The 58,684-nt window shown below is 38.4% G+C and overlaps 6 protein-coding genes and 1 long non-coding RNA gene across 8 annotated transcripts; 4 read left to right on the top strand and 3 right to left on the bottom strand.

Annotated features, from left to right (window-relative positions):
- The first annotated feature begins 10,655 nt into the window (after positions 1 to 10,655).
- Positions 10,656 to 11,927, top strand: LOC142510077 (uncharacterized). Its single transcript, XM_075619597.1, has one exon. It carries the CDS (start codon positions 10,656 to 10,658, stop codon positions 11,925 to 11,927), a length of 1,272 nt encoding a protein of 423 aa, XP_075475712.1.
- Positions 11,928 to 22,443: 10,516 nt separating this feature from the next.
- LOC142544425 (late embryogenesis abundant protein D-34-like) lies at positions 22,444 to 23,570 on the top strand. Its single transcript, XM_075651476.1, has 3 exons — positions 22,444 to 22,820; positions 22,908 to 23,192; positions 23,293 to 23,570. The coding sequence occupies exons 1-3, from the start codon at positions 22,509 to 22,511 to the stop codon at positions 23,449 to 23,451; spliced, it is 756 nt and encodes a 251-aa protein (XP_075507591.1). The 5' UTR covers positions 22,444 to 22,508; the 3' UTR covers positions 23,452 to 23,570.
- A 500-nt stretch (positions 23,571 to 24,070) lies between these two features.
- LOC142544434 (small ribosomal subunit protein eS24z-like) lies at positions 24,071 to 26,263 on the bottom strand. The gene is made up of 6 exons (XM_075651485.1): positions 26,152 to 26,263; positions 25,956 to 26,030; positions 25,805 to 25,846; positions 25,108 to 25,278; positions 24,506 to 24,592; positions 24,071 to 24,316 (listed from the first exon to the last, which is right to left on the bottom strand). The coding sequence occupies exons 2-6, from the start codon at positions 26,025 to 26,027 to the stop codon at positions 24,275 to 24,277; spliced, it is 414 nt and encodes a 137-aa protein (XP_075507600.1). The 5' UTR covers positions 26,028 to 26,030; positions 26,152 to 26,263; the 3' UTR covers positions 24,071 to 24,274.
- Positions 26,264 to 28,468: 2,205 nt separating this feature from the next.
- LOC142519005 (uncharacterized) lies at positions 28,469 to 28,927 on the bottom strand. Its single transcript, XR_012813690.1, has 2 exons — positions 28,794 to 28,927; positions 28,469 to 28,717 (listed from the first exon to the last, which is right to left on the bottom strand). It is a non-coding gene; the product is annotated as an uncharacterized LOC142519005 (long non-coding RNA).
- A 13,022-nt stretch (positions 28,928 to 41,949) lies between these two features.
- Positions 41,950 to 44,544, top strand: LOC142544442 (uncharacterized). Of its 2 annotated transcripts, none has more exons than XM_075651496.1 (2): positions 41,950 to 43,698; positions 44,281 to 44,544. In XM_075651496.1, the coding sequence occupies exon 1, from the start codon at positions 42,033 to 42,035 to the stop codon at positions 43,692 to 43,694; it is 1,662 nt and encodes a 553-aa protein (XP_075507611.1). In that variant the 5' UTR covers positions 41,950 to 42,032; the 3' UTR covers positions 43,695 to 43,698; positions 44,281 to 44,544. The 2 variants fall into 2 exon arrangements, with proteins under 2 accessions (XP_075507611.1, XP_075507605.1); XM_075651490.1 differs by lacking the exon at positions 44,281 to 44,544 and adding an exon at positions 43,945 to 44,265.
- Positions 44,545 to 45,172: 628 nt separating this feature from the next.
- On the top strand, positions 45,173 to 46,603 carry LOC142544455 (uncharacterized). The gene is made up of 3 exons (XM_075651503.1): positions 45,173 to 45,519; positions 45,958 to 46,099; positions 46,304 to 46,603. The coding sequence occupies exons 1-3, from the start codon at positions 45,212 to 45,214 to the stop codon at positions 46,385 to 46,387; spliced, it is 534 nt and encodes a 177-aa protein (XP_075507618.1). The 5' UTR covers positions 45,173 to 45,211; the 3' UTR covers positions 46,388 to 46,603.
- Positions 46,604 to 46,882: 279 nt separating this feature from the next.
- LOC142544463 (F-box protein At4g02733-like) lies at positions 46,883 to 52,411 on the bottom strand. The gene is made up of 13 exons (XM_075651510.1): positions 51,906 to 52,411; positions 51,302 to 51,477; positions 50,516 to 50,710; positions 50,302 to 50,412; positions 49,327 to 49,412; positions 49,131 to 49,252; positions 48,946 to 49,010; positions 48,789 to 48,861; positions 48,634 to 48,696; positions 47,926 to 47,990; positions 47,763 to 47,837; positions 47,450 to 47,675; positions 46,883 to 47,301 (listed from the first exon to the last, which is right to left on the bottom strand). Exons 1-12 carry the CDS (start codon positions 52,263 to 52,265, stop codon positions 47,501 to 47,503), a joined length of 1,566 nt encoding a protein of 521 aa, XP_075507625.1. The 5' UTR covers positions 52,266 to 52,411; the 3' UTR covers positions 46,883 to 47,301; positions 47,450 to 47,500.
- Positions 52,412 to 58,684: the final 6,273 nt, after the last annotated feature.

The following is a 58,684-nucleotide window of genomic DNA, read 5'->3' on the forward strand; positions in this document are numbered from 1 at the left end:
GGTTCGGGTTGGCACGGAGTCATGATTAAATACGAAGTCGTTGGGCGTAATTGTCTCGTTTTTGGATTCAATTACAAAGTTTGGTCAAGAAAATTCATTTGCATATTTTTCATGATAAATTTAGGTCGCAGCGAGCCTGGGAACGATCCAATCCACGTGGGAAAATAATACAGGATATTTCATTATGTCAGTTAATTATATTACGTGCATAAAAATATAAAATATTCATTTTTGAGATTTATGCGATATTGCTTGTGGCCATTTCACTATCATGGGAGCATTGTATTATCCAGTCGCCAGTTACCGGTCAGTTCAGTTATGTACCACCCAGTATACTGTGATATTAGTCTGATCAGACGTTCATTATTTCACCCGGTCGCCAGTTACCGGTCAGTTCAGTACAGTTCAGTTCAGTGCAGGGGCCACTTGCGTAGACCATAATCTCACCAGAAAATTATTACATGCTATTTCATTACAGGGCTCCAAGAAGCAAACATTTCACTTATGATTTTCAGTCAGTTATGCACGTATTATAATTGCTCATGACAAGTTATTTTCACGTTATGCCTCATGACATGATATTTTTACTCCCATGCAATTTTACTATATTATTTACTCGTTATTTACGATATATGCATGCTGAGTCTTTAGGCTCACTAGACTTGATTGTTGAAGGTACTGATGATGTCGGGGCCGAGGGCGGGGACCAGTGAGCTAGCTTGGGTCGTCAGTAGTGGAACCCGAGGACCTCATTTACAGCACTTGCCATTTTTATGCTCAAACAGTTTATCAGTTGTTGGTTTATTTTAAACTTGTTATTTTGCGAACAATAATTTCTTCCGCTGCGATTTTTAAACATTAATTTTGATTTTTAAGTTTATTTTGTGAATGAGACACCTTAATTATTTAAAAAAAAAAAGAAAATTTTAAATTTTTCCGCAAATTTTCAAACATGAATTTTCGGGCCATTATATTAGCTTTTTTCACCTGGTTCTGGTGCCACATTGAAAAATTATAATTCCAGAATATATTCCTTGGATAAATAATCATTATTTGTATTTATTTGTCCACGTTTTGTGAACAACTTCCTGGATTCATCTGGGTAGTGCTGAAATCTCTGGAAAGCTGGGTGATGTGGTATAAATCGAGGCAAGAGCCCCAAATTCATTCCATGCTTTGAATTCCTTATGATATGAATTTGGTTTCATCCATATCCTAAGATACTTTCAGGCAATATCAACTCGGATTGTGGTTGGGTTGATACCTTTTTTTTTTCAAATTAACTCAGTTTTGTTGATATACCTGAATAGATAAACTATAAGCTCGTTATTATCAACATTATATTTTCCCGTATCGATTTGATGTCTAAGGTCAACCTTAGATTTTCCCTTTTCGGTTTAAGGTCTAAGGTTGATCTCTCCTTCTTCTATCACCGGGTGAATAGTTGACTTAAATGCTCCAGATAAGGATTCGGAGCTTCAATTTTTGCTTGAGCCGACTCATTAATAAACTCAAATCTTATAAGGATTTTAGAGATTTAATTTTATAATATTTGTGATTATCTAGAATTTTTATCTTTAATTATGTGCTTATCTGAATTGATTTTATAATGATTGTAGATTTGAAGAAAGAGGAAAAATGCCTAATTTTTTAGATAAAATGATTTTACAATACTTTAAAGGCAACAAATAACAAAAGAAATAAAATAAAATATTTTATATTTTATTCCTTGAGAATATTGAAATTTTGGAAAAAAAAAATCTGCGCAGATCTTGATAAAAAAGAAGCTCTACAATCTTATCTACAATTTTTAAACTTGACATGAGCTTCAAAGATTTGGAGAATTAAGCCCATTAAATGGAGATAAAAAGAGATGTGAATGAAGCTTACAGGAGAATACTAGAAAAGAAGCAGAGAAGTGAGAGAAAAAGAAGAGAGAGGCATAGAAGTGAAGGGAGAAGAACCAATAAATAATATTAGGGAGGACTAGAGAGAGACAGAAAGAAGGAAGCAGAGAAAGGAGAAAAGACTAGGGAGAATGTAGAGCTCAAAATCAGTACACGTAAATCACATGCATTTATTTAATTGTTAAATCTTTTATTTAAGTTTGAAATGATTTTTAGTGATCATGATTTATTTAAAATGAGTTTTAGCGATGCATTTATTTAAATTGAATTATTTTAATGTTTATGTGATGCATGTTAAAATATTTTTTAGAGTTTCATGTTTCAGGCGATTATTCGATGCGGGATCGAGGAAAAGAAACCGGCGACGATTTTGGCAAATTTTAAAATGTGGTATTTTATTTTAAGTTAGGTTTGGGGCATTTTAAATGACTTATAAGTTTTTAGTATTTTAAAAAGCCTAATTTAATCATTAGGTGATTTTAAGATTTTAAAACTTTTAAAGATTTTTAATTGTGTATTTTAAATTTTATTGTGAGATAGTTAGTAAAGTTAATATTGAGTTAGCATTGTATTAGCAATTTAATTAGCATGTTAAGTATGTAATTAAGCAAAACTTTTCCCTAATTACCTAGCAAACTCACGCACGCACATCTACACACACTTACACGGCTGAAATACACACACACATATTTCCTCCCATTTTCATTACATCTTTTTGAAGAGAAGACCTAGGTTCTAAGATTCAGAGCAGCCGCTCCTTCCCCTTCAATCTTCCAGCTCATTTTCGTGAATTTTCTTCAAACAAAATAGTGCCACATTCGTCCCGGATCAAGCCTCGCTCCGTTTCGCTTCGGTATCGCCGTATCGTAAGTTTTTCATATCAAAAGACACATATATTCTGTTTTTCATGCGTCGATCTTGTCATAGTATTAATATTGATGTTTATTATGCTTAAAAATTTATGTATTATGTTCATAGTTTGAGCAGAAAATTTGGTTGGATCGGTTTTGAAGAAATTTTTAGATCTAAAACTCGAATTTGCTGTCCTTTTTGAAAACTACGATTTTTTGGTCAAGAATTTGGGAAATCTTTCAACATATAAAACGTATAACTTTTTGATACCTTCGATTTGACAGTAAATTCGAAATTTGGATGAGAAATGAATGAGTTATGACCGTTTTTGTGGGACTGCTCAAACTGCGATTTTATGAAAATGCGTTCTTGATATGTTCTTGAAGTTTCTTTGTTGCAGGCTTCGTTGAAAACCGTCGGGTGATCGCTGCTGTGTTTATGTATATCGAGTAGGATGTTGAGATGATTTTTGGTGCTTCATTTTGTCTCGATAGTCCTTGGTGGCATTACACGTCGTAGGAAAACATTTTGTGTCAAAAATTCGAGTTCACGGGTTTTGCTGCGTTGCATGAATTGCGTCGTTGTTTTGGGGACGTTTGGGACGTTTTTTTTATGGAGTCGAGTCAGTGTCATAGCGTCCTAGGACGAGTCTCGATGGATTGGGTCACTAATTCGTATGATGTAGTTAGGAGTATTAAGCTTCAAGTCGCGGAGTCCAGTGCACTCGGCACCCGAGCGGTAACATTTTACCGCCCGAGCGTCACCTTCACTGTCGAGAGTATATTTTTTAAAGGCTCGGCGCCCAAGCGGTAACTTCTTACCGCCCGAGCGCCACTCTTTCTGTCCGAGGCCAGTAGACCTGGCGCTCGAGCGGTAAGATATCACCGCCCGAGCGCGGGGCCAGCTGGAGGGAGTTTTGGTTTCCTTTTTTTTTCTTTAGGTTTCAATAATGAGTCCTTATCTTTTATTGTTTGGGAAATTTTCACATATCATTTTAGAGTTTGTTTCGGGGTTTGATATCATGGTTTGATATGATTAAACGAGGCCAAGTCTCGAGTGCTCTAGAACGTCATAAGCCATTTATTCACTTCGTGGTTGAGTACGAGGAATACGTCTAAGTTATAAAAGCTAAGTACTTGGTTATGTGTTAGTATGTGCAGCAGTGGCCCCAAGCGAGATCTAACGAATCCCTCAACGCCAAATAAGTATGTTCGACGTGCAAAGAAAATACTTTTAAGTTTTTGAGTATGCTAAATGTCTTGTGACCAATTTATGTATGGGATTGGAAAGCGGTAAAGCATGACCAGGGACCAATCCACCCGTTAAAGCATGAACGGGGATCTCATGTATGTGGCAGTGGATCTTCGCTGTCAGCCCAGTACTGTGGTTTAGTCTGATCAGACGTATTTATGTATGGGTCACTTGCTTTGAAACATGCCTCTACGCAAAATGATGAAGTTATGTATGTTCAAGTATGTACAAGTATGCAAGCATGTTTAAGAAAAGTTTCACGTTATGGCACGTCTATGTAATGTATGTAAGATCAAGCTTTTACACGCATGTTAAAGTTCAAGTATGTATGTTCTATTTTAAAGTTGCATGTGATTTTATTACGTATTACTTGCTACTTCCAGTTTATACATGTTGAGTCTTTAGAATCACTAGACTTGATCTATGCAGGTGAGGATGCATTTGAGGAGACGAGAGGTGAGGACCAGTGAGCTGGCTTGGACTGAGCGGGAGGCTAAATCTGAGGACCGCCATGTTTTTAAGAATTTATGAAGGTTTCAAATACTCTGATTTCATGTTTGTTTACGATGTTCTAAAACACGTATTTTCGTTAGCAAAATTTCTATAGTGATCTTTTATTGCAAATAATTTTAGATGGTTGGCAAACTTAAGTGTGGTTGGTTTATGGCAAATGTTTTTAGATGAACAAGACATTTTAATGCAAATTCGAAAGTTTATTTCATATTTAAGAAAATTTTTATTTTCCGTAAAATTCTAAGTAGTGTAAAGTACAGTACGTTACAGAGAAAGCAGAGAACTGGAGGGAGGAGAACAAACAGAGAAGACTTTACGCAGATAGCAGCAGAGAGGAAGAGAGACTTGGAGGAAGGTAGAAGCTGTTAGATTTTGATAGAGACAACTTCAAAGGGGGAATCATGTCAATCACGCCGAGATTTTCTTATTTCTTTCTAGATTTTATTCTTATGAATTCAAACATTGCGTCTTTGCTTTGTTTTAATTTTTTGAAATAAATTTCTTTAGACTAAGACTGCGACAGTGTCAAACAATACTTTGTTTGATATTTGGTTTATTTTTAAATATTATTTTTCTCGATTTTAATTATTGATTAATGTTGATGTTGGTTTAATATTTCTTGTTGATAGCCTGATCAAAGATTTACATGTTTGTTGATTAATCATGAATCAGAAGTTGATTGATTAAATATAGCAACAAAGATGTCATCAACACATGATTAAATTGACTAGAAATAGTATTCGGTTTCAGTGTGCGATTTTAGATGAAAACTGAAATTCCACAAAGATTTAATGCATTTAGATCTAATTAAATTCAATTAGAAATAATTGCACTGTTAGATTTAAATATGTTTATTAACTCGAAAAATCGTTTAATAAATAAATTGGGGATTTCATCGTGATTATCAAAATTTAAATAATTAATTGAATTTTAACACGTGTCAACATAGTAATAGTTTGGTACCGTTGTGTGTTTTAGTTTTTTATTTGAAGTTGAATCCTTCATTGATATTTGAATCTGTCGTTTTTAGTTGAAATTATTTTATTTAATAGTTTAAATCAATAATTAATATATTATCTTTTTATTTATTTTGTCTAGCTTAAGGTAAATGATAAAAAATCTAGTAATTAAATATTAGTATCTGTGAGATCGATACTTGGACTCATCATTCATTTACTATAAACTGACCTAGCCCGCTTGCTAGATTTATTCCAAACGAAAATCGTTAGTCACTCATCTAAGGATGATCTTGACTTAAGCACTTGGGCTACGGATACTTGAATCCCCTGCTACATGTATAGAACCATGTACTAGAAAACTCTCATTTTGAGAAGCCAGTGGTTTCTAAATAGCCTGGATGATAGACTTTTGTATTACAATCCATTATAATATCTGCATGGTTGTTCTCTTTCTAATGTGAGCTTTGTGAAAACTGCTTGCCCACCAATGATCACTGATATCTGTGCATAATACTGTATCATCTTTATCTTGTGGAATAGTCATTTTGTGAGATTTTTGCAAATTTCTTTTAGTTGGCTAAATCCATTAGTATGTTCTTCTGTTCATGTGAATCTTGCATATTTTTTTAATAATGGACTGAATATTTTTCTTTGTTTTGCTAGGTTTTTAGTGAACATTCCAGCAAAGTTAATTAATCCTAAGAAACTTTTTAGTGTTTATTTTATTCGAGTTTATCTAGAAAATTTTGAACTTTTTTTGCACAATGTGTTACTGCAGAATTATTCATGACTCGTCCATTTTTATTCCAAGGAATTCAATATTCTTTGTTGCAATGATTGTCTTCTTTTCAGATAAGACTATTCCTATTTTTTTGGGACAGATTTTAGAGAAAATCTCTAAATCTTTAATATGTTCATCCATATTTTGTACCACTCTGGCCTTTTATCTTTGGTGCAATAAGGGTTCAATATCAGATAGTGACAACCTTCCTTCCGAGATCCTCTTACTAGAACTGTGTTGTTGTTTTAGAGTTTAGATTCTTGTTTGTTTGAATATCTTTTAATGTCCAAGAATTTCTTTTTGTTTTTCAATGATTTCTTTGATTTTTCGTGGTACATAATATAACTTATTGTCATAATTTTATATCGTCTTTTGGATCTTTTTAAGATCTCCGGAGAGTTTAGAGAAATCCACGAGTATTTAGAAACCTATTACTCTGAATCATAAGTTTATCTTATGATTCAGATATGTTCATCTTTTCTCCTGATGTCTATCTTTGGTCAGATCTTTTTGTAATATTCCAAATTATCAAAATAAGCCCTGTAAATATTTAATCTCAAAGCTAGGTTCATATCCATAATTTAAATCTTCTCCTCAAACATTTAATTATACAGTAATAATAATTTTGTATATTTGAAATAATTTTACTTAGATTCTAATACCATTTTCATGGTCCGATATAATAATTTCTTAATAAAATTGAATAAAGTGTAGTTTGGATTTTTTTTTTTTTTGAAAATATTTATGCATTGAGGACCAATTTGGGCAAATTCCTTAAAACATAAAGGACTAATTTGAGATAGTTGGAAAAAAGATATTAAATTGGGATTTCGTTAAACATTAAGGATTGAATTGAGTTTTCATATCTAATTTGAATGTTACAAGCAACGTTTACTTCGATGGATAGGATTAGATGCGATAAAGGTTTGTGGATTATTAAAATTTTGAAATGGGTGAAATAGTAAAAGATAATATGTTTAGTTTTATTGATTAAATTTAGGGAAAGAGGATAAATCACAATTTTACATTTTCAATAATTAATCAATGTAAATAAAAGTTATATATATGATAAATTACAGGATAAAATAATAATTATAACTAAATATTTGATTGGATGAGATAAAAGTTGGATTATTAATCCAATCAAACGAACAAAATGGCAGCCCGACCTATTGATAAAAGTTGGATTACTACTGGAATATTTTTGTTCATCCGTGGTTGAATTTGCTAAACCTTGATCCCAGTATAAAGCTAGTCATTTGTGAGGTGCACGAACTTGTTTAAACATATGTGCATATTAGTTTATAATATAGGATTTAAAATACTATTGTTTAACTTTAGGAACCCGCATCGGCAATATTTGGTGTGCTCTGAGTAAATCTAAATGGTCAACGTATTGTAAACTACATTGATCATGTAAACCACACTAGGCAAGCCATGTGTGACAGACTCAAATTTGGGATGGCAGAAACAGGAAGAGATTGAACATCTGGTTTTTTGACAAAAACTCATCATACCCTACCATCCAAGCTGCTCCTTGAGAACGCCTTTAAAATATTATTGATTTTACATGGCGATGTTTATGTTTTGGATGAGATATCGATTTCGAATATACTCTTAATAAATCATACAAATATAGCTGAGAAATAATATTAACTGGAAAGAGATTATCCAAACAATCACCCAATGCGAGTGATCAACTAATCTGAGTGGTCAGACAATCGAGGTGATAAACCAATTCGAACTGATCGGCCAATGCGAGTGATCAACTAATCAGGTGATCATCCAATTTGAGTGATTCACTAATCCAGGTGGTCAGTCAATTTAGGTGAACGACCAATCCGACTAATCTAATGATCAACAAATCTAGGTGGACCAACCAATGCAAGTGTTCATCCAGTGCGGGTGGACAATCAATCTGAGTGATCAATTAATTCTGTTGGTCAGTTGTCACTAAAACAATCCCCCAAAAGAAAGTTTTCTAGTCATCACAAATAAGCGTTAGAGGTGTCGGGTTATGTAGCGATAGCCCTTCAACGCTCAAGTCATCGATAACACGGTGAAGTTCTTCCCATAAATCAAGAGTGTTTGAAATGTAAAATAAGATTTCTCTCTCAAAATATGAGGATTTTGAAGTATTCATAATGTTTTTAAGAGTCGTATGGGTTTGGTACGTATATAAATCTAGCTCAAATGTTATCCATCGCAACTTCATTCTATAATAATTAAAATCTGACTATTAATTGAGCTAAAATAATTAAAATTGGGTTATTACATATAACGTACAATCATTTATATTTAATATCACACTAATATTTTTTTTAAAAAAAACTTGAGACAAAATTAAAACGGCATATAACTAATTTTTACGAGATTTGCAAATAAAATTTCATAGTGCTTTATATAATAATTTTTGTGGATGCATGAGAAGTGAAATGATTATTTAAACCTGAAAAAAGATTGAGATATTTGTATAGTAATAATAATAATAGATTTTTTCATAATTTATGTTAGGATCGGAAAATAGTCTAGAGGGAAGGTTGAATAAACTCTTTAAAAATATTTGCTTTTTTAAAATTGACTTTCAAACATTTTTAGGCGGTTGAAAGTTTTTTTGAACAGTTAGAAATATGAAACCACTTGAAAAGTACGGAAAATGGTTCACAATTTCTAATTATTGCTTCAACTGTTTGTGTGGCTTGTTAACAAGAAACGGCTCGAAAAGTAAGTGCACGCGAAAAGTAAAGGCGTGTGATTTTTATGGATGTTCGGAGATAAAAACGCATATGTCACCCCTTCTTCCTCTTTAGGAAGAATTCCACTAAAAGACTTTGACTTTACAAAACAGCTCACTCTAATATGGACTTATCACACTGCCTGGTTTGGAAATTTTAGTGATCACTTTACACTTTTGGATTTCAAGAACCTTCGGTTCACCAGGTAACACAATCAATCAAATAACCAAAAGGTTACTGATAAAATAAAACTGTATGTTTTGAGTAGTGATACCCGGGGATGTCCCGGGTCATGGATAATGCCCGGGATGTCCTGGGCCATGAACCCGGGCCATGGGTAGTGCCCGGGTCAGGAGGATAGACTATGTCCGGGTCAATAAGACGACGATCTGATCAGATATCAGGGTCTCAAGCTGCCCGGAACGTTGGGAGTATGACTTGACAGGGAGAATATGTGAAGAGACCAGTCGAAAGGCCGGGCCGTTGAACACCCGGAACTTGACTTACCCGGGCTATTGGATGTCCGGGCTCTCATGTAAATTCCCGAGAGGCATTCTACTCGAGCCACTTCGATAAACGTGCCACATTTAATTACGCCGACAAAGTAGGGTGTGTGCGGTCCGACCTATCTCTGACACCAATACAAGTGGTTGACAAAATCAGGTAGGCTGGATGTAACTAGTATGAGATTTGACATGTCAAAATAATATGGTATAATCAGCCGCCCTACTATAATTAATGAGCATCACAAAGAACGAGGTCATCATTACATCCTCTACTATAAATACTAGGTTCATTCTTTGCATTTACGATCTATTCAGATATTAAATACACTCATTTATTGTGCATTTACTACTCACCTTCCACACCAATCTCACAACCATCATCTGGTTATATTGGTTTATAGTTTGGGTCTTCCACTGACTTAAGCATCGGAGTGGTCACGTCGGATACCCCTCCGGCGCCCATTCATTCGGTTACTTTATTGTTCGCAGATCTTCTCGGCTGCTTAAAGGAGGAAAGCTTCTATTCCAAACATTCTGCTCTTATTTCCCTTATTATATTGATAGCAGATCCGGTAGAGCACCCGATCCGGCTCACCCATTTTACCCGGATTGCATCATTTGCGCCGTCTGTGAGAAATATCTGAGTTATAAGGCGTTGATATGGCTCCTACTAGGAGGGCGAACCAGGACACTTCTCGGATCCAAGAAGAGAATAACACTCGTCTTTCTGGTATGGGTGGTCAGCCATCCAATGGTCCCAGCCTACCATCCATTTAACACCTGAGGAATTAACCAAGATTGTAGCTGATGATGTTAAGGCAGCCATGGCAAAGAAGACTTATACTCATCATTCCACCCATCCTGAGCAAGAGCGTTAGCAGCTGCAGGGGTAAGAGGGAAGGGAGGAGGAGAGGGAGTCAAGTGCAGGTTCTATGTCTCCTACTGTGGCAGAAGAGTTAGAAGAATTAAGGAAGAAGGTGAGAATATTGGAAGGGCAAGTTGGTTCTAAAAGCAGTGCTCAAGTTGTCAAGGGTTGCCCATTCTCCGATATCATTGTCCGGTAACCACTTCCCGGGCACTTCAAGTCAGCCAGAATCAAAGACTATGATTGGAGTTCTGACCCCGAAGAGCATCTTGCTCGATTTGAAAATATGGCTATGTTACATTGCTACGGAGATCAAATCAAATGCAAAGTATTTCTGATCACCCTGATCGACTCGGCCCAAAGATGGTTCGAAGGGCTGGCATCTCAGAGTATTCATTCTTTTGAAGATTTTCAAAAAATATTCTTGCACCAGTTCAGTAACAGTAAGAAATATAAGAAGACTGCTTTCAGTCTATTTGAGGTGAAGCAGGGCCAAGATGAAACTTTGAGAGCATACATCAAGAGATTTAATCGAGTAGCTTTGGACGTCCCTGCCTGCGCCCCTGAGACAAAAACTACCGCTTTTATGCAGGGGTTGTGGGAGAGAGATTTATTTCGATCTCTGACCAAAAAATTGCCCGGGGATTTTGAAGATCTCTTGTCCCGGGCAGAGAAATACATCAACATAGAAGAGGCACAGAACCAAAAAAGAGAGGTCTTGAAAAGAGCCAGGGGAGACCGGGTTGCCAGGCCCAAGGAGAGAGTTCACAAGAAGGGTGGTTCAGGGCAGTTCTCTCATGTCCCTTTGAGAATTGTCCGGGATCGAGAAATTCGAGAATGTAGCTCGGATATGGCCCCTTGTCCAAGTTCAATGACGCGATTGCCGAGACCAGAGAAGAAAGGATTTTGCACCCTTCACAAAGAGTGTTCCCATGACACTAATGAGTGTCGAACTTTGAAGAAAGAATCCCATCGGCGTCCTGCACTAGCACCTCGTACGTATAGTGAGCCGAGGCAACCACCTTGGTTATCTCGGCGTCCCGGACCTAATGCTCCTAAAAGGGTGGCTGATATCCCGAGTGAAAGTGGGAGAATGGAGGGGAGATCCCAGGAGAAGAGAAGTAAACAACCAGAGAAGAAAGACCCTTCTCCGATTCGGGGAGTAATAAAAATGATTTCTGGAGGATCCACTGATGGTAACTCTAACCGGGCAAGAAAATCCAGGAGTAGGAGGGATTGCATGGAAATGGAGGGGAAGATGAGGGATGAGGCGGTAATCGGCTTTGGGCCGGAGGATTTGAATGGAGTAAATCTTCCCCATAATGATGTCCTAGTCATTCAAGCACGGGTGGCAAACTATGATGTCATGATGGTCTTCATTGACTCAGGAATTTCTTTGAATGTAATCTTCAAAGAGGCCCTCATACAGATGGACTTACCGGGTTATAATTTAGAAGCTGAGGAGACTGCACTCTATGGCTTTGCTGGCCATGTAGTTTATCCGGAAGGGGAAAATTGTCTTGCCACTAACTTGGCTCCCAAGATCTCAGAAAGATAGTGATGACCTCTTTCACTGTGGTGGACTCCCCATCATCGTATAACATCATTCTGGGGAGGCCGGCTATAAATGATTTGAGGGCCGTGGCATCCACCTACCACCAAAAGATCAAGTTTTTGGTGGGAGCCCGGGTAGGAGAAGTCAGGGGAGATCAGCCTTCTTCTCGGAAATGCTATGTGGAAGCAGTTCGGGCTGATCAGAGTAAAACCATGAGGGAGGGAAAAAAGGCAAGAGTTGAAGTAGAAGGGGTTTAGTGGAGAAGGGGGAAGTGCATTTTGTAGCAGATGAAGAACATGAAATGGTGGAAGTTGAGCCAAGAAAGCAAATCCGGGTGGCCCGAGATCTTGAAATTTCCACCCGGGTAAAACTCTTAAACTGTTTAAAAGCTAACATTAATGTTTTCGCCTGGTCTCAACAGGAACCAGCCGGGATCTCACCACAGGTGGCTGAACATAAATTAAATATCCTTCCAGAATCCCGACCCGTGAAGCAGAAGAAAAGACATTTTGGGCCGGAAAAAGATAAAGTCATTGACGAGCAGGTGAGAGAGCTGTTACGGGCCGGACACATTCGGGAAGTACAATTCCCTACTTAGCTCTCGAATGTGGTCCTCGTTCCAAAAGCTACTGGGAAGTGGAGAATGTGTGTAGACTTCAGGGACCTAAATAAAGCCTGTCCCAAATATTGTTAACCGCTTCCTCGGATTGATCAACTGATGGACTCAACATCCGGGTTTGAACTATTGAGCTTTATGGATGCTTATCAGGGGTACCATCAAATCCTCTTAGCCCGAGAAGATCAAGATAAAGCCAGTTTTATCACTTCTGGAGGCACTTTCTGCTACGTGGTAATGCCTTTTGGATTGAAGAATGCCGGGACCACATACCAACGTCTGATGAATCATGTTTTTCAGAAGCAGATAGGCAGGAACATTGAAGTCTATGTGGATGACATCCTCATCAAAACCTGGGAAGTCTCTTGCTTCGTTGATGATCTGGCTGAAACCTTTGCAACCCTGAGGCAATATGGAATAAAGCTCAACCCGGCCAAATGTGTGTTCGGGGTCAAAGGTGGAAAATTCTTGGGTTTCTTGGTGACCGATCGGGGAATTGAAGTAAATCCAGAAAAGATCAAAGCAATAATTGACATGCCTTCTCCTCAATCTGTCTGGGAAGTGCAGAAACTGACCGGAAGAATCGCTGCCTTATCTCGATTCATTTCCCGATCTGCCTATAGAAGCTACCCATTCTTTCAAGTCCTGAGGAAGGCGCAAAAATATGGATGGGACGAAAAATGTGACCAGCTTTTCAAGATCTGAAGAAGCATTTATCCGAACTACCTGTCCTTGTCAAGCCCAAGCCCGGGGAAAAATTGTGAGTATATCTATCCACCACAGAATATGCTGTCAGCTCTGTACTTATCTGAGAGGAAGGGGACCGACCAGAAACCAGTGTATTATGTCAGTCATGCCCTCAGAGGAGCCGAGTTGAATTACAGCGAAGTGAAAAAAATAGCCCTGGCCCTGGTAGTCACTGCCCGGAAGCTGAGACCATATTTTCTCTCACATCCTATTGTGGTTCTCACTAACTTCCCGCTTGGGAGGATTATGACACATGCTAAAGTATCGGGCAGAATGGTCAAGTAGACAATAGAGCTCGGGGAGTATGACATTGAATACAAACTTCGAGTTGCTATAAAAGCCCAGACATTAACGGACTTCTTGATAGAAATGATTCAACCAAGGGAAGAGGAAGTATGTAGAGTTTTTGTTGATGGTGCGTCGAATTTGTCAGGATGCGGAGTCGGAGTGGTTTTGGTTGCTCCATCTGTGGAGAAGATTAAATTGGCCCTAAGAATCGACTCCCGGGTCACCAATAATGAAGCTGAGTATGAAGCCGTTCTGGCAGGATTGCAAGCTTGTCTGGGAAGTTGGCGCTTCCCGGGTCATTATTTATCCTGATTCTCAACTGGTCACCCATCAGATAAAAGGGATGTATGAGGCCAAGAATGAAAAAATGCTCAAATATCTAGGGCTCATCACGGCCCGGGCAGCATCTCTAACCGACTGGAGCTTTTGAACAGATTCCTAGAGAAGAGAATGGAGAGGTTGATACCTTAGCCAAATTGGCTGCCTCTATGTCAGACATAAGCACCCGGGAAGTCCTATGTTTCATCCGGTTAGTGCTTTCTATTGATGAAGAAATGCTGACCACTTGGAAAAAGTCATGGATGACTCCTCTAGTCCATGCTAAACTCCTAGAAGATAAAGCTCAAGCTCTGAAAGTCAAAAAACAAGCACCCAGGTTTGTCTTTTTAAATGATATTTTGTACAGGAGATCATATCGAGGCCCTTTGCTCAAATGCTTATCAGAAAATGAAGTAGAATATGTCCTCCAAGAAATACATGAAGGGTGTTGTGGTGAACATCTCGGTGGGACTGCCCTGTCTCGGAAGGCTATATTAGCCGGATTTTGGTGGCCCAGATGAATCAAGATGCTGCTCAGTTTGTTCAGAAATGTAAGGGTTGCCAGCACCATTCTAATTTCCATCATCGCCCAGCTGCTGACATGCAACCCATTTCAGCATTGTGTCCCTTTGATCAATTGGGTTTGGATATCGTGTGCCCATTCCCAATAGCCCGGGCACAGAAAAAGTTCCTTTTGGTGGATGTAGATTATTTTTCTAAATGGGTGGAGGCCGAACCCTTGGCCAAAATTAATGAGGAAGAGGTGATGAAATTTCTCTGGAAAAATATTGTTTGCAGATTTGACATCCCGAGAAGATTAATTTTAGACAATGGGAGGCAATTCCAGGAGAAGAAAATCACATCTTGGTGTCAAGAAATGAAGATCACTCAATCTTTCACCTCAGTGGCCTAGCCCCAAGCCAATGGCCAAACTGAGGTAACTAACAGGATCATTGTACAAGCATTAAAGGCCCGACTTCATGGGAAAGGTAAAGATTGGGTAGAAGAATTTCCAACTGTATTATGGGCATATCGGACCACACCTCGAACAGCTACTCGGGAAACTGCCTTACAGCTTAGTCCTGTGGTTCGGAAGCAGTCTTGTCTGTGGAGATCGGACAATCTTCTACTCGGATAAAATCTTACCCAAGTAGCAATGATCAAACCCGGGCCATTGAACTTGATTTGGTCGAAGAAAAAAGAGATCGGACAGCCATTCGAATGGAAGCCTATCGAAGCCGAGTAATGAAATCCTACAATAAGCACGTTCGAGCACGAGATTTTCAAGTAGGGGATCTGGTTATGAAGAAAATGAAGCCAGTAGGGGATGTGGTAAAATTAGAAGCACGATGGGAAAGACCTTTCAAAGTAATTCAGCGAGTCGGCTCGGGTGCAGCTTACTACCTGGAAGACCCTCAAGGGCACACCCTTAAGAGACCATGGAATGCATTTCATTTGAAGAAATATTATGTTTAAAAGTCTGTATCTGTTACTTGTGCATCTAATAAAGAAAATATTCAAGGAAATATTTACTAAGTCCAGGGACCCGTACCTGGCCCAGGGACCCGCACCCCTGTCATTTACTAAGCCCAGGGACCTATACCCAGTTATTTACCGAGATTGATTATTTACCGGACCCAAGAGATTATACCCCGATTCTTAATGTGCTTGCTGAAGGTTGGTTAAAATCCATAAGGATATTTGAAGAAAGTCTACAACACTTGGAAATATTTTAAAACAGTTATCAAATGTAAGAAAAGTAAAGCAGAATATTTTCATTAATACTTGAAATAATTTACATAGTGCCTAGAAACCCGGGAAGGAAATCAAAAATTTACACTACTCAGGAGCTTGCTCATTTTTCTCCTCTTCATCATCCGGGAGGGATGCGGCAGCATTCTCCAAATCCGGGAAGTCCTCCCGGTCAGAAGGAACAAGGCCTGTGTGGGGACCCGGACGCTAATTCATTTCTTAATCATCTTTGGGAATAATTAGATTAATTAAATAAACATGGTCTAAATTTTTTCTTTTAAATACAAAAGCGGAAACATATGAAATAAATCTTATTTCATTTACAAGATCATTATCCAGATCTAAGTACAAGTCCTGTACAAAAGTAAAGCATAACGACTACTGTTCATTCACTACATGTCAGGTAATGAAACAGATCTACTTCTGGGTCCGAATCTCCACGCTAAACTAGTCCTCTCTCGTCCTCATCTTGACCCTGGTGTTGTCCCACCTGTTGTCATGCATACATACAAACAAGACAACAGCCGGATAACTCCAGGTGAGAATTATATTCCCAGTATAAACCATGTATACATGCACTTCATATAATCAATATAAAGCATGAAACAGATATCAATAATATATATATCAAATCTGAAAACATAGTCAATATAAATCTGTAAATCAACTCATGACTCCATATCTCAGACTAGACTCATTCCTAGTCTAGGGATCCCGATTTCCAGACGTTGACATTCCATATCGAATATCAGTAATAGAAAAAACTCCGATTCTATTCAACATCGATATAACCAAACATCCGGTGTCTTGACCTATCCGTCACAGACTTTGGCATCTCCTGCCAATCACTATTCGGTGACAATGTGCAATGGGTCAGTGACGATTCCATCACTATCAGGCTCGTCTGTCACAAGACCAATCGTCTACTACATGCTTTCTATAAATCAATAGAACCAGCAAATCAGTCTAAATCAATGCACACAATAACAATAAGTATGTGGTTTAGGGAAACTCAAGTATATCATACTCGAGTCATTCTCCCGGTTTGACATTGACTTATACATTTTCTTCTCGGTCTGACGAAGTCGAAGTCTCGAATTCCACTCTGTCCATATTCAATCTGGTAATGACAATATCAAATATACGGTGTCAATGTACAACTCAATTCAAGACATGTTCTGATCAATACTCAAATCACGACATAATCTTATCAATGTCAACGATATAACGATATAATCTCAATCAATACTGAATCTGCTCAATGTCAATCTACTGATGTTTCGACGGCATAACAATACAATCTCGATACTCCCGTCAATCTCAACATCTCAGATATAATAACACGACTCATAATCAATATCAGTACAACCCATAATATCAACAATAACATATCATAATCTCAAATCTGTACAAGCTCGCAATACCAGCAATACAATATCAGTATATATACGAATCACAACTCATCTGATCCAATTCTGAATAATATCAATCTACCCAGCAATACAATATCAATTAGATATCAATCCCAACATCTCATAATCGATAACAACATAATTCTGATATCAAATCGGTCTAATCACAATCAAATCAACTCTGAAAATTCATAACAATTGCATAAACAGTCTGTTCTTCGATCCGGTTTCGATTATACAATGTCTGATATCGTAAGAACAACATATATGGATCATATCTGATTCTGGCAGTATTATAATTTCAAATCATCACAAAACATAAGAAAACTTACGTCCAGTTGTAGCCTGTCTCGATAGGAACACAGTACTGAAGTCGGATTGAAAATCAGACGGGCGGATATTGCACAAATCACAAATCTATGAAATGAAAAGGCGTAAGGATTTTTCTGAAACTTCCCCTGACCTTTTTCGTTCTTCTTTTTCCTTCTTTCTGCTGAAGATAAAGGCGTGTGTGTGTGTGTGTGTGTGTGTGTGTGTGTGTGTGTGTATATATATATATCCCAATTGCATGCCAAAGAAACGTGGCTCATTTTCCAAGCATTTCAGTCGGCGCTCGGGCGGTTGCAAGTTACCGCTCGGGCGCGGCATGTTCTGTCCGAACATATATTTGTTGAACACTGGCGCTCGGGCGGTAAAAAACTACCGCTCGGGTGCCAGACGTTCTGTCCATGAAGTATCCTTGTTGAACATTGGCGCTCGGGCGGTCATTTTCTACCGCTCGGGCGCCAATAATTCTGTCCAAACATTGCACCCTTCATATACATTGCTCAATTTGGTGCCGAAATGGTCCGTCTATAATCATATCAGTTCAAAATCAATAATCTCAGATTAACAGAATCAAAATCTCGGGCATTACAGCCTCCTTCTTGAAACTGCTCCAGTCATTTGTTGAAACTCATGTCAAAATAGAAGAAGGCCTTATTGGCCACCATCTTTTTGAATTCCCGGGACTTCAGAAATTGAGCCATCTTCTCTTCATGGGAAATTTTCATAGTCTCCAGAGTAGCAACTGCTTCCTCAGCCCGGGCCCGGGAAGATTCCTCCTCCTCCTTAGCCGCCTGCACTTCTACCTTGGCAGCTGCCGAGTGATCCTCAAGGGCTTTCCGGGCCTCGGCCAATTCCGCTTGAACCAGGTCTACATGTTGTTTCCAGTAGGCCTGTTCCCGGGCCACGACATGTTCATGAAGCTCCTTCATCCGGCTTACCTCCTCCTGGGGTTTGTCATGCGTCTCCCGGGCAGAGATGGCTTGGGTGTTGCCTCTCTTCACAGCGTGGGCCACTCGCTCGAAGGCTGGCATAAGCATTTGCAAGCCATATAAATATAGAAAAGGTCAGAAAAACTGATACATGAATAAATGACGGGACATGTAAAAGAACTTACGGAGACGGACAGGGCCACTCCTTCGCATAACTGCTCGTTGGGATGGAGTATTTGGAGATGCTCCACCTCATCAGGGCGCAGAAGACCCCAGATCATCTTGACGAGATCCGAGCTAATGTCATCCTCAAAGATATTGGGTAGGACCCAGGACCTCCCACCTGAGAACCCGCAGACGAACCGGGAGGAGGGTGCGATCGGACAACTACTTCAGGCTCCTCCTCCACGGTAACTGTTTCAAGGACCGGATCCATCACAGCTTTCCTCTTTCGGCGATTTAGAGGTGCCGGGTCCTCCTCCACAACCAGAGAGGTGGTCTCCTCCCTGGTAGGAATCGCCTCTTCTCGAGCCTCGGTCTCTGCCCGGGTCCGGCGCTCCTCTTTTCCCGGCCTCAGCCTTCGTCCGGGCTCGGTGTTCTTCATTCTCCTGAGCTTCCCGAGCTCTCTTCTCCGCCCAGGCCTGCTTTTGTTCTGCCTTCTTCCGGGCAGCTGCTTCGAGGAGGCTGGCCTTGATCATTTCTTCTTCGGCTGCATCAGAGACTTGACAATCAGAGGAATAACACAAAAGTTAACCAAAATTAAAGGGAGAGTAATTTACCAGCCTGTGACTCGGCCTGGCCAAATGCATCTATCATATGGTCTACAGGCCCCCTCAATCAACATAGAAGATAGAAAGGATTGACCCTCTATGGCATGTTGGGCATAAGTAAAGGCGGGAAAGAGTTTGAAATCCCGAGTAATCTCAGGTTGCGGGGGCATCGAGGATAAGAAGCCTGTCGAGCAAGTCGGAAGAATCAGGAGTTGTAAAAAGAAAAATGTTGTTTTCCATCTCTTCAAAGAAGAAGGGATGTCAGCCAAAAACCAGTAATGCATCCGGGCCATGAAAGAAAAAACCTCGTCATTAAATCGGCAGGAGTAAAAATAATGAAAAATAGAGGAGTTGATTGGGATATTCTTCATGCGGAAAAGAATAAAAGAAGCGACCATAATTCTAAAAGCGTTGGGATGAAGATGGTTAATCGGGAGCCTGAAGAACCGGGCAACCCATTCGAAAAAATGGTGGTTGGGGAAGCGAAGACCACTTTTAAGTTGTTCCACGAAAAAGGTTTGAAAGCCCGGAGGTAGGGTGTCTGGGTGATCGGTTGGCCCGGGAATTCGAATTTTATAAGTGGAAGGGATTGAACCTAAGGATCTAATCTCTTCCAAATTACCCGGACGAAGGGTGGAAGTTACAGTAGAAAACCACAAGGGTCCTGTAACCTTCTCTTTCCCTTCGCCCTGACTGCCAGAAGGTCGAGAAGAGGTTTTAGGTTTTTGTTGAGGGATAAGTAGGGAAGAAGGGATGAGAATACCTATGGGGATGTGGACGGAAGTTTCAGAAGGGGTCGGGGAGTTATCCTCCGACCGACCCTTTTTACCAGAAGTAGAAGATGTAGAGTTAGACATGGTGAAAAAGGATAAAAAAGGAAGTGAGAGGCACTTACGAAGTAAAGACGGTATTGGAGGGATGGTAGCAGAGATCGCCGGAGAAAAGAGATCACATCGCCGGAGTAAAATGGATTCGGAACGAGAAGTGTAGAAGTTCTAAATAAATCTGAAATGGTATTATATATAGGGTAGGGGGATTGATCTGAGCCGTTGATCATGAAAAAAATGAATGGAGGAGATTAACCTCGGAATTCGCGCGGGATATTTGAAAAGACAGGCGCGGGATTCGAGGCGCCATGATATTTATCTTCTCGGAAAACGAAGAGTCTCTGACAAGATTTTAATTCTAGGGCTTACGTCAGCACCGATAGGGTGACATCATCCTTATCATCTCGGGGAGACTAAGCGACAAATTATTTCTCCTGACCGGGCACACAAAACTGATCGGGACAGCGAGTACGACTAAACCCCGACTATTTAAGGAGGGAGTGATGATACCCCGAGATGTCCCGGGTCATGGATAATGCCCGGGATGTCCCGGGCCATGAAGCCGGGCCATGGGTAGTGCTCGGGTCAGGAGGATAGACTATGTCCGGGTCAATAAGACGACGATCTGATCAGATATCCGGGTCACAAGCTGCCCGGAACATTGGGAGTGTGACTTGACAGAGAGAATATGTAAAGAGACCAGTCGAAAGGCCGGGCCGTTGAACACCCGGAACTTAACCTACCCGGGCTATTGGATGCCCGGGCTCTCATGTAAATTCCCGAGAGGCATTCTTCCCAAGCCACTTCGATAAATGTGCCACATTTAATTACGTCGACAAAGTAGGGTGTGTGCGGCCGACCTATCTCTGACAATACAAGTGGTTGACAAAATCAGGTAGGCTGGATGCGACTAGTATGAGATTTGACATGTCAGAATAATAGGATATAATCAGCCGCCCTACTATAATTAATGAGCATCACAAAGAATGAGGTCATCATTATATCCTCTACTATAAATACTAGGTTCATTCTTTGCATTTACGATCTATTCAGATATTAAATACACTCATTTATTGTGCATTTACTACTCACCTTCCACACCAATCTCAGAACCATCATCTAGTTACATTGGTTTATAGCTTGGGTTTTCCACTGACTTAAACATCGGAGTGGTCACGCCAGATAACCCTCCGGCGCCCATTCACGCGGTTACTTTCTTGTTCGCAGATCTTCTCGGCTGCTTAAAGGAGGAAAGCTTCTATCCCAAACATTCTGCTCTTATTTCCCTTATTATATTGATAGCAGATCCGGTAGAGCACCCGATCCGACTCACCCATTTTACCCGGATTGCATCAAGTAGCAAGAAATTGATCATTGAATGATCAGATATCTTTCTGCTGAGTGCGTGCTTGATGAGCGATTAAGTATATAAACTTTAAGTGCGCTCAGATCTTTGAGTATGCAAGCTTCAGTAGTGTGTCAATCACGTGATTGAAAAGCTTAAATTGATCGAACTTATATCTGCATTCTTCAGCTCTTTTTTTATAAGCTATCATCCCAATGGTCGGAAAAGATACATAACATAAACCTGTAGCGTTGGAATGATATGTTACTATCAGCTACAACTTCAGTAAATGTTCTTCAGCAAAGCATTTAATGTTCTCTTTGCTTGCACAGCTTTGAATCCCGTTCCTTGAAGTGTTGCTGCTGAGCATCATTTTACGTCAACTGTTATTAACATCAGAACTTGTAGGATGTATAAGTAATCTTTCTATTATGGAATCGTTACATTAATGCAGATCAATATCGGGACTGGTACAGGACATAGTTGACTTGTAATACTTTGATCAGCCGGTTGAAAGTCTTCTAATGATTGAAACTTCTTCAAGCTATAGGCCAACACCCGGTTGAAAGTTCAAGCGGTTGAGATCTAGACGGTTGAAATGGTTCATGTCAAAGAAGTTTGCAGCTGTTTCCTGAAACAGTTAGGTGTTGCTTTTATTTTGTCAACCACCAAAATTCTTAACAATTTAATATTAGATATATAAAGATAACTAAATAAAAAATATCATATAAACAAAATTAGGTTAGCATGAGCAAATAACCAGCATCTCTTGGCATTTTATTTATTTTGACAAGCTTTGGCATCTTTTTAACAAAGCGCGAATAGGAAATTTCCTTTTCTTTGGATCTCGTTTTTAAAAATAAAAAGTGGATACCACCCGTCCGTCTCCGCCTCCGCCTCCGTCTCCGTCTCCGACAATAATAATAATAATAATGATAATGATATCGGACGGATTATTTTGCAAAGCTTGGAGATTTGTGTGGAGAACATTTTATTTTATTGTATCCGTCCACCGTAACCACCACAATATTTTAAACCAAGAAAATCTCGGCACAGGCCACAGTGTTACGCTATCTGTGCTGAATATCATGGCAAGCCCAACACGTGTTTCCGTCTACTATCATGCTGTCACCGCCTTCCACACTATATATATACTCCTTCACCGTTAGCCTGGACGATATGTAATTCTCAAGAAACTTCTTCAATATCCATCTTTTTTTTCTGTTCTGTTCATCCAAGGTTGATCACCAAGTATGAGTCACCAGCAACCACGGAGGCCGGAAGCTGTCAAGTATGGAGACGTTTTCCACGTCTCCGGTCAGCTAGCTCGGACACCCATAGCACCACAGGACGCCGCTACCATTCAGGCCGCCGAGAACATGGTACTCGGTGAGGTCCCGAAGGGTGGTGTGGCGGCTACCATGCAATCAGCTGCCAGCTGGAATGAGCGACGCGGCGTGGTTGGTCACAATGACATTACTGACATCGTGAGCGATCAGGGAGCTGCCGTGTCACAAACCGATGTCGATGGCTGTCGCATCATAACAGAAGCCATTGGGGGACAGGTATAAATGATCTAGCCAATTATTCTTTAGCTCCCCATATATTATTATACGTGAATTCGTTTTTATTTAAATGTAAAATCTCTGCAGATTGTGGGACGATATGGGCAGCCAAGGGAAGTGACAAGGGCTAACCCAGATGTGGACCCTGACGCATGTACCATCGGCGAAGCACTCGAGGCCACAGCCATTTCCGCTGCATACAAACCAGTTGATGAAAGCGACGCCGCCGCAATACAGGCTGCGGAGGCTAGAGCTGCTGGGCTGGGCCATGTTGTGCCTGGCGGCTTAGGAGCAGAAGCAAAATCAGCCGCCGAACACAATGCCCGGATAGCCCGGGATGAGGGCAAAACCACGCTTGAGGACGTTTTAACGGTAAAATTTCGTCCGCAAACCATATACACAATTCATATTATTGTTGATTATTTTCATTCAAGTTTTGATTAGATTTATTGTATTGCTGTGTAATTTATAGGATGCAACGGAGAAACTGACTGGTGATAAAGCTGTGACGAGAGAAGATGCGCAGGGAGTGATACAGGCTGAGATAAGCAACACGCCGGATATGGCAGCGCACCCTGGTGGCGTGGCCGCGTTCATGGCGGCTGCAGCGAGGCTTAACCAACAGAAATGAGGGGTTAATTCGATGTAGTAGCTGTTTTGTGAGGAACCAACGTGTGATGTAAGCGTCGTATAAATAACTTGCATATGTAAATGAAAACATGGAATATAATAAATTACATTTTGAGTTGATCCAGGAAGTAACAAATATTAAATCTAATTATGATTTCATTACAAAATATAATCCATCTCTGCTAAAAGCCTTGAACGTCACCGTTCCATCATTAAATTAAAGCAATATCGTATTTAATAATTGGAAAATGCACCAGAATGTATGAGAAATGCCAAGTATGCGGCAGATTATAAAAAAGCTGACACAGTTAACACCGACAGTCCATAGATGTTTGGTCCGAACGACAAGTAGCATTCAGTAGGACAAGTGAATGTTGCAATAATACTAACACACCATACCCCTATGGATCTTGTCTTTATATCTTAAGAGGTACATACTTCAGTTGGTAGGCACGTAAATTTTATATTATTGTATCTTATACGGTAAGATGCATGTTTTCACGCCATGGAATTTATTTTTCTTGTTTGATCATTTAGTAAAAAAAATAATCAGATAAAATGTTGAACAAATATTATCAAAATCTTAACCATGCTCCCAAACTAACGCCGGATCAAATGAGTTGAAAAAGGAACAAGGTCTCCTCTAGAAAGGCTCTGAGAAGAATATTATCCGGTTCGAAAATTTTAGTTGATCAATATCCCCTGGTGATGCGACGCTATCATTCGAATCTAATGAATAATGTAAGATAAAGCAAAAGCAAAAACATGTTGTATGAGAATCTTCCCGGGTTTCAAATCCATATGGCAGAAAAGCTCTCGGAGGATTATTTCTTCTTGCCGGCTTTAGCTGCATCTCCAGCCTTAGTCTGCACAAAATTTAGTCAAACCGAGGTTAGCAAAGGTACTCCAGGAAAATGGTTGCAGCAGCAGCGTGACTTCAAGACTCCAAGAAAAAAATGCAATTTGAGCATGGTGTTGTTATATGGCAATTTCTCAAGCAGCCCCGGTTCATAAAGTGGATAAATAATCTTTGATTGTATGACAAATAATCGTACCTTCTTAACACCTCGAATCTTCTTTGCTCTGTTCTTCCTTTCTTTCATCTGCTTCCTTGACTTCTCGATCTTGGTATCAAGCCCATTCTGCAAACAAGGGTTTCAGATATTGTCACAGATATATCGTAAGTTCTGGTACAATGTTCCCTTGTAAATGATTTCAATGCTACTCTTCGTTCCAATACAGTGATAGATAAATGATTTTAAAAACCTTAACACGTTGAAATCTAGAAAGATTTCTCGTCTTTGCAGAACAATTATCGGCAACAATAAATTGTGAGGGGAGGGGAGGGGAGGGGGGGGGGGGGGAAGAAATCTAAGAGCTAAGACGGCAGACAATAACATGTATGAATCTCTTAATTTTCCACAACGTGATGACCAAAACCAAAACCTAAGAGTAAGGCAGCCAATGTGAAAAGGCAGCAGCTTCAGAATAACTTAGCTACACACTAAAAAGTTTTAGAAATCATGAATGCTAACAACACAACTTTAAATTCAAAGAAATAATTTTATTACCAAGTCGATAATTTTTTTCAAAATGTTAGATCAATTCCAGAAATTAATTAAAAGTACTAAAAAGAGCTAGATAATGGATGAATTACCCTGATGAGCCGGTATTTGGGTTCAAACTTCTTTGCATTTTCAACAGAATCATAGATCAAGCCAAACCCAGTAGATTTCCCTCCTCCAAAGTGAGTCCGGAATTTGAATACGAAGATGGCATTTGGATCCCTTACCTCATACATCCTCGCCAATTTCTCCTTCAACTCAGCCTTCAGTGGCATGACAAGCAGGAACAAAAAAAAAAACATTATTTATGGAAGAACGCCAAAATTCCATCGTCTAAAAAAATCTTAACATTCTTTGATTTCATATCCTAGTTACTTATTTTTTGAGTCACTGTGGTAGTTTTTATATCAATCCCAATACAGTTTCTTAAGTTCTTCCTCAAATCCAAATCATCCAATCCAAGAGAAACCTTATTTCTACCGCATGTTGACAGAAATTCTAGAGAGCACCATTTATTACTAGTAATATTTTGTAGCATTATTTTTAGGGTATGAAACAAATAGCAAAAGCTTCCCGACTATTCTTCAGTTCTATCTTTTCGGGAGCCTCCACATCTCGAAATAAAAAAGCCTCCACGTCTCGAAATAAAAAAAGTATCCAATAAACTCAAGGTTGTATTACTATATTCCTCAGTCATCACCAAAATCCCATTGCCGCAAAAAAATAAACGAAACAACGCCAACTGTATAAAAGTGCAGTTCAAGAAATGAATGCAACTGGAAATCACACCTTAGAAACATTGGGCCTTCCTGGATGTAACACATCAATGATCTGAAAAAATAGGTCAAAATAAAATAAACAAACAAATGTAAACTTCATGAAACACAAAATTGTACAAACAAGCAAACGAGAAAAAGAATAAAAGTTCACAAAAGCATACGAATTGTTTCCTGGAAAGAAGTCGATTTGTCATGAACTTCCTTGTTCTAATCGTTACAGCCTTGTCTGCCATTTTCTGCAAAATAAAAAAACCTATTTATATTATCCATACAATATTATCTCGATCTACCAATACACATAGACTAAAATCAGAAGCATAAATGTAGGAGAATCGAAAGTGAATGCGCAAGACTTGCGATTTCTTGTGATCGCACTCCCGCCTCGTGCCGATGCTCTTCAGAAGCTGAGTTCCGCGTGTGTTCGTGAGGCGTTTTCCTACTTTCCCTGGGAGTGAGGGGGAGAAGCCTAGGGTTTCTAAATGGCGGAGTAAATGGGCTTTTGATAATTTTGGCCCAATCTAATTAACAAACCAGACCGTTATGCATTATCATGGTCCATTATAAATCACCTGGACATTATGGCCTATTGCTATAAACATGTGAGAATTTTGTTGTCTATGGTTTCTTTGTGATTTTGGTCATCTATATTATAAAATATTAATTTCGCCTCGTATTTTCTGATTTTTAAAAATTTATTCTTTTTTCATTGTGTTTTTGATGTGGGTCGCTAAAAAAGACTGAATTGCCAAAAAAAAAAAGTATGATAACATAATAAAAATAAATTTTGACAATATAGATGACCAAAATTTTTATATTTAATTTATGGAGAGTGTTAAATGCACTACATAATTGCTCTCCAACTTATCATTTTATTTAATTAGTTTCCAACATTATCATTTCTAAATGTTAGTTAGTTTTCAAAATTTAACATTAATTCTCACATTAACTATTATAATAATTTTTTTTGATTTAATCATAATTTCTAATAATAATAATAACTATTATAATTTTTAGAACACCTTAAATTTTGATATGCCATATAAAATCGATTCAATTTCAATAGTTGATTGAACCAAATTAAGTGTGTATTTTGGTTGTTTAATTTGATACAGATCACTTTAGTATTTTAGACATATTTTCAAATTATTTGATTATATATTTATTTAAAAATTTAAATATACAAAATATATCAATGTTTTAAAATAAATATTCTTGTAATTGTACTTTTAAATCTTTAATTTTCCGATTTTGATAATTGGAATTAAGATTTTATGCAATAAAAATTACTACTAAAAGTTGTTATAAATATTAATGTTTTATTTTTTGGAAAACAACTCACGTTTTGCATATTTAAAAATGTAATATAATTAAAAATTATAAAATTTATAATACATTTATTTTTTATAAAACATTATTCTATAAATATATCTTTTTTATTGTTGCATAAGATTAGTTAAATTTTGGAAAAATCAAAATTTTATACATCTCAATATTAATAACCAAAATTATGTATGATAGTTTTTTATTAAGATTTTTTAATTAAGATTTTATAATTTAAGAAAATTAGACGAAAGATTAAATTTGTCTGATATTATTTATTTACTTGAGGTGAAGTGTTATTAATATTTTTTAGAGTGTAAATACCACTTCTCATACTTTATTCATATTTATATAAAACATTTCATTTTCAATTTATCCGAGCTGTATTGGTTGAAATTCGACATGGTTTTAATAGTAGTTTAATTGTAGTGCACGTATATAATAATGTTTATTATCTGATAATTATTAATAGAAATGGATAAAACAATTTATTTTTATGAAATTGTTACCTTGGTGCATAATGTGTAAATTATAGTGACAAACTATATTGTATTGTTTAGCCCAAATCTTAGAAGCCCATTAACAATAATAAGTCTGCAGAATGTGGAGAGGCCCAATGGACGAGCACGAAAGGTGTCAGTTGAAGACCACGACGTAGGAGGTGATCCACGACGCATCATGAATAAACGTGGAAGATGGTCAAACTGCTCAGTGGAGTTGAACAAAAACATGGAGGAAGAATGAGAAACGAGCATCGACAAATCACACAAAAAAGCTACAACAAGCACTCTGCAGAATTCATTGTCAATTTTATGTCTGTTTATGTCAATTTCTAGTGCCAGTAGCAAAATCTTCTAAATATTCCATATTTCATCAATCTTCTTTGTAAAAATATTGGTCAAGTTCATAGCAACATAATGATATTTGATGTTGTTAATAGATTCCTCTTATAATTTTGGCATATTCTTTGGTGTGTGTTTTCGTTTTTGAGTCATTTCGAAGGAGTTAGAACTTACGACCGAATCGAGATCTACAACGTATGGTAAACGAAGTAAATTATTTCACAACTTTAACACGATCACGTGCCTGACACGCTTGCAATTTTTCGAGTCAAACATGTACAATAACCTCGTCTAATAAAAATATTGATAAAAAGAATAAAACTCATGACCAGACCATTGTTCACTTACTTCGTCACCTCAGGTAAAACAAATTTGATTTGATATGAAGAGGATACCCAATGTTTTCCAAGAACAAATGAACTGAATCCCAGTTCTAGAAGCCTCCGACATGAATCCAGCAACTAAACATGTCCGTGACGGACATTTTCTTGGAAACAATATAGAACTGAAAATTAAGAAAAACTTGGATATATATCTGTTGAATTTTGTACATTGAACTTGTACGTATATGGTAAAGGCAGGCAAGCATTCATGATATATTATGCATTCTATCTGTACTCCCTACAACATTCAGCCAAGACACATGACTTATCATCATCGATTCGTCTCCGAATTAGAGTCGACCACCAGCATCCACAATGCGTGCACGTCTTCACACGAACACGACTTAACATCTTCGTAGAGCGTATATATTCCTCTACCTGTTAGCTAGATATATAAATGAATCAAGATTGTTTAACAAGAACAATGAAAGATAGATCGGTTGAATTTACGTACGTGTTCGTTTGGCGCGTAGACGGCCCCAGAACTTCTCCAGAGGAGATATAAACGAACGAAGCCAGCCCATGAGAAGAAGAGTGAATCTTTTGAGTTTGAAGTTAGGTGAAGGTCGGTTGAATATACTCAAAATGGGATGGACCATTCATCTTTTTAATGAAAAAAAATCTGAATTTAATCTCTTTAAAATATGATTGTTGGTTATGCCACTGCAGGTTTTCCCAAATGGGTGAAAACCACACATCATCGCTCTTTTTGTGTAATTTAATCCATTAAGCTTGCAGACATCAAGTTGTAATGAAAACGTCTTTTGTTTTGGTGTAATGTCCTTTTCAAATTATCATTACATTTTCTTACTCTGAAGGGAGCTGAAATTGACAAATTCAACGCTCTATTTTGAACGGTTTGATCGAGTTGGCTTGTTTTTTATAGGTAAATTCTTCGACAAGGCTTTAATTTGTTTATCATTCACATTAATTAATTGGGGTTTTCTTTCACCCAAATAATCGCAGTGGTTATTGTGATATCATTACAAGAAAAGTAATTGGTCTTTAAGCCATACAATGACTATGCGCGCGGGCACACATATATATACAAGAAAAGTTATTGGTCTTTAAACTATACAATGACTATGTGTGTGTATCTATATACGTATATAGTTTCGATATGTTGTACATCTATCATATACACTTATGTAAGCCGATGAGACTCACCTATTAGATGTGCAATTTTTCTATGTTTAATCACCAATAAGTGAGTGTCGTCTCATCGGTGCTCATATAATTTTGTACAATAAGTGTGCAAACATAAAAAATTATATATACATGTTACATGTGCACTAAATTTTTCAAGGAGCTTGTTGTTGAAGCCTTTATGCAAGTACAATTTTGCAAGATATTGCACAAATCAAAATCAAGTTATAATAACATTAATTGACTTTTAACGATTTGATAGGCTATTGCGTGGTTGCTACTTGTTCACTTTATATAATACCAGTGAAAATAGAATGATTCTGTTGTGGAAAAGTAAAAATTTATGGTAAAAAGTAAAAATCTCAAACTCTCAAAATTTACCAAACTACACATTTTATAATATTTTTCTCTCTACTCAATTGTGATTTTCTTCACAAATGAGAGATCTATTTATAGGAAATCTTTACAAATAATCCAAAAATAAAATACATCATTACCTACATCATCACACACTAATTTTCAATATTTACAACTCTTATTTTCAACATTCAAATATTCAACATTCAAATATTCAATACACACATTTTAAATATTATTTTCCAATACTCCCCTTGTGATGATGATCATGATACGATGATGTCTTCATTACGTGTTTTTGTACTGCCTCGTTAAAAACCTTACTTGAAAAAACCCATTGGGATAAAAACCATAGTAAGGGAAAAAGAGTGCAGTCACGTAAACTCTCCCTGATGTTGACATGAACAATTCTTCACAAATTTCGTAGATTGCGCATCCCAATATTATATATGTGCTTTCTGAATATTGACGTAGGAAGTGCCTTTGTGAAGAGATCTGATGAGTTTTCACTTGATTGAATGTGACGAACATCAATACATCTATTCTTCTCAAGCTCCTTGGTGAATGCGAAGAACTTAGGAGGAATATGTTTAGTTCTGTCGCTTTTTATGTATCCTTCTTTCATTTGAGCAACACATGCAGCATTATCTTCATATAGTATCACAGGCTTCTCATCAGATGATAATCCGCATGAAATTTGGATATGTTGGGTCATTGATTTTAACCACACACATTCACGACTTGCTTCATGTAGTGCAATAATCTCGGCATGATTTGATGAAGTTGTTACGAGCGTTTGTTTCTGAGAACGCCAAGATATTGCAGTGCCTCCACGAGTAAATACATATCCAGTTTGAGAACGTGCCTTGTGTGGATCAGATAAGTATCCAGCATCAGCATAACCAATTATACTTGGATTAGCATCTTTTGAATACAAAAGTCCCAAGTCTGTCGTTCCTCGTAGATAACGGAATATATGTTTAATTCCGTTCCAGTGTCCCTTTGTTGGATATGTGCTAAATCTTGCCAACAGATTCACGGCAAAACATATATCAGGCCTTGTACAATTTGTAAGGTACATAAGGGCACCGATGGCACTTAGATATGGTACTTCTGGACCAAGAATATCTTCATCATCTTCACATGGACGGAATGGATCCTTTTCTATGTTTAATGATCTAACAACCATTGGAGTACTTAAAGAATTTGCTTTATCCATATTAAAACGTTTAAGGATCTTTTCTGTATAATTTGTCTGGTGAACAAACATTCCACATTCTTTTTGTTCAATTTGTAAACCCAGACAATACTTGGTTTTTCCAAGATCCTTCATTTCAAATTCTTCCTTCAAGTATGACACAACTTCTTGAATTTCTCTATTCGTTCCAATGATGTTTAAATCATCAACATATACAGCAATAATTACGCATCCGGATGTTGTTTTCTTAATGAAAACACAAGGGCATATTGAATTATTTACATATCCCTTTTTCATCAAGTGATCACTTAGTCGATTATACCACATTCGACCTGATTGCTTTAACCCATATAATGATCTTTGTAATTTCACAGAATAACATTCCCTGGGTTTTGAACTTTGTGCTTCAGGCATCTTAAATCCTTCAGGGATTTTCATATATATATTACTATCAAGTGATCCATATAAGTAAGCTGTAACAACATCCATAAGACGCATTTCTAAATTTTCAGATACCGCCAAGCTAATCAAATACCGAAACGTAATTGCATCCATCACAGGAGAATACGTTTCTTCATAATCAATTCCAGGCCTTTGAGAAAAACCTTGTGCAACAAGTCGAGCTTTATATCTTACTATTTCATTTTTCTCATTTCGCTTTCGAATAAAAACCCATTTGTATCCAACAGGTTTTACACCTTCAGGTGTAAGGACTATAGGTCCAAAAACATTACGTTTATTTAGCGAATTTAATTCAACCTGGATGACATCTTTCCATTTTATCCAATCCTGCCGATTTTTACATTCACCAAAAGATTTTGGTTCATGATCTTCGTTATCATTTATGATGTCGATTGCCACATTATAAGAAAATATATCATCAATTTCATCTATATCTTTTCGGTTCCATATTTTTCCAGTATTTATAATTGATAGAGATTTCATGATTCTCGTCAGTTTGTGGTTCTGACAGAACATTTTCATCATCATGTGTTTCTTCAGGAACACCATTCTCTATTTTGTGATCATCATGTGTTTCTTCAGAAACGTCATTCTTTATTTTGTGATCATCGTGTTTCTCTTTGAATTTTCTTTTTCTAGGATTTTTATCCTTGGAACCGACTGGCCTTCCACGCTTCAGGCGTTTAATGACATCATGAGTATCTTCCATTTGTTTCTTTGGAATTTCAATTCGAGCAGGGGCATTTGCAGCATGTATATATGATTTAGTTACCCCTTTTGTGTCTGCAAATGCATTTGGTATTTGATTTGCTATTCTTTGTAAGTGTACAATTTGTTGTACATCTTTTTCACATTGTTTTGTTCTTGGATCCAGATGTAACAATGATGATACATATCATGTAATTTTTTTTTCGGTATGTTTCTGTTCTCCCCCTAACATTGGGAAGATTTCCTCATTAAAATGACAATCAGCAAAACGTGCTGTGAACACGTCGCCTGTCTGAGGTTCAAGATATCGAATGATTGATGGACTATCATAACTGATATAAATTCTAACCTTTCTTTGAGGTCCCATTTTCTTTCGTTGCGGTGGTGCAATAGACACATACACCATACATCCAAAAATTCTCAGATGAGAAATGTCTGGTTCTTTACCAAATGCAAGCTGCAATGGGGAGTATTTATGATATGCACTTGGTCTGATGCGAATTAATGAAGCAGCGTGTAAAATTGCATGTCCCCATATAGAAATAGGGAGCTTTGTTTTCATAATCATTGGTCTAGCAATCATTTGCAGACGTTTAATCAATGATTCAGCCAATCCATTCTGTGTATGTACATGAGCTACCGGATGCTCAACAATGATTCCCATAGACATACAATAATCATTGAAAGTTTGGGAAGTAAATTCACCAGCATTATCAAGTCTAATTTTCTTGATTGTATAATCGGGAAATTGATTTCTCAATTTTATTATTTGAGCAAGTAATCTTGCAAATGCAACATTTCGAGTTGATAATAAACATACATGTGACCATCTGCTGGAGGCATCAATCAATACCATAAAGTATCTGAATGGTCCACATGGTGGATGGATTGGTCCACAAATATCACCCTGAATACGTTCAAGAAACATTGGTGATTCAGTTTGGATTTTGACTGGTGATGGTCTTATAATAAGTTTTCCAAGAGAACATGCTTTACATTGAAACTTATTATTCTGAAAGATCTTCTGGTCTTTCAGTGGATGACCATGTGTATTTTCTATAATTCTTCGCATCATTGTTGAACCAGGATGTCCCAATCGATCATGCCAATTGGTTAATATCGAAGAATTATCAACTACCATGTTTGATTCAATAGGGACTTATATGTGTATAATGCAATCCAGTAGGGAGCATTGGTAGTTTTTCAATCACATATTTCTTTCCTGATTTATATGTGATAAGACACATATATTTCTCATTCCCTTCATTCATTGTTTGAGTATCATACCCATGAGAATATATATCATTAAAACTCAACAAATTTCTTTTCGATTGTGGTGAATATAAAGCATCATTGATCAAAAATTTTGTACCATTAGGTAACAAAAATTGTGCTTTACCACATCCTTTAATCAAGTCTACAGGACCTGATATTGTATTCACCGTTGTTTTTGTTGGTTTTAGTTCCAAGAAATATCTTTTATCTCGGAGGATAGTGTGCGTTGTACCACTATCGGGTATGCAAACTTCAGCTTTGCTCATAGCATTTTCCATATTTGAACTTCAAAAAAATATGCAATGAAATAAATTACTTGCAATATATATTTAAATATAACACAAATCATAATTATACAATAAAACATTATTCTATGAATACATGAAAAATAGATTATTGTACATTTATATTCTACCATTATATTGTTCATTTTCAGAGAAATCGTTGAGAAAATCTGCAGCATCAATATTGTTCATTTCTATCCCACCAACATATTGATCATTTCCAGAGAAATCATTCATAAAATCACCAGCATCAAAATGAGTTGAATCACTCAAACGGTCACTGCGTTCAGTGAAGTTGGTCTCCTTTTCTTTCCCCTTTAATGATTCTTTATAAAGTTTACAAAGGTGCTCAGGGGCTCGACAAACTTTGGACCAATGTCCTGGAGTACCACATCTGTAACAAGAACTTTCATATCTTTTTGAGTGCTTCTCATTAACACTTGTATTCTCATGATGCCTTTTCTGTGGATGGTTTGGGACGTTCTTTTGAGATGAGTTATAAAAATAACTATCTCGATTATTTTCAAAACCACGGCCTTGACCACGACCACGGCCAATTCCACGTCCACGTCCACTTCCACGTCCACGACCTCGACCTCGACCAAAACCTTGTCTTTGAATTTGATTTTGGTTTCCAGGTTTAAATTCATTTTTACTTACAGCATTTACTTCTGGAAATGCTGTTGATCCAATGGGTCGGGACTGTTGATTTCTCATTAATAGCTCGTTGTTTTTTTCCGCCACAAGAAGACAGGCGATGAGTTCAGAATATCTCGCGAATCCACGTACTCTATATTGTTGCTGTAGAGTAATATTTGATGCATGAAACGTGGAAAATGTTTTTTCAAGCATCTCAGATTCTGTGACCTCATGTCCACAAAATTTTAATTGCGAGATTATTCTATACATCGCCGAATTGTAATCACTGACTTTTTTAAAGTCTTGGAATCTCAATGTATTCCATTCATCCCTGGCGGTCGGAAGTATAACTTCTCTTATATGTTCGAATCTTTCTTTTAATCCCTTCCACAAAGCCATGGGATTTTTTTCAGTCAGATATTCACATTTCAATCCATCGTCGAGATGTCGACGCAAAAATATCATGGCTCTTGCCTTTTCTTGTGACGTGCATATGCCATTTTCTTTAATGGTCTCGCTTAGACCCAATGACTCAAGATGCATTTCTACATCTAGAGTCCATGGCATATAATTCTTTCCCGTGATGTCGAGCGCAACAAATTCGAGCTTTGTTAAATTTGACATGGTGGTACTAAAAAAAATTACGATGCATTTTATTAGTTAATAATTATTGCAATACAAAATAACGGATAAACAACAAGTACAAGTATTTGTAAAAATAAAGAAAACGCACGAGGAGGATATTCTCCGATAAATACAAGACTCGTGAGTATGACAACCAAAATAATTAAAAATATCCTTGAGAAAGCCATCTTCTTTTTTCTTCGAAAAATTTGATGATGAATAATTTTTAGAGAAGAAGAGAAAGTTGGAGTGATGGAATGTGTTTGTGAGATCATATTTATAGGGCAAAAACTAGCCGTTTTTTACCATTTATGACCGTTGGGGTACAAAAAAAAATAAAGGTATGTATTTGTATAATTTTATGGTAATAATATGATATATATAATATTAGACATGTTTAAATAATTATGTATATCATATCATAATATTATAATGAGTGTCATAATTTATTTTGTTTAAAAACCTTATAGGCTTTTATACTTGTCGTATCCCTTACCGGGAGTGTGGGATGTCGTCTTAACATCCTCCCAGGATTTATAACAAGTTTATGAAAAATTTATTTTTATTATTTCTAATAATAACATTATATTGTATATTAAATAAATACACAATAAATAAATAACAGTAAAATAAATATAATTATTTTTGTTATCTTTTTCTTCTGTTTGGAGCTTGAAAAAGTATGTAGGACTTTTAGAGCTTCGTGCTGATAACGTGTTGTGAAAAAGTAAAAATTTATGGTAAAAAGTAAAAATCTCAAACTCTCAAAATTTACCAAACTACAGACTTTATAATATTTTTCTCTCTACTCAATTGTGATTTTCTTCACAAATGAGAGATCTATTTATAGGAAATCTTTACAAATAATCCAAAAATAAAATACATCATTACCTACATCATCACACACTAATTTTCAATATTTACAACTCTTATTTTCAACATTCAAATATTCAACATTCAAATATTCAATACACACATTTTAAATATTATTTTCCAATAGACTCATCTTTGTACGATAAATACTTGAATTTTATAGATAGAATTGTAAAAACTCTAAAATTCCCTTCTAGGTTTTCTTCTGCTCCATGAAGAAACCTTAATAAGGGTCGGCACCCTACTTCTGTGTAGGTTGGAATCGCTTTATATGCCAAAGTTTAAGGCGCTGGTTATATTAAATTCTTTCTCACGAACAGACGATGGATCCCGATGAGATCGCACGCAGACTTGAAGAAATCAGATTGGCAGGCATTTCAGAAAATCAGAAGTTAACAATTGATAACGGATTGATTGCGAAAGGCCTAAAAAGAATGGAATATTGTCTTGTGGCAAAGGTATTTACGTCCAGAATGGTGAATAGAGAAACTTTCCGACAACACATGCCCAGAATTTTACAAGCGACAAAACGAGTGGAGATAGAAGCCGTGGGTGAGAATCTATTCCTTCTCGAATTTACGAGCAATATTGATAGAAATAGAGCATTAACTGCTGGCCCATGGCATTTCTTTAAAAATCTTATGGTCTTTAAAGAAATATGTGGTACTCAACACCCAAGGGAAGTGGTTTTCAAAGAGTTAGCATTCTGGATTCAATGCCATAATATGCCACTGGCTTTCATGACAGTGGATATGATGGAAAAGATTGGTAATAGATTGGGCCGGTTAATTGAAATAGATATGGGAGAACGAAATACTATACTTGGATGGTTTGCAAGGATTCTTGTGGAGATGGATATCACGAACCCGTTACCAAGTTTTCTGAATGTTGGATCCAGTGTGGGGATGGAGGATTCGGTAATCATTTTGGCATATGAAAAGCTTCCAGACTTTTGTTATGCATGTGGTCGTATAGGTCACTCCCATCGAGAATAGTGACGATGAGATGGCAGACAAATCAAATATGAAATTTGGGGCATGGCTCAAGGCTTCTTATCATATTGGGAACCGAAAGGAGAGGGCTACACCGAATGCCCAACCCCACTCCTCTGAGCAGGCGAAAAAGAATATGAACACGAAAGGACAGATAGTGGAAATACAGCAGGAAACTCCTTGGGTAAGTCCACTAGAAGAAGGAAGCAAGAGCCCACCCAAAGCAAAGGAGACAATAAGGGGGGTGGATCTTGCTTTATCGAACTCCTCTCCTGTCAGAGCTATGGTCATTGTACAAGACCGATCTAGCCAGAAAATAGAAGAAACATTGGACCTGAGTCCTGATCCTCTGAGCACGTCTATGCTACCTCCACAGACTGTATCTTCCTCCCAGGCTACAGCAAGAAGTCCACGCAAATGGAAAAGACGAGCTCGGGGGGAAGTCTCCGGTAATAAAGCTGACACTATACTCGGAGGGGACAATAAGAGGGGATTGGATCAAACAAACTCTAATGCTAATAGTGAACAGAGGCAGGTGAAGACAAAATAGAATGTGAGATATACCAATGATGGAAAACGCTCAACAATGGCGGTGGTTGCGCAGCTACAATGAGTTGTATTGTTTGGAATGTTCGAGGGCTTGGGAACCCTAGGGCATTCCGCAATCTTAAAAGGCTCATAACCGACAAGGACCCATCTCTCTTGTTCTTATGTGAAACACGAATGAGGGAGCAGTATACTGACCGTTTTGGGGTTAGCCTCGGCTTTCCGGGGCAACACTTGATAAGTAGTATTGGTAAGAGTGGAGGTTTAGCGTTATTGTTGAAACAATCATTGGACGTTCAGGTATGATCTACTTCAAGAGGCCATATCGACTGTGTAATCAAGGATCAGGAGAAAATATGGAGATTCACGGGTTTCTACGGAAATCCAGACACTAACCTTCGATGGATGTCTTGGGATCTTTTGAGGAAGCTACATGCTGTGCAGGAATTACGACTTTTACCATGGTTAGTGGCTGGAGATTATAATGAGATATGCTTCCAAAGAGAAAAAAGCGGAGGAAGACCCCGGTCAACCTTATAAATGGAGGCATTCAGAAAGGCCCTGCTTGATTGGGAACTCAGATATATCCACACGGAGGGGGAATTCTATACATGGGCTAGCTATCGTGGTACGATTTCATTGATATTGGAAAGGTTGGATAAATACACAAGCCCTTTTGAATGGCGCATACTTTACCCGAATGCACGAGCTCAAACCTTGGGCTTTTACCATTCGGACCACCGACCTATGCTAATGACATTGGGTAACATACCGGATGGAGGAGAGACAGACAATAACAATCAAAGAAGGCCCTTCAGATCGAAACTATGTGGTTGAGGGAGAATGATTGTGAGGAGATAGTGGCTAAAGGCTGGAATTCTACGGATTTGGGAACGGCCCTACAATTCAAGATGAATGCGTGTAGTCAGGAGCTTATGGCCTGGGCGAAGATTGGATTCAGAAATCGCGCTCAGAAAATTAAAATGGGTCGTATCCAGCTAGAAGATCTGAAACGAGATTCTCAATGGGAAAGCTCGATCCATCAGATTAATCTCTTTGAACACTGAGCTGGCACAAATGGAATCCCAGGAGGAGTTATATTGGCAGCAGAGAAGCCGTAATCGATGGTTGGCTTGTGGTGATAAAAACACATCCTATTTTCATCAACAAACAACAATGAGAAGAGTCAAGAACATGGTCCATGGTTTGATCTCTGCTCATGGGGATCTATGTGAGGGCCAGGAGGAGAATGAGGAAATAGTTACAGGCTACTTTGCAGAATTGTTTACATCTTGTGCACCATCAGCAGATGATATGGCTCCAGTCTTGGAATGTATCAAGCCACGTGTTACACCTCTAATGAATGATATACTCTGTGCACCTTTTACTGAGTTGGATGTGTATAAGGCTCTATCCGATATTGCTCCAGAAAAAACTTCGGGTAGCGATGGCTTTCCAGCTATATTCATGCAGAAGTTCTGGCCAATTGTAGGACAAGATGTCACGAAAACAGCCTTGGATATTTTGAATAATGATGGAGACTTATCAGAGTGGAACGATACAATTATGACATTGATTCCCAAAGTTAAAAATCCGGTTATGGTGAAAGAATTTCGACCGATCAGTCTGTGTAGAGTCTTTTATAAAATAATTTCCCGAGCTCTATCCAACCGACTCCGCTCAATTTTAAATAACGTGATTGACGAGTCGCAAAGTGCATTCATCCCAGGAAGATTGATCACCGATAATGTAATAATCGGATTTGAAACTACTCATTGGATCCGCAACCATCGACAGAGTAAACGGGGCTATGCAGCCATAAAACTCGATATGAGTAAGGCGTACGTCAGGGTTGAGTGGAACTTCTTGGAAGCCGTTATGGTTAAGATGGGTTTTGCAGAGAGGTGGATCAGACTGATAATGGGTTGTGTGACATCTGTCTCTTATTCATTTGTGCTAAACCAAAGAATTTTTGGTAAGCTACGGCCTGGCAGAGGGATTAGACAAGGTGATCCGCTTTCGCCCTACTTATTTGTGTTATGTGCTCAAGGATTGTCCTCGGTGCTCCACTCGCACATGAAACAAGGCCTATTCCATGGTGTTCGGATCGTAAACACAAGCCCAACAATTTCACACTTATTTTTTGCTGATGATCGCCTAGTTTTCCTCCGAGCATCGGAAAGGGACAGTCAAAATCTGCATAAAATTTTGCAGATATACTCAAAAGCTTCGGGCCAAATGATAAATTTTGAGAAGTCGGCCATCACCTTTAGCCTGAATGTGCTACCGGAGATAAGGGAACGACTCAAATCTATCTTTCTGATCCCTATCGTTCACAATCATGAAGTTTACTTGGGTATGCCTTCCCTCTCAATGAAAAATAAAAGGTTACAGTTTGAGTATATCACGGACCGTATTGGGAAAAGAATACAAGGATGGAATGCAAAGGTGTTCTCGATGGGGGGAAAGAGATGCTTATCAAGGCTGTGCTACAAGCAATACCTACTTACGTGATGTCCTGTTTTCGCCTGCCTGCCTCAGTAATTAAAAATATAGAATCAACTTGTGCGAACTTCTGGTGAGGAGAAGATCAAGGGAGAAATTGACTACACTGGATGAGTTGGGACAAGCTATGTCGACCAAAGGGCGAGGGTGGCATGGGCTTTCGAAAGATGCAAGCCTTCAATAAAGCTCTTTTAGCCAAGCAACTATGGAGGATCTCGCACAAACCAGACTCCCTAGTTGCTAGGATTCTAAAAGGGCGATACTTCTGCCATCAGTCCGTGTTGGATGCTCAGTTGGGTCATAATCCGTCATATGTGTGGAGATCGATATTATGGAGCAGAGATCTTCTCAAAAAGGGTATATACTGGCGAGTGGGAAATGGGCAGCAAGTTCGAATTTTGGAAGATAAGTGGATTCCATCCTTCCATCAAGAGCTTTCATGGCACTCACCACAAGCGGAAGCTGGGCGAGTTCAGACTCTATTAGTGGATGGGCAATGGAACACTTCCTTATTGAATGACAAGTTCCCAGCTTATGTGAGTAAGGAAATACAGAGGATCCCTCTTCCCAATCATCCGGAACAAGACACACTCTATTAGTCTTTTGAGGACAAAGGTACATATTCAATTCGAAGCAGGCTATAGAAAGGAGATTGGGTTTTACGAGCCACCTACTAATAGCTCCGAGAATGGATTGTGCAGCTGGTGGAAATGGTTGTGGTCATTAAATTTGCCTCCTAAGGTTAAGATATTTTTTTGGCGGGTGTCTCACGATACAATCCCCACAGCTGTTAACCTATCGAGACACCATGTTTCGGTAGATGAGCGATGCCAACTTTGTGGTTCTGCCAGGGATACAACCCTACATTCTCTACTGTCATGTCCAGCCACACTCCATCTTTGGAAGGCTACAAATCATCATCAGGGGAAGTGATGGTTTGGGGATTATTGTTTTTGGTAAGAGTATACCCAAACCTCAATCAGTGATGGACGGGGAGCAATTGGCAATTCGGGATGGCTTGAAAGTTGCAAAGAAACGACAGTGTTTTCCCTTACAAATTGCTTCAGATTCTCTTTTGACGGTGTAAGCAGTCACCAACCCAAGCGAGAATTGAGCCATACTGGTATCCTAATAACTGAGATTTTGAAGCTAATGGAGGGACATGAGATCACCAAAATCGGCCATGTTCGTCGTTCGGCTAATATGGTTGCGCATTATATTGCTAAATTTTTCTTCTTTATCCCCTCTTCCTACTTATTGGGAGGGTGAGACTTTCCCTTTTTGGTTGACATCCTTTGTACTTGAAGACTTACATCAATAAAAAGTCCAAGGATTATATAAAAAAAATACTTGAATTTTTTTTATGGAGATGAAACTTGTTAATTAGGTAAATCGTATTAGAAAGTATTGGTATTAAAAATTGAATAGATAAAAATAATAAATACTTAAATTTGGAACATATTACAATAAGACAAGTCTCATAATATACTAATTACTCTGCACACACAATGCGAGTGTGTATCGTTTTTTTATCATTATCGATGGACTAAAGTGAAATTTGACAAATTATGGAGGGACTAAATTGATGTTTGAATTGTTGAAATTAAAAAAAAAAAACAAAAGTGTAATATTAATATCATATAAGGGTAAAGTTGGAAGAAAAAGTTGGTGTCCTTTCTAGCTACTATCATGTCCTCAACTTTAATAAAATAGAATAGATACAAGTGAAATAAGATGTCAAATACGGAATGAAATTGATCTCACAAAGTACCCCTTTCATTTCCTCTGCATGGAAGATTAAAATGTGTAATTAATTTATATACGTTATTCTTATTAGAACATTGATAGAGGAATTTGATCAAATGGCCCATTTGTAATCCATTGGGCTGGCCCAAATTGCTTGAAGTTAATATTTTCCCTTCGTACTTAGAACTTGGAAAAGAACAAAGTAGCGCTTTTCAATAGAAATTAAAAGTCGCGCTCATTTTGAAATAGAGAAAAGTCGCATTTGATAGGAAATACAAGTGACCCGACCCTAAATCTCCCATCCGTTTCCTATCGTTCGGATCACCTCGGATAGCATCATGCCTAGAATCTCATCCGTCGTAGAAATCCCGGAAGACCGCCGTCGCCGAAATCTTCGCTATTCTCACGAATCACGTCAACACGACCGGCGCAACCGAAGCTACAGCCGTAGCCCTAGCGACATACGTGTCCGTGGCCGTGGTTTCAGAAGTCGGAGTCCCTATGACAACGGTGATAACAGGTACAATCGTTCTTCCCCAGACTACTCATATCCTGTGATCGACAGAACTCTTAATTCTGGCGAAAGAAATGAAATTAATTATGATAATCGAACGAAAAACTATCTCGATCGCGATTTTAGAAACGGACATGATGCCGATCCTGAGTCCGATGAAGATTTGAAAGGGTTAGGTTATGAAGAGTACCGTCGGCTCAAGCGCCAGAGACTGAGGAAAAATTTGAAAAAATTTATATGGAATTGTACTCCTAGTCCCCCTAGGGATTCGAATATAGCGCTGGATGGAAAACTAGAAGATGATGGAGTAGAAGACGACCGTCTTGATAAAAAGGGTGTTAAAGTAAAGCAGAGCATAAAAAAATTGTCAGAGAGTGAACCCGCGTCGAAGTCTACTGATTCTGAATCTGCGTCGGCTGATTCTAGGTCAAAAACCAAGAGAAAGCTTAGAAAATCTGATTCAAGGCGCAAAAGTAGGCGGACAAAATATGTTTCTGAGAGTGACAACGATTCTGAGTTGGAGTCTGCTGATTCTGAATGGGAAACAGATGATTCTAGGTCAAGGAAAAGGAGCACGGTCAGAAAATCCAGGTCTACACGCAGGAGTAAGAGATCAAAATCTGTTCCTGACAGTGACAGTGATTCTGAGGTGTCCAGTGATGATGAATCGGAAGAAGAAAGGAGACGAACTAGGAGAAGAAATAGAAAGAAGAGTAGAAAGACAAACACAAGTTTTAAGAGAAAGAACAGCCGTAAGAAGAGCTTATCGAGTGATCTTGGCAGTGGAGACAAAAGTGAAACTCAGAGTTCTGATGTTAATGATGATACTAAGTCGAAGAAATTGAAGCATGATTTATCTACAAGGTCTGAAAGAAGCAAGAGAAAGAGAAAATCAGAGAGCCCCAGCACATATTCACGCGAGAGTGATTCTGATTTGGAAAAGGATGCAAATGGTGTTCAAGAAAAGGTGAATGAAGTTAATGTGAACGATGATGTAAAAAACGAGGTGATTAAGTTCAAGGAAATGATTGAGTCACGGAAGAAGCCTGTGTCAGATGATGATGATGCAGATGTGGGTCCGATGCCTTTGCCAAGAGCAGAAGGGCATATAAGCTACGGTGGTGCGCTCAGGCCTGGTGAAGGTGATGCCATAGCCCAATATGTTCAGCAAGGGAAGCGTATCCCTCGTAGAGGTGAAGTGGGTCTTTCAGCTGAAGAGATTTCTAAGTTTGAGAGTCTTGGCTATGTGATGAGTGGTAGCAGACATCAGAGGATGAATGCCATTCGTATCAGAAAAGAAAATCAGGTTTACAGTGCAGAGGATAAACGGGCACTGGCGATGTTTAACTATGAGGAGAAGGCCAAGCGTGAACAGAAGGTCATGGCTGATTTGCAGCGGTTGGTTCATCGTCATATTGGGCAGGATTCAGGTCCTTCTCACGACCCATTCAGTGGAAGGACTGGTGAGGAGGTTGCAGATGATTGATATGGTGTGTAGACTTTACCTCATTTCTTTTATAGTGAATACTACTTACTCATCTCTGTTACTTCTCTATTTGTTCTACTAAGAATGATTGAGCATAGGGTTGGAAAAATGATATTAAATATATTTAATTAGAAATACGTCTCAAGTTGTTGCTCTTTCGTAAGTAATTTATATATCTACAAGTTTTCATGGTAATAGGCACTTGTTTGAATCAGTATGATGTTCGATTGTTGTTATTTGCGTCTAATAGGTGATAGTATGTGACTCGCATGCATCTGCACAGTCAACTCTTTGCTAGTAGACTGAACTGGCTTAGGGGAAGGCACTTCTCACAGTGAACATATCTGCTTTGTCCTTCGTCATCGTCTGTCCTCTGAAATCTGGAACTTAGAGAAAACTGGTGAATCAGCCCGGAATGTGGACCGGTCACTTCCAATACTCCTGTAGGTTTTGTAGGTGATAATGAATGCCACACTATGCGCTAAACGTAACTGGATAGTGAATCGTGATGTATTTTTTGAATACCTATCTAATGAACAAACTTTTGGTAGCTCTATTAATGGTTTTGCCTCTTTTATTCTTGTAGGTGATGATTATTCGATATTTTTTTATGTGAATGTTTGTCCCAGAAAATGTGTGAAGCCATGGAAGCACGATGGTCTTTGAAAAGGCGAATTACTTTAACTAAAGTTGTGTTTGGATGAAATGATTTTGAGTGGATTTGATTTCAAATTCATGTCTCAAATTTATTCTATCCATTTGGTTTATAATTAGAATGGAGATATGAAATATCTTATGTTAGTCAAGTCCTTGTTATGTTTCGAGAATTGAAGAGTTTGCTACACTAAAATTTTTCATACACTCAGAAAAATGTTACTTAGTTTGAGTTTATTCATTTAAATAAATATTCTTGTGAGTATAATAATAATTTTTAAAGAAAATATATAATGAAATAATACTATACACTTATATATAAAAAATAGAGAAACTTAGGCATAATATCATCATTATATTTCTAATTGCTAGGAATTAATTAAGTACAAATAATGTCTTTTTTAATTAAAACTTGAAGAATCATTGATAATTATTCCAAAAATAATTAATATAATAATTTATTTTTACAAGGACATTTAAACTGGGTAGGAAATTTAAAAATTATTACAAATTTAATCCATGATCTAAATTATTACTTATAACATTTATTTATATATCTATTCTATTTTATTAAAGTTGAACACATGATAATAATCATTTAAGAATTTTCAATTTTACTTTTTATATGATACATATATTATATTTTTGTTTTTGGTTTTTTTTTTTAAATTTCAAAATACATTTTTATTTATTTATTTTTATTTTTATAATTTAAATATTAATTTAGTTTTTTTATAATTTGTTAAATTTTATTTTAATATATCGATAATGATAAAAAAATTGTTCTCGAGGAGAGTAATTAGTTATTTATTATGTTAGTGCACGAAGTACTGCCACACACGTTTGCCGAAACTGGGTTAGAGATGACAGCTCTCAACACCTGCTCTCATTTCCCCATTTCTCTCGTCAATCTATCGTCGTCGTCGTCGTCGTCTTCTTCTCTACAAATCAATTGCGACAAAAATTCTTCAAGAATTCGCCCTTCATTCGCCAAGCAATCACCCAAAACCAGAGACCAAAAATCTCTCAGAAGGAGTGGTTTCAGGAATGGAGTCGACCCAGTTCAAGATTCGTCTTTTCTCGATGAAAACGGCGTCGTCCAAGACATGGATGGCTATCTCAATTATCTCTCCCTTGAGTATGATTCTGTTTGGGACACTAAACCTTCATGGTAAACTTCACTCTCCGTGGCTTCAAATGCTCTGAGTACTTTTTTCATAATTAGTTTATGGTTTTGACTTTCATTCAGACTCTCTTCTAGTGGAGCTTCTCGTATTCTATCATGCACATTAGTTTGGGTTTCTTGATTTCTTAACACAATGGAAAATTCCCATTTTGACAATGTGAAAAACTCGAATCTTGGTGTTTTTGGGGTCGCCTCTCTACCTAGAGTAAATGATAGTTTCAGATTGTTGGCTGTGATATATTCTTTTCTGTGGAAAATTGTCTGATTTTATTGCACTATAACCAACTATCTTGGTACAATATAGTGCAAACAAATATTTTAATTCTCCAAAATATCAAGAAAAAATAGTGGTCGACTACTCGTGATTGCAGATGAATCATGCCTCAATTATGGATATTAATAGTCGTCTTTTGTCTATCTCAGGTGCCAACCATGGACAATCGCTCTAACTGGAATTGGAATAATCACATGTAGCTGGTTAGTTTTGCACTCTTTGATAGTTTCCGGTCTCGTAGGGGCTTTGATTTGTTCGTGGTGGTACATCTTTCTCTACGCGTATCCAAAGGTACGATATCCATTTCGTCTACCATGATATTATTAAAACTTCTTTAATTTTCGTAGCATCGAATCGGGTGGAAAAACTCGGTTTGGACATAATTTAGCCCTGATTGCTTCATCTGCTATAGGGATTTTCGTAGTGTGTCTTCGTTCTAACATAGATTACTTCATTTTGTTACTTGCAATTAAAACCGGTTTGTTGTCTTCACAGGCATATTCAGACATGATTGCTGAGAGAAGAAAGAATGTCACCAGTGGTGTTGAAGACACCTATGGTATAAAAACAGAGCAATGATCTCAAGGGAACACAGAGGTTGGAGGCTCAAGGGCACAAGAGTAAGATCATCAATGTACAACCTTTTTGGTGTAAAAATGTAAGGTTGATTGAAAACAAAGCACAAAGTCTTGTCTTTCAGAACATCGCAATAGATCATAAAGAAAATCTCACGAGTCTTGTGATCTCGAGGATTAAGGGTACGTTGTTTTGGCTGTTACTTGTCTTGTCTCGTTACGTCCGACATTGTTTGATTGAGTAATTATTACAACATATATAAAAACACTAATTGGTTTCCAAGATTTATTGAGGAAAACAAAATGTGATGGAGATATCGAAACTCGGCATGATTTTATGCAACAGTAATAATAACTTTATTTAACATATCGCGTGTCCTATCCCAATATTAAATTTTTTAGGTTGTAATATTAATAGTTTGATTAAACATTACATATAAAACACCAATTCAATTAATTTTAGTTTTTCTCAGCAAATGTCACCAATCGATACTGTTCAAAGTTCCGCAGAATCTTGATGTTCTTGACGCATTTGTAGGCAAAACAAAATGGATGAAACAAAGTTTGGCGACATACACCCCGATTCTCATAAACAATATAGAGGGAAGATAAAACACTCGGTTTCAGGAAGGGAAAAAAAGCAGCAGCAATGAGAAGTTACACCTAAGCAATCAGGTGTATAAAACATTCGAGCGCGAGAGGACTTTCCTGAAATAGCACTCAGCAGCCGGTTCCTAGCAATGGCACGCTCGTAGAGTTGCAGGATTTACAATGTCAAGAAATTGAACACACATTTGCCACATTTCAGAAGGCTTATATCGACCACTTAATTAACATGTACTATTGTTTGCTCGGAACCACCGAGGACCAGCGTCTTATGTCCAGAGATTGCATTGGTGTTTGCTTACATTGATTTCACTGAAAATGAAGGAAACAGTGTGCATAACGAACCACGGACCATTACGTCTAACCGATGTAATGGGAAGAGTTGGAATTCAAATGCATCGAAATATGTTGGTGATGAATACCATGGCATATTACATGTAAATATGGTAGAAATTGATACCTGAAGCATTATTTTGCTGACTTGGTCAGACATATTTCTAGTCTCCATCTCTCACAAGTAATCGGCGAAAATGGGACCTACATTGTCCTCATTACCGCTACTTTGATCGCTATTGTAACTATGCTCGGGCGAAAAAGAACAAGGGGATCCCTCAGATGTATGACTTTCTATCAGTGAGGGTAGATTCATATCATTGTCACTGCTGGTCATTGGTTCTTCTACAAAACTGAAAACCAGAAACAGGAATCAGAAATGAATGAAATCGACACCCAAAATTGCATGCAAATGGAAAACAAATAGAGAAATTCCGTACCTTCCTTCTGTAGGAAAATCCGCAAGCACGCATAAATGAGGCCTTTCTTGCAATAAAAGTCCTAATGACGTAAAACTGCATAATCGTGTACAAATGACCGTTATAGATTTGATAGAAGATGTGAAAATTTCCCAGACAAAATTCAAGATATCTCTAAATAGACCTTGGGGAGTAACATCGATGATACCAATCATCATCAGAAGCAAGTCCCTCTCGATTTGACACATCCTGTTAACAGCCAAACAAGTATTACACAATGAAAGCTTAAAGGGAATAAAGACAGGAAACAAGGGTGCATTTGGATTGAGGTATATGAAATTATGGATTGCACATTAGACTGTTGGATGAATTTGTACTGCTAAATTTCAAATCCACCCTTCATTAATTTAGTTAAATATAATAATAATTTGGACTTGAAATTACCCAAGATTTGTGAAATTTCAAATTCATTCCTCTATCATTCCCCAAATCAAATTTCTTCCTTCAAATATAGCCACAAGATTGATCACGACTAGGGGCGCAAGAGAGTGTGAGCGGATTAGTCAAAACTCAACTCGAACTTGATCTGACCGAGTTTGAATCAGAGCTACCAGAGTAACTATATATTAATTTTTTTTTAGAAGATATATAATCTAAAGGTATTTTGGTCCATATAAATACAAAATTTACACTTCAAATTATGCTACAAATATTTTCGGAGTTTTCGAACAGAAACTCGAGTAACTCGATATTTTACAAGTCGAGCTCGAGTTTGAAATTGAATACTCGATTGAGTTGAGCTCGAGTAACTCGTATTACTCGAGCTCGATTTGTGTGCACCCCTAGATACAATAGAGAGAGGGGATTGGGCGAGGAATCGCTATATACTCACAAGGTGCCTAAGGTATTTGAAGCGTCCTCCAAAAATTGCCGACAGCAACCGTGAAACTTCAGCCTGAAAGAGAGAACTTATTGACAAGTTAAAAAATGCTCTCCATTCATTTGCATTAATCTTCAGTTCCTATGAGAAAAGGAAAAAAAACTCACTTCTCTCAAGTGCATACAATCCCGCAAAATCAAAACCTCCAATAAGTTTCCACCAGTACAGCCACCAAGATTCCTGAAAGCAGACGTGTTAGGATAAAGACATAAATGGCCAAGGGGTATTAACATTGCAAGTCAGAAAAAAAGAAAGTAAATGTACCTTAGAAAGTCGCCAGTAATCGAATATGATGTTGAAAAGTCAACAAATTTCAATTGGTGGAATCCCTGCATGAATCCAACTTTCAAGCGTATTCATTGGACACAAAATTTCCAGAACATCCCATAAAAAGAAATTGCTGGGGGTGGGAACAAACGTGTCAAAAAAGTAATGACAAGCAATGATACCTTTAAAAATACACGAAGTTTTGTGTCCTGTAATTTGAATCCTCTTAGTCCCAATGTTGATATGTAAGGACAATGAGTCACTAGATCATGGCATGTAGGTAGTTTTAAACTGTCATCTCTACCTGTATAGAATCAATACAGTGTGAGAAAAATGCCTATTCAGCACTTACGAGAACATGATTATATAAGAATCAACCTGTTTTTGATGACTCAAAAAATAGTCGCTCTAACAGAGGGCAAGATCTACTCACTGACTCCAGTGTCTGGCTCAGTTCAACATGACTGTCACGAAAATGTTGTCTCACATAAAATAGTAAAAATGCATACACATAGAGACCATAACAAGACAACTGAGGAAGTCATCTTGATATAGAGTTCCGATAATATCTTCATACATTCAAAACTAAATCATCAGCACTTCTTCATGAGGTGAAGACATAAAATGAAAGAGAAGCATACAGCTTTCCCTATAACATGAGTTGCAAATAATCTAGACACCGCGACCATTATAACGTGAATTAACCTTGTTCTTGAAGAAAATGAGGCCACAAAAGCATCTGATTTAAATCACCAGAGAGGGAAATGGAAAATGCAGTACAAAAAATACATAAAAAGAAGTCTGGCTAGCAAACAGATACTCAACTCCGAGTTTCCTAATGTCATTAATATCGAAGTTGAAAACATAAAAATTGGTTTTCACAATCTGTAGCGCTACAGTCCATTTTATCCTCATTAAAGAAAGTACTACAAAATCAACATAACAATCATGAAAAAAGAGAAACTAACCCAAAAAAAGTTCCAAATTCTACATAACTGAAATTCAATGATGCATATTAACCCGAATACAGCAAATTTCTGTTAAAACTTTAACAATTTCCCAGAAGAATAGATGATTATCAATTATAATAGCTTCAGAATAGGAGGTTTCAGATATGGAAACCTGCTTGTCATTTGCCATCTAAAGTAACAACAATAATATGAAATGACAAAAGTAGTGTGTTCTATTCTATGGACCCTTGGTCGGTAAATTAATGCTGACTTAATTTGTCCGTGATGTTTCAGCTGCATCGAACTCTGAGTGTGTTATATCATGGATTTACAATGAGTTAGGTTTTGTTGCAGAAAAATTAGGAGAGTACAACTGAATCAAACAGTAAGTGGTGATACTCACAGTCCTACAATTTCTAGATCGAGCAAAGACTGACAAGCCATTAATGCAGCACCAAATGCAGTGTTGTCCATTCTTTCAATATTGAAAAGGTGTAACCTTCTCAAAAGAGCCCTTGAAATGGATAAAAAAGGAGAATGAGACAGGACGACTCAAAGCTTTAAACTACTTCAAAACCAAAAATACACAAAAACATAAGTGTACGAATGAATGTTACCCAGGACCACCACCATCAGCAATCAATGGAGCCAGGCACGACCTAGTAAGTGTAAATGACTCTTTTCCTTGTCTAGAACGTTTATCATTCCACAATAATCGTGATGCATCTAAGAAATTCCTTGTAGAAATACCAAGGGTTGGATAAGAACCTAGCAATGCTACAGGGCATGGCACAACTCCAAGCTTGAGAGATCTGCATACACGAGGACAGTCAGTGCCATATTCTATAAGGCCATGTGCTCATAGATAACAAAACTATGAAAGGCCTATATCTTCTCATGCTGATGCAGAACTTCAGCAGATTCCAGAACAACAAAAACCACTATCCAATCACGAATTTAATTCCCCAGATTAAAATTGAAACTAAAAATAAACAAGGGAATATATGTAAAGTCAGAACAGGCCCAGTAGCGGTTGGTACAAAGAAAGGAACTAATATTACTGTAGTTCATAATCATTAGCAGTAGTTATATGATAATGTGAATTCTGAAAGCTTCAAAGGCTCATAGCCTAGGATGTAGGAGTCATTTCAATTTTTTTTTGGCATGTGACATGCTCCATAACATTATCAAGAACCAACTTGAAATAGAGCTAAAGATGAATGATATTGTTTAGAAAACATTATGTTGCAAGGCCAACCGCTAAATTTACATTGTCATTGCCCAACATTCTACCAGAAAAATCACAAAAACAGACAAGATCGCTGCTTACCAGTGCTTCAACAAGATTATAATGAAAAGGCATTTCAAAACAGAGAAACAGAAGTTCAGCCCATGGAACCTACCTCAGTTCTTTCCCAGCACGTTGAATCATGGTTGAAACTACCATATTGTTGACCTTTGGAGCTACTGCTGTCAAGTCAATATTGGAGTAGCACAATGGGTCTGCAGCACACTTGTGGAAAAACAAACATGCAGCGGCAGCTTTACATAAGCTTTGAGTATCAAGTGAAGAAAATACCTGGCCAGTATATGGAGTTAAGAACTCAAATGAGGGGAATGTGGAAATCAACTAATATCTACATCAAGCTGTGCACAAAACCATCATAAATATGTTCTCTATACCCAAAGCACGGTAGCGTTTAATGAAATGCATTTGAATTTTGAACACGGTTTCAGATGACATAAATGAATCCAAACAAAAGACTCTATAAGCCAAACATCGTCCTCTTCAAGTAAAATCTCATAACTGAATCATATAAGAACCAGAAGCATCAACATAAAAATTGTGTCTCAGATCTATAAATACAGCTCAACGTATTAAATTTCACGACAGTTAAATGCGATCTTAGTCGTTTCTAACCAGTAGCCTTATTTCACAGATATCAAACACCACAAAAAAATTATAATTTCAGGAAATGGATCCGCAAAAATCAGTAGGTGATGAACAGAACCTTGATAGGTGAGATCAGACGGTAACGCCCAAACGACAGCGTTGTGCATGGAAGCACGCCTTCGGGCGGATCGATTGGCGGCTTCAGTGAGAGCCAAGCCAAGACGAAAGGCACGGTCGATGACATCATCCTTATCAGAATCGTAGGGCCTGGACTGAACTATGCGGTCGACGGAGAGGTCAAGCGCGACCCCTGATGAATCGGGAAGTTCTAAAAGCGATTCCAACAGCCAGTCCAACGGATTAGGGCCGGGGATTCGCGTGGCGTCCGGGAGCGAGGAGGAGCAGGGGCGTTTGAGCTTGGGATTGCAGGTGGCGGAGACGGTGGGGCAGTGGAGGAGAAGACTGGTATCCATCGGAGATGTTGGCTCAGTAAAGCTTTTTTTATTTATGGTAATATATTTTCGGGGTTAGCAAAGAGTAAAGGCGGACTGCTTCAAGTGGGAGATGAGAGGAGAGAGTGACACGTGGGATGTAAATTTGTCCACATGCGACCCTGATTGCGTCACCTTTTCGCGTCACCATATCGGCGAATCGTCTAAAGTATAACAAATGCCTAAAAGTTGTATTCTCTTTTTTTATCATAATAATTATGTTGTATGAATACTTTTTCGATTTTTCAAAAGTTTAATATAAAATATCATCCTAAATGTACGACGAGATGAGACGGTCTCACGAACTTTTTTCTGTGAGACGGGTCAATCTTAGCGATGTTCATAATAAAAAGTAATACTTTTAGCATAAAAATTAATATTTTTTCATGTATGGCCCAAATAAAATATCATTATCATAAAATACAACCCGTAAGATCGTCTCAAACAAATTTTTGTCTAACGAGAATTATATATTAGATTACAAAGTACATTTAAAATGACAAAATTATCTTAAATATGTTTTGGAAATAATTTTTCAAATAAATTGCATAGATAATTTTATAATTTCAAATATATTTGCAACTCAATTTGTAATATTATAGAATTTTCTTAATATAAAATAGTTGTAAATAAACATCTATTAACCAACCATTCAAATCATGAGCTACGAAACGGGTAAAAAACAAAGGACATGCATGACTTCTGGGCTCCTTTGGAAAACCCATGGTAGGTTAGCTTGTGAGCAACACGACGAGCTTTACGAACTAAAGAAATGATGAAAGCTTTGGCCGCAAACATGGGAAGGGTTATAGATAGTTTTGATCCAAGATAACATTTGTCCACTGATATTGAATTGTTGTCACAATCCCCTGTCACAAAAAAGTGAAGAGAGACCGACGATACTGGAACTCAAGCTAATAGCGTTGTTTTTTCCGGTGTGCAATTTGTGTCAACCATTCAAAAGAACCTACCATCGTTAATTTGTTGTATGCCACCAAACAATCATTTGCCGGCATTTCTCCTGTTTGGAGTTTTGATTTAGAATTTCTCTATCGTCCAGACCATAAGTACTTGGATTAAAGATATCTGATACCAATTGAGCTAGCTGATGGCTATCATAAGGCTTGTGATTGCAGGACCCAAAAAGATCCCTTTTGGGTCATGTGCCCTTTTGGGTCAAGCAATCATGTCCCAAGAGACAATTTTATAGCGTACATTACACAAGCTTATTGGTCGAAAATCCTTTAATAGCATCGGTTCATTCACTTTGGGGATCAAAGTAACAAGAGTACCATTCTACCTCATTAAGAACTTTTAGGACAGATTCAGTAACATCAACACCAATAATATTCCAAAATTTCTGAAAAAATAAAGTGGACATACCATATGGGCCAAGTGATTTATCCGGATGGATATCGAAAAGAGCTCGCTGAACTTCTTATGCAACAAACGACGCACAAAGGGACCTGTTCACTTGCTGATTAACATTTGGCTCAATGTTCACCAATACCCGGTACAGATCCTCCACTGAAGGAAAGTTACGATCACCATCCTTCAACCAAGAAACTCGACTTCTCTGTCTCCAAAAAACTTCATCTTCTGTGACCCAATTTCTCAATAGTCGCCTTTAATTCCCAAATCTTGTCAAATGCATGATTCCATTGGGAACTTATTCTGATCTTGGATAACTGATTTCTCTTTGCTTTAAGTAACTCTGGGATTTTCCTGAATCTCTCTTTATCCCATTTCATGAAGGCCCTCTTGCAAAATAAGATATGATCCGAAAGTGATCTAGAAGGATCCCGACAACCCCACCCATACTTCACCACAGGACAAATTACGTTTTTGGTCCTGTAATTTGCACTTTTTCTAATTTTAGTCATGTTATGAGACAATTTACGTTCTTAGTCCAGTAATTTATAACATTTTCCAATTTCAGTCCTTTTCCCCCAAAATTGAAATATTCATCCGGAAAATGCATAGCTGGCGGCCTGGAATGCTGAGCTGTAATTTGAATTGGGGTTTTTGATTTTTGGTGGCCTTTTCAAAGTCCACGTAAGTAAATAATATAATAGAAAAAATAAAACTAAATCCACATCACTTTGAAAAATAAATCCACAAACATATTTCAAAATTTTTTTTTAGAAAAAGAGTACAACAATTATTTAAACATAATCTCTGAAAGTGGCTCAATCTTAAAGAAAGCCATTCCATTGCTGATACATTATCGAACCATGGTTTTGAATGATTGTCAATGAGGAAAATGTTTGCACTGAGGAAAATGTTTGCACTGATACATACATTTTCCCGAGGAATATTTCAATTTTGGAGGAAAAGGACTGAAATTGGAAAATATTATAAATTACTGGACTAAGAACGTAAATTGTCTCATAACAGGACTAAAATTAGAAAAAGCGCAAATTACAGGACCAAAAACGTAATTTGTCCTTTCACCACATCACTACATTCTTTATTCCGCAACCAACAATTTTCAAATCGAAGCATACGGCCTTGGCTACTCACTTTCGCACGATTCTACATGAGGTCTTGACTCAGCCTTATCCAGATTGGTCTATGATCCGAGTGATAGAAATCCAGAGAAATCACTCGAGCAGTCGGAAAAAGAAGGCGCCATCCCAAGTTACCTACAAAGCGGTCAAGCCTCTCGAGAACAACATGGCTCCCATCTCTCCGATTTACTCACGTGAAAAATTCTCCCGCACAATGCAGATCTTGAAGTTCGTATAGTTCAAGAGAATCATGAAATGCTTTCATCTGAGAAGAGGATCGCAGATTTCCCCCGAGCTTTTCGCTATCAAAACATATTTCATTGAAGTCCCCCATATAAGCCAAGGCAACGGTCTAAGTTCAGGAATATCTCCAAGCTGAAGTAATAATCACAAGAGAAATGGCGAATCGATGTTTCCGACTGACCATAGAAGCCAGTAAAGCGCCACATACGCTCCCCTTCCTGAACGATAAAGTCAATATGTCCCGTTGAGAATAATTTAATGTCAACCATTATTGTGTCCTTCAAAAAAAGACCCTGGAATGCATTTCATTTGAAGAAATATTACGTTTAAAGTTTTTGTATCTGTTGCTTATACATCAAATAAAGAAATTGTTTCAGGAAGTGTCTACTAAGTCCAGGGACCCGTACCCTGGCCCGGGGACCTGCACCTCGGTTATCTACCAAGTCCAGGGCCCGTACCCTGGTCCGGGGACCCGCACCCCGGTTGTCTACCATGTCCAGGGACCCGTACCCTGGCCCGGGGACCCGTACCCCAGTTATCGACCAAGTCCAAGGGACCCGTACCCTGGCCCGGAGATCCACACCCCGGTTATCTACTGAGTCCAGGGACCCGTACCCTAGCCCGGAGACCCGCACCCCGGTTACCTACCAAGTCCATCCTAAGCCCAGGGACCCGCATCCTGCTTATATCAAGACCGATTGTCTATTAAACCAAAAAGACTTATGCCCCGATTATTAATATGTTTGGTAAAAGAACAATTAAAACCTACAAGGATATTTGAAGTACAACTTTGCAACACTTGCAGGTATCAAACGCAAGAAATATAAAAGCAAAACATTTTCATAGATACTGGGAAAATTTACAAGGTGCCTAGAAGCCCGGGAAGATTAAAGAAAAAAAACTATTCTACGGGATCTTGCTTCTCTTCTTCTTCATCCTCCGGGAGAGAGGCGGCAGCTTTAACCAAGTCCGGGAAGTCCTCTTGGTCAGGGGGAACCATCCTTGCTTCCTGGAACTGCTCAAGGCATTTGTTGAAGCCCGTGTCAAAATAGGGGAAGGCTTTGTCAGCCACCATCTTCTTAAATTCCCGGGACTTCAAAAATTGAGCCATCTTCTCCTCGTGGAAAGTTTTCGTAGACTCCAGAGCAGTAATGGCCTCCTCAGCCCGGGCTCGGGAAGATTCCGCCTCATCCTTAGCCGCCTGTATTTCTATTTTGGCGGCTGCAGAATAGTCGGCCAGAGCCTTCCGAGCTTCGGCTAGTTCCGCCTGGACCAAGTCCACCTGTTGTTTCCAGATGGCCTTCTCCCGGGCAAGGACGTGCTCATGAATCTCGGACATCTGGCTCACCTCCTCTTGGAGCTTATGATGCATTTCCCGAGCATTGGCGGCCTGGATGTTGGCATTCTTAGCCGCACTAGCCACCTGCTCGTAGGCAGATATCAACATCTGTAAGCCCTGCGAATCAAATGGAGGGTGAGGTGGACAAAAACAATAATATCAACATGAAACAACAGCAAGACAGAATTTTGAACTTACCGAGAATGACCGGGAAACCCCCTCGTACAGTTTTTGATTGGGGTGGAGGCCTTTGAGATGATCCACCTCCTCAGGATGAAGCAAGCCCCGCACCATCTTGGTTAGGTCTGTGCTTACCTCGTCGCCAAAGAGGTTTGGCAGGTTTAAGGGCGCTCCACCTTGTTGGAAGGGACTAGTAGATGACCCGGGAGGGGGATGAAATCGAGTTGACATCTCAGGTCTCTCCACGGTAACGACCTCAGTAACCGGCTCCATCACCGCTTTTTTCTTACGATCATTGAGAGAAGCCGGGTCCTCTTCATCGGTCTGAGAAAGGGTTTCCTCCCGAGCTTCCAGCTCAGTCCGAGCCCGCTGTTCTTCTTCTTGAGCTTCCCTAGCCCTTTTTTCTACCCGAGCTCGCTTTTGCTCGGCCTTCCTCTTATTGGCCGCCTCGAGAAGACTGGCCTTAATCATGTCTTCTTCTACTGCATCAAGAGTTGAGAGTTAGGGAAATAAAATACAGAATAAAAAGACAGAGAGGAAAGTAATTTACCGGTCTGCGACTCAGCCTGACCAAATGCATCTATGGCCTAGTCCATAGGATCTTCAGGCTGAGGCTGTAACGACCCATTACAGGCCCAGTGGACCGCCCATACGGCCCACTGCCCCGATCGACCCAAGGCTATCCCGATCTTGGGCTTAAGTCCCCTCACGGGCTTTCCATAGGCGTCGTACGGGTTACTCATAGGATCTCCCCCTCCCTACCAAGGGGTTTCTTTCGCCTCCCCAGGACTCTTGATATCAATATACTTATCCTATAGGTCCCGAATCTTTGTGAACAATGCGGAGTCGAATTTGTTGATTCTCGGATACGAAGATACCAAATGGGCTACATCAAACTCGCATGCCCAGTAACTCATGTGTATATTGATATCAAGAGTCCTGGGGAGGCGAAAGAAACCCCTTGGTAGGGAGGGGGAGATCCTATGAGTAACCCGTACGACGCCTATGGAAAGCCCGTGAGGGGACTTAAGCCCAAGATCGGGATAGCCTTGGGTCGATCGGGGCCGTGGGCCGTATGGGCAGTCCATTGGGCCTGTAATGGGTCGTTACAGAGGCCCTATCCCATAATGAACCAGGTTGCCTCCCCCCCCCGATCAACACTGAAGATAAGAAGGACTGGCCTTCTAAGGCGTCCCGAGCATAAGTAAAAAGGGGGAGAAGTTTAAAGTCCCGGGGAAGTTCCGGTTGATCTGGCATCGAATGCAAGAAGCCTGACGCACAGGTCAAGGGGGTCGGGATGTGCACAAAGAAAAATTTTGTTTTCCACCCCTTCAGTGAAGAAGGAATGTCGGTTAGAAATCGGTAATGCATCCGGGCCATAAAAGAAAAGACCTCATCATTAAACCGACAAGAGTAAAAAGAAGTGAAAAATGGAGGAGTTAATCGGGATGTTTTTCATACGAAATAAAATAAAAGTGACAGCCATGATCTTAAAGGCATTAGGAATGAAGATGATTAACCGGGAGCCCAAAGAACCGGGCAATCCCTTCAAAAAAATGGTGGATGGGGAATCGAAGACCACTCTTGAGTTGTTCTAAGAAAAATGTTTGAAACCAGGGGGTGGAGTGTCCGGGTGATCGTTGGGCCCGGGGATTTTGATTTTATAAGTTGAGGGAAGGAGCCTAAAGACCAGATTTCTTCTAGGTTTCCCGGGCGGAGAGTAGAAGTCACTGTGGAAAACCACTGTGGCCCTGTTACCTTATCTTTGCCCCGGGAACTAGCAAGTCGGGAAGAGGAAGTTGTAGTTTTTGATTTTAAAAGAGGTCAAAAAGCAGGAATAGGTATGGCCATCAGTATGTGGTCGGAAGTTTCAGAAGGGGTCGGGGAATTACCCTCCGACCGCCCCCTGACGTTTTGACCGGAAGTAGAAGTAGTAGAATTTGACATGATCGGGAAAGGGAAATAAAACCAGTAAGGGAAGAGAGACTTACGGCGAGAAAAAGATGTGAAGTGGCTGGTAAATGCAGAGGACCACCAGAGCTAGGATGTGCACGTCGGAGAGCTAGAGGAAAAAATTCGCAAGAGTTTGGCCACAAGTTGAATTTGTGAGTGATTTTTGAAAAAATCGG

This window comes from Primulina tabacum, chromosome 1 (assembly GCF_025594145.1).
Source record: "Primulina tabacum isolate GXHZ01 chromosome 1, ASM2559414v2, whole genome shotgun sequence".
Taxonomy (NCBI): Eukaryota; Viridiplantae; Streptophyta; class Magnoliopsida; order Lamiales; family Gesneriaceae; genus Primulina; species Primulina tabacum.

What these genes read in the sequence shown, in the direction of transcription:
- LOC142510077 (XM_075619597.1), top strand. Translation starts at nt 10,656, where the DNA reads ATGGCTATGTTACATTGCTACGGAGATCAAATCAAATGCAAAGTATTT.
- LOC142544442 (XM_075651496.1), top strand. Translation starts at nt 42,033, where the DNA reads ATGCCTAGAATCTCATCCGTCGTAGAAATCCCGGAAGACCGCCGTCGC.
- LOC142544463 (XM_075651510.1), bottom strand. Translation starts at nt 52,265, where the DNA reads ATGGATACCAGTCTTCTCCTCCACTGCCCCACCGTCTCCGCCACCTGC. An exon ending in GCTGATGGTGGTGGTCCTGG is followed by an intron (nt 50,413 to 50,515) that starts GTAACATTCATT and finishes ATCCATTTCAAG; the next exon opens with GGCTCTTTTGAGAAGGTTAC. An exon ending in TTTTGAGTCATCAAAAACAG is followed by an intron (nt 49,253 to 49,326) that starts GTTGATTCTTAT and finishes GATTCTATACAG; the next exon opens with GTAGAGATGACAGTTTAAAA.
- LOC142544425 (XM_075651476.1), top strand. Translation starts at nt 22,509, where the DNA reads ATGAGTCACCAGCAACCACGGAGGCCGGAAGCTGTCAAGTATGGAGAC. An exon ending in CAGAAGCCATTGGGGGACAG is followed by an intron (nt 22,821 to 22,907) that starts GTATAAATGATC and finishes AAATCTCTGCAG; the next exon opens with ATTGTGGGACGATATGGGCA. An exon ending in CGCTTGAGGACGTTTTAACG is followed by an intron (nt 23,193 to 23,292) that starts GTAAAATTTCGT and finishes TGTAATTTATAG; the next exon opens with GATGCAACGGAGAAACTGAC.
- LOC142544434 (XM_075651485.1), bottom strand. Translation starts at nt 26,027, where the DNA reads ATGGCAGACAAGGCTGTAACGATTAGAACAAGGAAGTTCATGACAAAT. An exon ending in GAAGGCCCAATGTTTCTAAG is followed by an intron (nt 25,279 to 25,804) that starts GTGTGATTTCCA and finishes ATGCCACTGAAG; the next exon opens with GCTGAGTTGAAGGAGAAATT. An exon ending in AGATTCGAGGTGTTAAGAAG is followed by an intron (nt 24,317 to 24,505) that starts GTACGATTATTT and finishes AATTTTGTGCAG; the next exon opens with ACTAAGGCTGGAGATGCAGC.
- LOC142544455 (XM_075651503.1), top strand. Translation starts at nt 45,212, where the DNA reads ATGACAGCTCTCAACACCTGCTCTCATTTCCCCATTTCTCTCGTCAAT. An exon ending in TGGGACACTAAACCTTCATG is followed by an intron (nt 45,520 to 45,957) that starts GTAAACTTCACT and finishes TGTCTATCTCAG; the next exon opens with GTGCCAACCATGGACAATCG. An exon ending in TTCTCTACGCGTATCCAAAG is followed by an intron (nt 46,100 to 46,303) that starts GTACGATATCCA and finishes TTGTCTTCACAG; the next exon opens with GCATATTCAGACATGATTGC.